Source organism: Phytophthora infestans, genomic scaffold (genome assembly GCF_000142945.1).
Source record: "Phytophthora infestans T30-4 supercont1.3 genomic scaffold, whole genome shotgun sequence".
NCBI lineage: Eukaryota > Oomycota > Peronosporomycetes > Peronosporales > Peronosporaceae > Phytophthora > Phytophthora infestans.
In genome coordinates this window covers 2,610,226-2,680,043 of record NW_003303756.1, presented here as the reverse complement: position 1 = coordinate 2,680,043, position 69,818 = coordinate 2,610,226, and the positions used below count along the sequence as shown (strand labels likewise).

The window sequence follows — 69,818 nt, the reverse complement described above, 5'->3', positions numbered from 1 at the left end:
AGGGTACAGAGCAAACAACGCACGGGAAGAAGCGTCGTCGAGGCAAAAAAGCGGACGACGAGCAGCTTTCTCCTCAAAAGGAGCTGCTGAGTCGGTGGCGCAACCTGTTCTCTCTCGTTTCTCTTTTGTCAGCGGAGAGTGTTGCGTTTGCTCTGGAGCGTACACACTGGTTGCAGAATGGTCCTGCCGCTGATTTTATCGACGCGTACGTGGACACTTTGTGCGGTACTTTGCGGGATATGGAGTTGTTCGAGCGAACGGTGCTTTACCAGACTGCTCAACTTGCATATTTGCTTGAGCGCGTTCGAGTCAAAGCTATCAGAGCTACAAGAGCTCAGGCTGCAAACCTTGTGCCTTCTCTTGAGCACTGGATAGACACACTACAACAAGCTTTGGAGAGCACACATGAAAAGAATAAGGACAAGTGTGACGATCTGTGGCCAACAATCAGCGCGTCATTTCGAGAACAATGTGCAGTGGAGACATCTGCAGTTGACGAGACAGCAGCGTAAGTCGCAATAACTCATATGGATTGATAAGGATCGTGGTGTTGATTGATAAAATAGCTGAGCGGAGGTCCCGTCTAATAGATAATTCTACAGCGTGTGCTTGTTCGCATTTACGCGCGCGTGGCGAAGCACTTACGCAGCAACCTGCCACCGGCGCATCCGTTGTTGCCGGTGACAGGAGCTGAAACCACAGCAGTTGTTTTGATAGCGGAAGAAGCAAGCGCTTGCTTGTTCTTCTCCGCCTCGGATAATGGTGCGTTGGGACTGACCGATGCGAGCGACCCCTTGCCGTTAAAGCGGCCAAGTGATCGTGCGCGTTGTCGTGTGTCGTCATTGCTCGCAACTGTCACTTGCTCCAAGGAATGTTCCGGTCGCTCCTCCTTCGTCAGACAGGCAGGTCGCGTCTCGTTGCCCCCCACGACAGGCAACGCTGGATGTGACAAGAGCTCTGCAAGTGTAGAACGCTCGGTTGGGTTAACAACCAATAGTCTCTTCAGCAGATCCACCACTCGCTCTTTCCCCTCCACATCCACCTCGTCCTTCTCCAACAAATACTCCACTCCAAAATCCTCCAACAGTCGGAACCGGTCATCTTTACGTAGTGGTTCGCGGAACGGATATCTGGCCGCCACCATGGCGTACAGCATCACTCCTAATGCCCACACGTCGGCAACCATTGGGTCGTACTCATTCTGATGACCTTCTTCATACACCATTGCTGCGCTAACTTCCGGAGCCATGTACCTAAGTTTGCCCACTGGTCTGACGGTTATTTTCCCTTTGCATTGAGTTGCCAGACCGAAATCCGTGATCTGGCAGCAGTCTCGCTCGTCCACTAGAACGTTCTCTAACGATAGATCGCGGTGTGCAATGTCATTTGCGTGCAGGAACGCTGCACCGCGCAGGATCTGTGCAAAGTAGTGCATGACATTGACCTGTTTGCCGGCTGCCCGTTGTGTGTTGACCACGTCGAGTAGCTCACCGCGTTCGCAGAACTTGAGCACGAGCAGCACGGCCTCGTCCTCCATAATGCAATCACGCAGTGGCAATACGTTGGGATGACCGCCCAATGACTGTACGCGCAGGTTTGTCTTGATCTCAGTAAAAAGGTCCTCCTCCACTACACGCTCGGAGCTCTTGGAGCGCTTGCGAGCTGCGAATCGCAGCTCCATGCGCTTGACCGCCACGTACTCCCCCGAAGACGTATGGCGCCACTTTTGCACATTGCCGAAGAGCGCGGGTGCCAGCGTCTCCAGCGGTTCGTACTGCTGCATGACCATGTTGTGTCCGTTGCTGTCACTCCGATTGCTTCCAAGCGTTTTGCAGACTGAGAAAGTTGCCGGGCGAGCTACACAAAAGAGGTACTTGGGTTCAGTATGCCAAAGGTACTTCAAAGGGCACTTTTGAGTTTTTCTATGGACTCGCACCATCTGCTGAGCTTTTCCTGGAACAGGTTGTCGCAGGGAATCTCGAAAGCGAAGTTGCCTTCGGCCACTCACTTCCAAGATAAACAGCTCTTGGCAAAAGGGCTTTAGGAGGCTATCTCTCTCTTTCGCTTTTGGATGGGGATGCAAAACTTTTATTTGGCTGGGTTGGTGTGGGTTGACAGGGTTGTCGGAATGCCACAGTGGCAGGTTACCTACTTGCAGTAAACTTGCCTTCAAGTGCAACTTGCTCCGTATGCTCACTTTAAGCCCCACACTACATGTATCCAGAAAATACAGCAGCATGCCTCTGGTCATTTCTGAAGCTCCAGGACAATCGAGGATGCATGTTGTTAGTCACATTTTGGGAGGCTATGGCGTTGCTCGTTGGTGTCAACGGTCCAGCGTGTGAAATGATAAGGTACAGGCGTATCGGATTCCTTCAGCAGTGTACAGCTCGACGGACAATTGACTCCGCCGTCACGCGGCGATAGTAATGTCGCCTCGCTTGGACCGTACAACGCAACGCTGTATCCAATAGATGGATACAAAATCGGCAACTTGATCTGGCTTCGCATGCTGAGGCTGGTCGGGCGAGCAGCTTGGCTTCATGACAACGCATTTGGTTTCCAGGCTTTTGTATGCGCGCATCAACAATGATGTATCCCGCCGGCGTCCCAGTCTGGGACGCCGGCGAATACATCCATTGCGTTTTTGCTTCTGGACCCCAGAACCAAAAACGCAGCATTCTAAGTATTATCCATGGATAATAAAACTTGGAGTGTACTTTCCGAAGAACAGGCTGTACAGCGTAGAAGCAAGTGAAGCAAACAACGATGTGGATTGTGCTCGGGCGCTCTTCGGCAGAGCAGGATCGCTCGATTTGTCAAACCATGCATCTCATGATGATATTTAATTCTTTCAAATCGTGGAAATGACGTGGCTAAAATTACTTCGTGGTTTTCTTTGGCAACAAGAGCACGGCAATGCTGTTGCGTTTCACCCTCAACCTCAAGATTCAAAGCCACCTTCACGTGTCGGGGTAGGTGGCTTCGAATCTTGAAGTCTTCACCTTGAACACGTGCACAGGATGGTTGTCACAACGTACGCGCAATGATCTCTATTCTTTTTTACGGAGGAATGTGCATTTTTTCTGAAACTGTTTGGTGCCACTTTAAGGCTCCACTGAAGCCGAAACCTGCTCGCTTCTTGTTGTTGTAGCTGCTTCCCCTGCCTCCTGGTCTACTTGCTGCCATTCCTCGTCTGCATTCCGCTGTTGAGCACGAAGCGCACGCGCGTCCTCTTGTTTTCTTCGCTCTTCTTCAGCTAGTTGCTCGAGTTTCTCGTCCTCTTGCTCCTTCTCGATTCGACGCAGCCGACGTCTCTCTCGCTCAGCTTGTGCCTCCTCTCGTTCTACCTGTTCACGGTGCAAGCGTCGGGCCTCGCGCTCAGCGTCGCGTGTCTCCTTCTCAGCTTCGCGCTCGACCTTTTTCAGCAACTCATCACGTCTCATTTCTGCAATTTCCTCCATGGACAATTCCTTCTGATGCTCCAGCTCTTCTTGATGTTTTTCCATCTTCTCCAACTGCTTTACTTGCAGACGCAGCGAACGTTTACGCGGAATCGCCTCGAGAATCGCCAGCCGATTAGCTTTCTCCAGCTGCCGCGCACGAGCTTCGTCCTCGTCCTCGATCTGCTCTACTATAACTTCCAGATGATCCAGAAGCTCTTGCTCGCCGCGGATTTTACGTCCACGAATGTCTTTTATCGCTTTGAGCATAGAGCGACACGCGTCATCCCCCTTTGCCCACAGCGACCACTGTCTTGTCTCCGGTTCCAATCTGTACAGCCGCCGCTCCTCGTAGAACTGTGGGAAGAAATAATACAAGTTCCCAGCACGATCATTGCCCAGCGGGTCCACGCGTAGATCGTCCTCTTCCATCTGACGCATATATTCACTTCACAGCAAGGATGAGGACAGGGCCAGCCTCATATGTTAGCAAAACACTACGTACGTGTTAGCCGGGTCGTCCACCACGGCCTCGCACAAGTTGAGTAGGATTTTGCATCGCAACTCAATCGACAAGTCCGCAAATGACTGATGCTATCGTCCATAAAAGACAAAATATTAGATATTTACTACTGCCACAATTATTTTAAAAATAATAGTACGTACCTTCAGAGGACAGACGACACCAAGAGTTTCAAGACGCGCCTTTAGGATGTCGAGCGTCAGCCACTCGTCGTCAGAGAGTTCCACGTCCACCTGTTCGTCCGTCCTGCTGTCGGAGACGCTGCTATCATCATCGTCTTCATCTTGGGAAAACGATTCCGGTAGACGCTCGCCAGCCTTGCGTAGCAGTGCGTACCACTTGTTGTACATGTCCAGGTAGTAAATCCGCAGTTGCTTATTCCACCACTCGTACTTAAGGCCAATTCCAGCACTTAAACACGCTCGTTCACTTTTCTTTAGCAAAAGTTTCGTGAAAACGTCCTCCAGCACGGGACTGTCCTCTGGTCTCAGCAATGCTGCCTCATACTCCAGCAATGTATTGGAGAACCGAAGCGTCAGCGGACTCTGCAATAGCCACAGAATGTGACAAGCAGCAGGCAGTTCCCACATCGACCGCAGCGTGTTCAATTCGTCAAAGTCGATGTTTGTGTTGTTCCATTCTGCTCCCGTTTCCACGAACAAAGGCGAAGCAAGTGGCGCGTTCTCTTTCATTTTATCCGTCTGAGTCCGTGGCTTCCGTTTTGGCGCTGCTTTGGCTTTAGCCTTCGGTTTCGACTTCGGCTTCGGCTTCGCTTTAGTCTTCGTCGCTGTCTTCCCGTTACTAGCAGCTTTGCCAGCAGGTTTTGCACGCTTTTTGGCTAGCTTCTTAGATGACGACTTGTTTGCGGCAGTATTACGGTCTGTCTTGATCTCAGTCGTGTCTGAGGCCTCGACATCAGCCATTTCCACGTCTGCAAGACGGTTAAGAAAAAAATCGACAACTCAGTAACCACGAGCCCCACGGTGCTCGCGAGAGCATAAAAATAGAGCTGAAGCACCATTTACCTTTCCCCCCGTCTTCTTGCTCGCGGTTAAGGTCAGTTTTGGACGATAAAGCGGACGTTTGGGCGTCTTCCCCTGCCTCGATGGAGTCCTGACCCATGTCCTCTGTCTTGAGCGGTCCCTTACGCACCGTGGCCGCCGCCGCGTTCGCAACATCCACCAAAGCCTTAGACTTCTTGGCGGTGCCTTCTCCTCCATCAGACTCGAACGACGTGGGCGAGACGCGCTTAAGCGTGTCGCTACGAGTCATCGAGAGATCGCGTCCGCTGCTTGGTTTGTTTTCCAGAATGGCGCTAAAATTTTTGAGTAAATCTGTCCGGATAAACTGTCTCTTTACCACAAAGCTGCCAAAGAAAAAGTCAGAAATCGACACTTCCAGGTGGACAGAGACTGTTAAAAAAATCCTCAGTACTTGGTGGTGGTGACAGCATGTGTATATTGACTGGGTCTATCTAACTGTGGCTTTACCGTTGATCAGTTACGCTTCATCTATCTGAACGTGGCGCTTCTGGGCATGTGGTGCATCTTCTTGACTTGTGCGGCCTTAGGCTCGTTCGGGTCCTTCTTGCCCTTGCCACTCATGGCCACGAACGGATTGTACCCTGCCTGTCTTTTGTTGCCTCGGCCTCCGCGACCACCTCTGCGGCCCCGTTGGTCTTGATTGTCGTCCTTCTTCAGCTCGAACTTGGCTCCTGTTACCTTTGTACTGGCTGCAGCGTAGTCGAAGCCCTGGAAGCCGCTCTCGTCTTCACCTTCGTCGTCTCCATCGACCTTCTGCATAAACGCCTGCGCACGGTCCTTGACTTCCGAGGCCGACAAAGTGTCCACTGCGGTAGTTTTCCGCCGCTTGGATCGGCTAGACATGTTATAGGTCTCTGATATCGACTGCGGCATCTTCGGTTTGCTCTCGCCCTCTTCCTTGCTTGGAGTCGCCAATAAGGACGTCGGTTTAGCGACTGCTGTCTCGACTGCCTCACTATCAGCTATAGTAAACGTTGTACTCGCAACCATAGCGTTCACCTTTTCAAGCAACGTGGCTGCAGTCTCTGACTCATCGACAGTCTCCGTTGTGTTAGCGCCAAGAGCAACCGGTCGATTGCTGGACGATGAAGCTTCAGCAGCGACACCAGCCTTGCGCTGGCCGCTCTTCCAAGGAGCATACTCCGTACGTCCAACACGCTTCCGAATTGAAGTAACTGACTGTTCGTCTCCATCCTCGTTCCACGTCTTTCTTGTTGGCCTTGCTGCGACTGCAGGTTGAGGCTCTGGACGAGTTTTGGTCTCTTCCGCAGCCAGCTTTGTCTTCTCAGCGACGATCATTTTTGTAATCTGAAGCGCATGCTTACGGATAAGCAGTGGCACTGGATGACACACACGGAAAAGGTCATCGGATCGTACTGGCAGGTGCTTGGTGAGCTTCATGAGCACGTGGTTTGGCATCACATAAGCCACAGATTCGTCTTCCTGACGAGCAACGCGGTCGCGCCAGAGATAAAGCGCCACGATAACACGCTTCTGAAGCGCAGAGAGATCACGGAGGTATACTGTTCCCTTGAGTTTCTCACCGACTGCAAGCGCATCTTCCTCTGTCGGTTGGGGCTTCTCGTACACCTGTAGACACAGTTTACTGGAGTTCTGAAGTGTCTGGAAGAGTAGACTCTCGCGAGACTTGGCTCCAGCTTGTAGTAGCTCCTTCTTAAGTCGGTCGTAGATGAACAACAGGTAGCGTGTATCTTCACGCGCGTACTTGACCATATTCTTATCGAGCGGACGAGTACGCCAGTCTGCAAGTTGGTACTGCTTGTCGGCGTCGATATTGCAGTGACGCTTGAGCATGTATGCTAAGGAGAAACGTGGATACTGTAGCAGACGCGCTGCACGTCCCGTGTCGAAGAGGTTGACAATATACAGACCGAGATCGCGTTGTAGCCAGAGGATATCCATGTCACTACCGTGCAGCACCTTGACCTTCTCAGGGTCACAGAAGACCTGGTTCAGTGTCTGCAGCTTGCCACGGAGTGCCAATGTGTCGACCAAAAAGTCCTCTTGTGCTGTGGAAATCTGCATGAGACACGTGAGACCCATGTACGATCTGTAGCTGTGGTGTTCCAGATCCACCGCGATGACGCGAGCTTCAGCAGCTGTCAGAGACTTCATCATCTGCATCAGGTTCTCCTCTGAGTCTACCCACAGATACGACACCTTGTCCAGCCCAATCATCTCGTACGGCTCTTCAGAAGCCTCCAACTGCCATGGAGCATACTTGAGCCCCTTGATCTCGGGGTAGTATGGATTCCGCGGAGCCATCTCGTCATCTTCATCATCTGCCACTACAGTAGCAGCGCCATTAATTAGCGCATGCACCTTTTCACGAAGTTTAGACACGAACGGCGCGTCCGAGTTGTCGATCTTCTCGTCGAATCTGTCCTGGGGCTTGTCTTGTGCTCCTCGCAGCACTTTCTTCTCTACTTCCTCCTCCTTATTGGCTTTTTTGTTCTTTTCAAACACATGTGGCGTGTTCTCCAGTGGCCGGAGCTTGGAATCCTCGGTGGACGCTGCTGACTCGCCACTCACAAAGCGCGCAAGGTGCTTAGAAGCCTCGTCCAGCAGCATATCAGCGTAGTCTGTAACACGAGCGTTGGGTTCTGGTCCGTCAAACAGTTCCTGCACCTCGTCTTCATCCTCGTCACTGCTGTCCGCATGCTCTGCGTCTGCATCAGCGCGTCGGCGCTTGGTCAGCAGCTGCACGAGTTCCTTGGCCTTAGCGCCAGAGCGCTTGGAGCGTGTCGCAAATTCGGTGCTGAACTGCGAGTGGAAGTGGAAACCATCGTCTTCGGATGGAATTGCGTTCGACGCTTTCACAGAGAGCAGCACCTTGCGATACAACGCGCTCACAAACGCTGCGGCGTCGAGTTCCTCCGCCATTGTTTTGAGCGACTGCTGTAATGATTGGGTGCTGATGTTTTCGTACTTAGACGAAGTATTCGTACCTTACCGAGCGAGAACGTCAGGAGTAGTTTTTTTGGGTCAAACACTGCATCAAGCTGACCTGGTCAGATCTCTTTTTTTGGGGTCAACTCCTACACAACTCCGGGAGCAATACCAAGTTCATCAGAATTCTAGCTCCTAAGATCTACGTTGACCAAGTAGTTGTGACGAGGCAACAATGCGCAATGTGCGAGCATGTTCGTAGCTGTGGTTCTTGGAAACTAAAAGAGGAGCTGAACTGTATTCCATAAAGCAAATTAGAGATAGCGTGGGTATGCGTCTCGACAGACACGGTTTGCGCAGCTGAATACGATATTACAGATCACTTCTCCCTCAAAGGAAGAGGAACTTGCCGTTGAGATGACTCACTATGAGGAGACGAGTCACAAGATAAGATTTTCGCGGGCGTGGCCACGTCGAGGATCGGGGAAGTCGAGCTGGGCGCGCCGCAGTGAGCTGCGTAGGAGTTAATGCTGCTGTCATCTGGTGTTGAGGCGATGAGCCGCCACCAGTTGCGACGAAAGCCTCGTAGAAGATGGGTACATCGGTCCCATGACGACTCGACTTCGTCGAGCCCGTACCATTTCACTAAATCTCCCAGCGGTGAGTAGAGGTACTTAGTCGATAGGCAAGGAGCTTCTCGACCAGACGTCCGCCCTCGCCATGAATTGCTTGTTCGATGATGTCCTCTGACAGGCCGCGGTGGGCTTCACGGTAAAGCTGAAGTCGGGGCGCATGACGAACTGCCGTCGCAAAAGGCTCTATCATATTCTGGACTTCAAACGTGTAGTCGGTTAGCGCTGTGACGATACGCTTTAGGTCTCGCCAAAGTAGCGCGCGTTTGTTCTGAAGTTAGCAGGTTATCCCAGAACACACAGGTTCTTCCTGCTCTGGTGCCTCGCACCGGGTATATTTTGGAATGAGAGGGTTAAGTAGGTTTGCCACAGATAGTGATCCTAGGCTACCGTAATATGTAGTGGGAGTTTCGTTGGTTTCGTATGCAGGCCGTCGCTATCGATAGTTAGGTCCCAGGTCGTTAATTGCGCAACTGCGCCGATCGCAGTTTGCGACAGAATGAGACTTGCAACACTCCTCCTCGATGTGACGGGCGTGATATAGATGTATGTTGGTCATGACATGATCAGTTTGAGCATCGCCACATTGCGTCCATGCAGTGTAGTACCGAGTGGTTAAGTCAGGATATCAGCTTTCATCTCCGTAGTTGGGCAGTAGCGTATGCTGATTCCCTCATTGCGAATAGCGTCACGAATAAAGTGGAACTTTATGTTGATGTGTTTCATGCGGGCGGTTGTCACGTCATTCTCCATGTTTTTGATGGCGCTCTGATTATCAACGTGTAGGATGACATTATCACCTTTGACTCTCAGTTTGAGCTCGTCAATCAATTGTTTCACCCACAAACAGTCTTGGACTGCAGTTGCTGCGGCAATATACTCCGCTTCTGCCGTTGATAGAGATACTGTCGATTGTTTCTTGCTATACCAGGAGATCAGCATGTCATTTATGGTAAGCAAACCACCAGACGTAGATTTAGCGTCCTTGTCGCCTGCCCAGTCAGCATCGCTGTAAATGGCCACACCAATTCTGTGTTGGGGTGCCTGGGGTCGGCGGAACTCAAGCTTCAGCTCCCGAGTCCCTTTCAGGTACCGGAGGATTCGTTTGACAGCTGTCCAATGAGTAGTAGTCGGTGCGGCAACGAAACGGGCAAGGTAGTTCACCGCCATAGTGATATCAGGACGAGTGCACGTACTAATCCACAATAACGAGCCAATGGTCTCTCGCATGTTGTTCGTGTCAAAATGCGGCTCGCAGTCTTCACTGTGTAGGTTTCGAGTCGATTTCATGGGCGTCTTCACAGGACGGCAATTTTCCATCTCTAATTTCGCCAGTAAGCTATCGATGTTTGTAGTCTGGTCCATAGAAATGCCCGATGTGCTCTGCGCAATGTTGATCCCAAGGCATCTTTTGGCGGGACCCATGTCCTTGATCTGAAATTGGCCACTCAGCTTCTTCATTGTCCAGTTGCTATCGCTCTCACGCTGGCTGACTACTACTACGTCATCGACATAGAGACCGAGTATGGTGAGGCTGCCATTGTATCGTCGAAAGTACTGGCACGGGTCGAGTTGGCTCCTCTCGAAGCCGAGTTCCAGCAAGTAGGCGTGGATGGTATCGTTCCAGAGCTTCCCGCTCTGTTTAAGACCGTAAAGACTCTTTAATAACAGCATACACTTGCCTTTTGGTACTCGAAGACCAGCAGGGGCTCGCATGTAGATAGGTCGATCCAGGTTAGCTCGAAGGTAAGCGTTGGGTACGTCTCCTTGGCGAACAATAGCGTGCCACAATGCTGCAAGAGCGACAATCAGTCGTAGACTTGCGATCTTCAGTACAGGTGCGAAAGTCTCTTCAAAATCAACTCCATATTTCTGGTTGAAGCCGCGCGCTACAAGCCGAGCTTTGAATCGTTCCAGTTCTCCTTTGTTGTCAAATTTTATCCTCAACACCCATTTTGCAGTTATCAGATTTCCATCGGAAGGAATGTCGACAATTTCCCACGTGGCGTTGCTGGATATCGCGTGGAGCTCCTCCTGCATCGCCTGCATCCATTCACGGCAGTACGGGCTGTTCATTGCTTCTGCGACTGTCATAGGTACCTTAGTTCTATCGGATTCCAGTAGAGTTACAAATGCGGTTCCTTCACGGGGCGCTACTGTTAGCAAGGCAGTCACAGGAGTAGCGAATTCGTCGAGGAAAGATTGAGGTAGTTGAAAATCGTCTCCTTTCGGACTACTATTACCGCGATTTAGGCCAAAGATACGTTGAATGGCACGTGAGGTGAGTTGTTGGTTCTCCACTGGGCTCCCCACATCAGCTTCGCTTAGTTCAGACTCTTCGCGAGGGCTAGAGACATCTTCTGTGGCTCTGTCACCTTCGTTTGCGACTTCGTCAGCGTTGGTAGCGTCGGTAGCGTCCATATATCGCCCCACAGCACGCGTATCCAGTCGGTCAATGTTCTGGATGTGAGTCGTCGAAATAACACGCTTGGTGCGCGGGATGTAAACACGGTACGCTTTCTTTTGAGGGTCAACGCCAATGACAATTCCTTTTTCAGCACGTTTCTTGGTCGATTTCTCTGAGGGATGGGCGATATGGCTTGTACATTTTGATCCAAACTTTAAAATGTGCGAAACACTAGGCACTTTGCCAGATAAAGCCTCAATAGGCGACGCGTAGTCTGCATTCGCACGGGTAGGCAAGTAGTTCCGGATGTAGCTGGCGTAAAGAACGGCATCGCCCCAGAATCTCTGAGGTAATGTAGAAGCCCACAGCATAGCTCTAGCGGAGTCCATCAATGTCCTGTGAAAGCGCTCGGCCTTTCCGTTAGAAGAGGACATGTCACGTTCAGTGAGTTGATGGCGAATTCCACGATTGAGGAGGAAACGATTCAGTCTTCCACTGATAAATTCACCACCACCGTCACATCGAATCACTTTCACATTCGTATCATACTGCCGTTCGAACTCACTAATGAAGTTCTCCAAGTGTTCTTCAGCTTTACTCTTCTTACTGAGCAAGTAGACGCGGTTAAAATTTGTGGCGTGGTCCACGATAGTCAGGATGTGTTTGTGACCGAGGCGGTCTGGAGTCATGTCGGTCTTTAGGTCTACACACAGGGTCGCACCCGGTTCATTCGTTGGAGCAGAAGCAGACGTGTCGTGTTTGTTCTTAAGTCGGCGGGCTTGCTTCGCCTCGGCACAGTTCATACAGAAATCCACTTTCCTGTTAGATGCCACCATGCCACCGACAAGCTTCTTGTCCATCATGCGTATTAGGTCCTGGTAGCTCACGTGACCAAGTCGTTCATGCCACTGTCGTAGAGTAGAAGTTTTCATTTCTGCAAAAGAGGCAGCAGCTTCCTCGATACCGACCGACCAAAGTCCGTTTAGCGGACATTTCTTCACTTCAGCAATCTGTTTGCCCGTATCACTCGTACCGTACACAGGTCCTTCCCGAATTCGCAGGGAGTATCCCTTTTGTGTGAGCTGAGCGACCGACATGAGGTTGCGATCGATACCTTTCGCGTAATACACATTTTTCAGTAGGACAGTATGCTTTTCTCCAGTACGCGTAGTTGTCGTGACGACAGTGCTGCCCTTTTCGGTAGCGAGCTCAACATTGCCATTAGCGACTCGAACAGAGAGAAATGCTGGTGTAATTGCAAAAAGCTGCTCGCGATCCATGCACAAGTGGTGTGTTGCTCCAGAATCAATGGTCCAAACGTTCGAATTAAAGAAATTGGCTGAGTCGGTAGTGCTAGCCGCTACCCAGACGTGAGCTTCATCGTCAGAGTCGCTAGAATAACTGCTGTCTACTTCTTCAGCTGTGGCTGTATTCACACTACCGGTACTGACTGCAGTATTGTCAGTCGCCGTCGCAACATGCGCACTACTGGTTGTGGATGCTAGTTTCTTGGCTTGTTCCACCACTGGACATGTAAAAATCTTGTGCCCGAGCTGGTTACAGACGTGACATCGAATCTGGTGTCGATTTCCAGAAGCAGCAGCAAATGCTTGACCATTGTTCTGCTGGCGAGACTGTTTATCACTGTCTTCGTCATTGCTTTTATGATTCCGCCACGATCGTTCTTCCTTTTGGTTATTGTTGCGTTTTTGCCCGCGTACACCGTTTGAATTTTCGTTGCGGTGGTCACTTTGACGTATTTTCCGGTCATCTCGCTTGCTGCTATGGCGTCGTCAATCGCCTCTAAGCTTGTACAGTAATCGCTTCATGCGGTCGCTTTCTGTAGCATAATCCGTAGTGTCTTCAGGTACGGCCGCCAGAAGTGTAGCTGCGAGCTCAGGGCATGCGTGGTTACCAAAGACTTCCATCACTAACTTCGTCTGGTCTCCCTCCATAAGTCCTTCAATAAAGTTCAAATACTCTAAGTAATCGTGCCACGAGTCACTTTCTCGTTTATTACAACGCATCTTGGTGCTGAGCTCCAGTTGGCTTAGCTTACAGCCAAATTCTGCACGCATCGCGCGCTTCACCTCTGAATATGGCATGTTTTCACCGTCGTGACGTCGTTGCCACTCTGAGCTTTTCTTATGGTAATACCTGGACGCTTTACCTTTGAGATAGTTAACGATCACCGACGCCTTAAGGTCGTTGGTCCAGGTTGAGCCATTCACCAGCCCTTCGGCTCGAATTGCGTGTTCGAACTCATGAATAAAGTTTTCAAATCCGGCGCCTAAACCAGGGTAACCCTCGTTTCCCTTGAAGTTTGAGCAGCGCACATCCTTAATTTTGGGTTTCTTCGGCGAAGGAGGGGCTGATTCCATGCTAGTGTCCGACATTGACGGAGCTTTTGCTGCCAATTGGGTTTTCGTGACTGCCAGATCTGCCTGCAGCTGACGAATCAGCTAGAGCTGGTCGTGCTGCTCCATGGTGGCTTGATCCGAGGGATTAAAGCGTAGATCGTCAGGGAAACCTATCCGTATTTCCTCGCGGGCGTCTTCAAAGGCGTCGGCACCTCGCGCGTCGGCCTCTTCGTTTAGGTCTTCGACGTCGCCTCGCGTAGCGTCGAAGTCTTCACTGGTCGGGGCAGAGGTTCGGCCAGTTGGGCTCATAACCTGAAGTTAGCAGGTTATCCCAGAACACACAGGTTCTTCCTGCTCTGGTGCCTCGCACCGGGTATATTTTGGAATGAGAGGGTTAAGTAGGTTTGCCACAGATAGTGATCCTAGGCTACCGTAATATGTAGTGGGAGTTTCGTTGGTTTCGTATGCAGGCCGTCGCTATCGATAGTTAGGTCCCAGGTCGTTAATGGCGCAACTGCGCCGATCGCAGTTTGCGACAGAATGAGACTTGCAACATGTTCCCGATAGAACCGGAAGCCGTAGCCGCAAGTACAAAGTCACCGACACTAAACTTCTGCAGCACAGCACCCTTTCGGCGCGCATGTCGACCCCGAGCTGCCTTGCGACGTTACTCACTTGTGTCAACCAGCGCACGGTGCATTCCTTTAAAAGCAAGGCCTACGTTGTCGATATGCTTGCGAGTCTCCTCATCGACCGACTCGATGGTAGCGTCGCCAGAACTTCGTGGGTGCAAAATACTTCGGAGTTGGGATGATACTGGGGAGAGCTGTAAGCACAGTCAGCGGTAAGACGCCTCCGAGTCGGTCCGACGGCATACCGTTTAACGCAGCTTGGACCACCGGAAGAATTTGCGGTCAGTCACCGACGAGTAGCTTTTTTTCACTAAGGAGCGCCTTAGTGGCGCGCAGGAGCTCCCGATTCACCACCTTGAGCGTTCCTTTGGTCCACGGACAGTAGGCAGCAAGTAAGCGATGTTGGGCCCCTAGAGCTTGTTGTAACCGCTCCATAACTTGGTTCTTGAAGTGTGCTCCCTGATCGGAGACCCACAGCAACTCGACTCCATACCGCTTGAACCAGTCGAGTAACCTCGCGTAGACGTTGTCTGAGGGGGGCTTGAGCGAAGGCAATGAGCTCAACGAACCCACTCATGCCGTCTGTAATGACCAGGACGTACTTGTAGCCTCCGGCACCTTCCACCATCGTCTGAAAGTCGAAATGGAGAACTTTGCTAGAGCGCGATGCTCGAATCGTTTCTCTAAATGGGCGCGGGGTAAGACCAAAGATGGCTTTGTTCTTAGCTATGGCTCATAGGAAGAAAAAGAGGAACTGAACTGTATCCAATTAGGCAAATTAGAGCTAGCGTGGGTGTACGTCTCGACAACAGGAACATCCAGCTGTAGACGCACGACAGACACGGTTTGCGCAGCTGGATACGAGAATCCACATCAGAACACGCGACAACGCGTTTAAGCATTTCCCAAGTGCGGTAGACGTCACGCTTCAACAGACCTGGCAAACTGGCGGTAGTATCGCTGAAATCGGATCATTTTATAGCAGGAATCATCACCTATACGGAGGTGTCGGTAGATTCGCGTAATTTCGCAATTAATTGCACAGAGCATGTATCTGGAGTTACGCATGATACATGTATTACGGTCTTCAAGAGCAACAAGTCATTTTGCCATGTAAAAAAATGAGAAAACTGCAGGTGATGAGAGTCCCCCAGTCGACAGCCTTCTATTAGAAGCGTTTCCCGATGAATGGGCTCTGCTAGCAGACAAAGGGTATCAAGGTGTAGCAGACTTTCTGCGTGGTGTAATTCCAAAAAATCCAGAAATCTGAGTCGCGCGGACAAAACAAACAACGGCCGAATTGCACACGATCGCGTGATTGTCGAGAACTTCTTCTGGCAACTTAATAAGCTTTGGCACATTACGTCTGACAAATATCGTTTGGCTCGTGAGCTGTATGACTATGTATTTTGCCTGTGCTTAGGCCAACGATGTCCATAATTGTATTGCCCACTGCGACAACAAAACTAAAAAAGGTACAGGCGTTCTCAAAATAAGTTGATCGAACTTGACATGAATATTAAGCAGAAGCGTCGACTGGCTCAAGAAAAGTACCGAGCGAAGGAGAGACGCCGTCTATTTTCCACGCGGTCGGATTTAGGGGCGAAGCGGATGCAGGAGAAGATGCGTTGACACAGCTTAGCCAGGAGTTCTCCTTAAAGCTCAACCGACTCAGAGACGCGCGAAATAGCGGATTAATTGAAATTTAGGTAGATATTGCGCTGTCTAAAACGATTATTGATTTCTGCGATATCATTACTTCCTTCCGATTTTTTTGTTTTTTTTCGGTAAAGATGCAAGCGCACATGAGCCGCAGCGCCAAAAGTCGTATACAACATGTTTTTCGGTAACGATTTGATATCTGTTTGGCGCAAACCAGCTAGCTAGTCAATCGATCTAATAGTGCTGATATTTTCGCGTGGCGGTTTTTATTTCCCGCCACCTAAACTTGCAGTCTGTCCATAAGTCCGTCGGTTTCCTTTCTTGCTGATTTTCCTACCTTTTCGCATGGCTACACCCGGCCTTTCTAATACCGTTTCCTCTCATCCTATCAACTGCGTCTATCTTTCCGACTCGACCTAGCTGTGCAGAAATTACAAAAGTAGCCAAAACGCGGACACAATAGCCTTGCGTCCTGATTGGGCAATATTTTCCGACTTACTTTTCATTCAAAACACAAAATTAGGATAAGGTGCGCTGACTGTATAGTAGCAGAAGGTTAGTTTTACATATATATGCATGTATGTACGGGCGTGGAGCTCCTTGCCCTACTTTATATTTAAGAGAGCCCTCTCACGATACAGTCTGAGGCAAGCCCCGAGACTCCAAAGTGGTATGGCAGTTGGTAGCGATAGCAATCAGGTTTAAGGGTGACTGGGAACGTCTACCACCATGCACGCGCCTAGGGGTCCTAGACCCACCGCGGGTGTTCACGCTCCAAACGCGAGTGGCGTGTGCTGCCAATTGGCCATACCGAAGTTACAGCCACATGCGGAAGAGTCGTTACGGTCCCGCAAAACAGAGGTGCTCTTAAAGTATGAGCTCCCACATCAAAACACACTTTGCGAGAGCACTACTGGCGGGACAGAAAGGAATCCAGCAGTCGGTCTCACAAGAGCCAAAAAAACCAAGACCAAGTGGAAGGACAGCTCAAGAACAAGAGATCAAGACAAAAAAAACATTTTGAGAGTATGAGTGAGCTCCGCGCCTGTACACTTACAATTCGCAATTTTAGAGCATTTTCGGCACTGTGTGAGTCCCGTGAGGGACTGGGGATGTTTTTGGACACCCTGTGCATACTACTGACATGACCTGAAGGGCTGGACGGTATCAACAGACCTGGGCAACCACTCAACAGGACTGAGACAGCAGCTTTGACCCAAGAGGCAACAGCGCGATGTGGCGTCTGAATTACCATATACAGCTGCTTGGTCCCCAGCCGTGCAAGGCAATTTGGACTCTCGGAACGTTAGCTAAGGGCTGTAACACGTCGGCCAAGGGGAGGGCCTAAGATAAAGCTGGCTGGACCAACAAGCTGCCCGGAGTGACGATCCCCCTAAGCTGTTTGTAATCCGAGGAGCCGGGATGGAAATGACAGTGGTGTGTTCTATGTGAACGACCAGCTTTTCCTAATTTATTATTCCCAGAGGGCTTATTGATTAGTACTGGAAAGGAAAGTTCGGGGTCCTATTCGAGTACCACGTTGCTTAAGCTACCGTGTCCATGTGCTGGTGCTTATATATATGAAACAGCTGTAAAAATATTTATAGTGCACTTAGACTTTCAAGTCTAACCGCCAATGTAATTATGTTCCATCTAAATCAGGCGACAGTCCAGATCAATTATACGACAACATGGCAAGGACCCCCAGGAAAAGAAAAAGGTTTCCCAACAACTGTGTAGAGGGCTTTAGTGTAAAATTAACTCGACTAACTGTGTACAATGATTTAGAGCTACCCGCGAGGAACTAGACGAGCGTGTACAACGAGCTCGGCAGAAGAACGCTTCGCCCCCGCAACTGGAAGCAAGGAAAGATAGACTGCTCCGTAAACAATAGCTTCGTAAAGAAGAGGCACGCTATCGCAAGGTAATTCAAGAGTTGGAGCAGCTCGACTTAGGCTAAGCACCAGCACAAATAGGAATCGAGCGCTGCGTGTACCTGGCGTAGCTGAGGAGAAGACAGAAGAAGATGACACCGCGGTGCATCAACGTCGATCCGAGGAGAACTCGCATCGCGAAGACCCTGTTGGCGAAGCCCGCCGTTTCCGGATTGAGGTGCCAGGATCTGTAGCTGACGATAGAGCTGCGGCTAAACGTGCGCGTGATGCAGAAAGAGCCCGCGCCTATGGCGAGCTCACAAAACTACGGACACGAGCGAAGGATGCGAAGAGGAAACGGAGACGTAGAGCTAACCAATTCGACACCCAGGTTATCCGAGATCGCGGACGAAATGCCGAACTAGCGAGGGTATGACGCGATCGAATGGCTCCAGTAGACCTGGCAGCTCATCAAGCGCATGTACGAGATGCGCAGGCCAACCACAGAGCCAAAAGAACAGAGGCGAGTAGTCAAAATGCCAGAATTCGGGATGCAGTGGGACACGACAGTCGCAGGGAAGGCATGTCAAATGAACAGCGCCAAGCAGAGCGTGGCCAACATGAAGAAGCACACCGATATCGCAGGAACGGCATGTCGGATGAGCAGCGTCAAGCTGAGCGTCATGCAAACACAGCACTGCAAAGAGACTTTAGAGGGGGCATGACGGATGAGCAGCGCCAAGTTGATCGCGATCATAATACAGCAGCACAAAGCGACCACAGAGAGTATTCGACGGATGACCGCCGTCAAGCAGAGCGCGACCGGAACACAACCGCTCAACGGTCACGACGAGAAGCTATAACGGAAGAGCAAAGAGATAAACGAAAGGAACAAGAGCGGTTTCGAAGGCGACAGTATAAGAAGGGCCTCGCGCACCACGACAGTTTTGACCCTTCCACAGTGGCCGGTGGCCGTCATTACTTCACGCGTTACATCGATGACAACCGAGACTGCGAATGGGTTTGTCACTACTGTAGCGCTTGGAAGTTTCTGCAAGAGACATATGAATGCTGCTGTCGTAGCGGACTGGTGCTCGTTCCATCCTCGCGCTCAGCTCCTGATGCTCTTCTAACACTTTTCAAAACCCCGATCTTCATGCGGTCAATCCGAGCATACAACAACGCATTGTGTGATTACGTCCATGGGAGCTTCGCGATCTCGACCTCTTAATGTCGACGAAAGCGTGACACGAACTGGTGTCTACAACTTCCGTGTACAAGGGTCTGTGCTCTACCGCATGGAATCGTTGCTACCTCCTACCTTCGGCCGGTCCATGTATGCCCAAGTATACCTTAACGATCCAGACATGGATGCACGTGTGCGAAGCCATATGAACATGACGCAAGGCCTCGATCGCGCCGTTATGGAAACGATTGACCAGATGATGGTGGCACACAACCCATACATATCAACGCGCGTAGGTTTTTGGTGCATCATGGTTGGGAGGCGTAAGCAGCAGCCATCGGGGAGCTCGAACGACGCCGAGCGGCAGGGGAAGACGTTGATGACCATGATCCGTCGTTAGCCTTGAGTAATTTTCTCTCCAAGGGGGGTCACCTTAAGCTACGTCTGCACGTCACACGAAAGGCGAATCCGGGTACGCATAACACCCCAATTGCATCAGAGGTGACAGCCGTTGTGTCGACACAAACGCTGCTGAGCATCGGGATTATATCCTACACACGACAGGAGGAGGTTTCAAGTGCATCTTTGAGACGAGCGTTACTTACAACCCGCTGTAGTACCCTCTACTGTTTCCCTATGGGGAGAATGGCTGGCTTACGATATCCCGTACGCTGGTAATCCCGTCGATCGCCACGGTGATCCGTTAACGATGTCCGTTCGGGTATATGAAGCGTATCTGCTTTACGACCGGACGATTAGTAATTCTCTTATCCTGCGCGGTGGGCGACTGGCGCAGCAATACTGATTGATTAATTATCTAAATGCGAACAAGAGCGCCTGCGCTTCATCAAGAAGATCCAGCTCCAGTATCGATTGGAAACCCTCCAGGGGCTCACGGACGCGTTGCATGGAGAGTCTGTTGAAATCCGCAGAATGGCAGCTGACGACGAGGCGGCCATTTGTAGGGCTCGGCGTGGGTATATTACGGAGCAGGAGTCCGCGGAGCCAGATGCGGGTGAGCTTGCACGCAAGATCATCATACCTCCGAAGTTTACAGGTGGTCCTCGCTACAGGTACAGACGCTTCTTGGATGCCATGGCTATCGTCCGTGAAACAGGAGCCCCTAACTTGTTCATTACGATGACATGCAACCCGAACTGGCCTGAGATCAAGGAAAACTTACGCAGTGGGGAGAAGGTATCTCGGCCATTGTGGCTCGCGTGTTCATGGATAAACTAAAAATCTCTTAGCAAGGCTCTCGATGAAGGTGTGCTGGGAATTCAAGCCGCTCGAATCCATGTAGTGGAATATCAGAAGCGTGTTCGTCCCCACGCCCACAAACTGCTTATTCTGCGTCCGGAGGACAAGCCCAATACCAAGGAAGACGTCGATAAGCTGGTGTCCGCGGAGCTCCCGGATAAAGAGAAGTACCTCACTGTAAGCAAAGGCGCGCTTTAACTGGGACACTGTTTTGATGCCAAACTGGTTAATTTTGCTGGTGCTGCAGACTTTTTACGGACCACTGGTTGCAAAAAATTGATCGGTTGCAAAAACACCGTTAAGTCCGGTATTATAAAGCACTTTATAAACAAAGCAAACCGTACTGATATAAGTAGCGAACGCAGGCTGTTCAAAAAGCCCGTCGAGCCAGACATGCGCGTCCAGTAGGTTCACGTTCTCCCCTGGTAAGGCTTTTGACACTATTTCAAAGTCCTTGAGGTCTGCCTAGAGCTTCTTGAGTCGGCGATTGCACGCCAGAGACGGAAGCAAGTCCAGGAGTTCTTCATCTTCTTGGTTAAAAAAACTCCAACAGGGCAAAATAACGACGCACCATTGCGAAGGTGGATCCCCAGCGGGTATCCTGACGAATGACTGGCCGAAGTAGAGTCTTAATCTAGTAAAACAATTACCATTTTAGTCGCGTAGTAATAATACAAAATAATAATAGTACAATAATAACAAGTCCATAGTAAAATCAGTAGTACTTACCGAAGTTTCTTAAACGTCCGAAGCTTTGACATCAGAGCTTGCACAGCAGCCAAATCTTCGTCGTGCTTTGTCAAGTGTTGTTGAACCGCCCGATTTAGTCGGTGACAAGCACATCCGATCAAGGGCACTTGCATTATGGTTGCGTGTCACCTGTTCACAGAACAGTTGTCCCCGACCACGTACTTGCAGCAGCTTAACTCTTTTCCATAATCTCTTCAGCATTCCCGCTAGAAAAGCGCGGTGGGTATGGGCTGACAAGTCCTCGTCCGGCTCGTTGATGACCGGGGCCACGCTAAGAGGCGCGGTCTTAGCAACAGCACCATGTTCGTGTTTGTACGCAAACACTGCGACGAAATGTTCGGATGAATGAGTCCACACATCGAACATAAGGCCAAAACCATCTGGCAGCTCCAACAGCAGCTTCCACGGAATGGGTGACGCCTTCTAGTGTGCGTATCGTTTCCACCGAGATTGGCTCTAAGAAAGTTTTTCTAGTCAAAGCAGTATGATATTAGTACCCATAATTATCAAAAATAGTAATAGTAGTCCATACCGGCGAACGTGAGTATTCTCACAGAACATGAGAGGTAGAATATCCTTCACGATCCACTCGAGCCAGCTAAACCGATTCATGGCGATGCGACGGCATAGTGCACCACAGAACCTGTCTGCTCAGTTGTAGCAGCCAGCATCCCTTCTTGGAAGGCTGAATGCTCGATGCGCACATGCTGCATGAGGTTGGTGAAGCCATTTCGCTTCGACTACTTGCTCACTCTGACGCAGCGGCACCGGAAGTACTCAGGCACAGTCTCATCATACTGATCTCGGCATGGTGTAAAGAAGAGGGTCGCAATCTGAGCGTTAGAAAAGGTTGCACGGGCACGAGGTGTGGATAACATGGCGTTAGGCGAGGAAATACCAGAAACATCAGCATTTTTTTGGTCAGCACCTCATAATCAGCAGGAGCACCGGTGCAAAACATGAACCGTATTCTTTCCATCGACTCCCGCTGCTTTTCAGCCACACATATATATCTACCGTATGAGACAAAATAATGTATAATGTGTTGTGTAGACGACTGTAAAAAGCTCTGTCCCAAATTCTATTCTCACAACAAGACCGTCCAAGCACCAGCTACTCGCGCGGTTCCAGAAGGCCTCAAGAGGACGTCCGAGACCGCAGAGCGAGCATCAACACGCCCGGAGGTGGCAGTTGCTTAAGACCTAGTCCACGCTCTTCTAGGCTACGATAGTGTGCGGTGTTCTGGTAATAAAATGGTGGATTTTATCAACGAGTTGTGCGATCTTGTGAAATGTGGAGATTATGGAAACAACAGAGTTATGATTTCGCGCATTGTAGCCAAGATTCCTGCTTCCGCTGACCGCTACGTTGACGGTGGGTTTTCATGGAGCGATGCGGTTAGCAACGAGGCTCCTGCGTTAGTCTTTCGAGGAGCCTGTAACAATGTGGCACGCTTTCGCAAACAAGAACGACTTCCCGAAGCGCCAACCCACTTTAATGACTTACTGCGCGTGATATATATGCGTGCCTATGTTCAGCGTCGTGTTGAGAGCCTATGGGAAAAGAAGATTCCAACCCCTCGCGATCAGCTCATTGTCAATCTTCCTGGATACTACTTTAAGCTGGTATTTCCTGCCGATGAGACCTACGTGTATCCTGTGAAGTCATGGCTTCAAAGCGGGAATCGAATCTCGCCGATTCACGCAGACCATGGTCGTGTAGTGTCGTTTATCCCTCCAAGCCTTACGCACACCTTCAAGATTTGGGTGTTCTTCAGAACGCCTAAGTGTGCAGAATTGTTTAGTTTTAAAAACTGGTCAGGTTGAAACGCTGAAGAAATGCATTGTAGATGCGCTTGGGCTTCAGTCCTTGGGCTGCCCAGTCCTTCACCACCTCCTTCATTGGTGGGGTCAGCACCAGCTTGCGTGGCGAGCGTACTGGAGTGGCATGGGTATATGCCTCCTCGACCGTCACTAAGCCTTGCTCTTGACAGGACATGACCCGATCTCGCCACGGACACTCTCGTGCCGACGTTCCGTCAGCGCAAGCCTTGCACGCGCAAAACAGGCGCTGAATTATCATGGGATGCGGTGCAGGGGCCATGCATACGGAGCTCGGGGCCAGCTCACTCTTCGCCACTTTAAACTGCTTGAAACCATCCAGAAGGCTCGCTGCCTGGACGCATGACATTGCTGAGGCGAGAAGCTGCCAGGGGTGTCGAATGGTCATTTCAAAAGGAAGGAGCTGGAAGAATGAGCTTAATGCGGCTAGCTGGAAAATGAGCTAGCCTTAATCACCCCTCGCCGGGGAACTGCGCTCGTTGGACGATATTTCTGTGACGATCAGGCTGGGCAATATTAGCGATTAAATTATGGTTGGTGCAGGACGTACTATTGCGGTGGTCAGTCTTAAAAATTGGTGATGCTCGTGATATTACTGTGCTAGCCGTGCTTTAGCGGTACCGATAGTATAGCTTTGGGGTTTTTATTGGTGTAAACAGTACGTCCTCGCGTTAGGCGTGTTTTTTAGCTCGTAGCAAACAAAGAATCGTGAGACAATGGCGCCGTTCAGACAACAGCGGGAACCTGAAATCTGATTACTAATAGTGACACTTTGCCAGATTGCAGGAACATGCTGTTCAGCATTCGCACTTCCCGACCTGTAACCGGAAGTTAAGGCACAAAAAACACCAGGAGGAACCTCGCTTCAATGACATTTTTCCAGGTGCCTATGGAGCACACTGGAAATCTGGTATCTCTATAACCTGATAGCCCCCGCTCCACCACACAGCTCACAAATTTTATCCATTCGAGATAGAAACGAATTCCGAGTCGCCCCCTTCTCCTAGTGAGGAACTAGTGTCGTCAACGAACCCCTCAGAGCTGGACTTACGCAAATCTGTTGCAGCGGAGAGCGCAGAGCCACAGGCGAGGCCTCCCGACCCATATCTCCCTGCCGCCGCCCCGTTCACGAAGCGTAAATGGACAGAGGACGACACGCTTGCCCTTGCGTGTGCATGGCGAGCTGTGTACGTTGCAGGGATCCCTAATGACGAGGACGAACGCGCGTATCTTGCGAGAGTACACGGCCCTTTGTCCGAGTTCAACTAGGTAAACAAAAGCTGTTGAAGACAAGCTACAATCCCTACGCGAGATGTTTCGCTTTATTCGAGACGCCAACGCGAGCCGAATTGCCGGTAGCACGGGCAAGGCTGATTGGTTTGAGTTATCAAAGCAAGAGAGAAGAGGACTTCGAAATACACGACTGTCGCCGACACGTTCTGGCCATTTGCAGTATAGATCACAAAATCTTCCCCTCCAGTCGACTACAGCTTGTAGTATCAAACTGTACCAACATTTTATCTGTTAAAGTACATGGCTCCATCCTCTTTCGGTTTGGCTATAGGTATATGACACCCGTCGATACAGCCAATAATTTAGGGAATTCCACATGCCTCAGCGAATTGAGAAGCACATAAGCGAAATGGGGGGAGCGTTATCAGATGCCGTAACGTGCGGCACGCCACCAGAGCCACCTCCCTCACGATTTCCGACACGGTTGAGGGGCCTATAGCAAAGCGGTCAGCCGTGGCATGAACGGTTGACGCTTGAGCGCACACATACAGGAACACTGCGAGCCGCTTCGGCGGTAAAACCACATCTGGACCGGCTTTCATTGGAGTTAGACGAGGACAGATGACCTGAGCAAGTGCGGCAAAACTTGTGCTGTCCATGCGAAAGATGTCCTTCATGCTGCAATCAAAGTAGATTCTTGAAGAGAATATCATCTTGACCCAATGAGAGCTATGCATTTTCAATCCACTCTCGTTCCTGCGGCAGCAGCAGTAGCACCACAAGAGCATCCATCTCAATCTTCACCCACTGTTGTATCCATGCTGGCTTTATCAGCGAAGGCGCAGTGAGGACTGTCATTCTTTCCGTCACAAGAGCCGTTAATAGGTGCGTGGTCATCTCAGACATCGTCTCCTTCACGGGTGTCTGCACTAGCATTCAGCCTAGCACTACTAGTCCGCAGCCAGAGCTCTCCCGCGTGCTGCGATATTTGTGTCTTGGGGCTGCAGCTGATTCTGGCTTGTAAGGCATTAACTCCCCAGACTCTATGTGAAGAGTGTTTGTCACAATGGAACGATTTTACCAGTGACTTTTGTCTGAACACTAGTGCAAAATACGACACGAAGACATTTTCCTCAGGTTTCCGATTTCAGATTTGGGCCAATGTGTCCGAGAGACGGAAGAATAGATGGGGTTGGCTCGTCGTTTCCGCATACTAATTTAAGTAGTATTGCACATGCTCATAAATTATGATTATAAAAAAGCACCTTGGTGTCATAATTTAAGATGTAATATTTTCATGTCTAATAAATAATGTAATACATAGTATTTATTGCCATAATTGAAGGTGCCATTTCTTTTCGGCGGCTCTGATTGCAATGTATTTTACCGGGCTTGAGAAATAACATATTTTATTTTTCAACCTCTGTAATACTTTAAGTATACTTTTAAGTAGCACATTTTTACTGATGTTGCTGCTCCAATCACAGCGCACAAGGGGGAGCATGCCGTATTGTCATTCCAACCGATGCGATGTAGTGCGGTGCGTCCGGTTGAGAATGGGCTTTGTTTTTGCAGCGATCTGACGTAAATCATTTACGTTTGCGCCGTCGCTGCGAGTGGTGACAACACTCATCCGAAGCACAATTTTTTTTTCGATGAACCAACCACGAATATTAGCTTAACGTTCAGAAAGTTACGAATGTTGATCTTAATATCATGAACATTCGTATTCTTTTGTTGCCAACCCCGGTTCATTCAAATGAATTGTTGAAACTGTAGAAAATGCATCACTCGGATGGCGGTTGGCAGTGGCAACCGCACTTGTAACTAGCCTGTGTGATTATTAATAGCTCCGGGATGCGCTCGCTGTGGCTGCGGTCATGTCATGACTCATGACTCATGAGCGAGTTCCAATTCCTCCCTCGTCATCATTGGACATGCGCTGAACTTGCCCGAGAGTGCGTTCGTAAACCTTCTGTCTCGTGCCACATTAAAATTTACACCGTGTATTTACCAGGTTTAGCGCATCGCATGTGCGTTTTATTCCGTCAGCCACCAAGCAAAACCATGGGTCGAGGTTTGCGCTTATTTCAATAAAATTAAACTGTGTGCAAATTGGCAGAGGAAATCTGCTTCAACGATTGACCTGTTAAAACAAATTGCCATAGAAAAACGAGATTTTTGTTCTAACGCCCCCAACCTCATTCCCGAATTTGCGAAGAGCGTCTCAGATCACACAACCAACAGGTTGTCTGTCGTCCCTCGTCCTCTTCCTCGCTCTACCTGCCCACGCCTCTGTCCTCGATTCGCCTCCGTCTGCATATCCGCTGTCTCCTTTCGCTCGTGTTTCCAGCGTTCAAGAGACCGCCGTCCTTCCCCAACAGTCCGTTCAGCAGCTCGAGGGATGCTGAAGGACTGCCCGCAGCACCAGTGGATCAACCAGCGCTCGCACGAAACCCGCACGGCCTTTTCGCAATCGGAATAAGCCCCCAGCCCCCATTTTGAGTACAATTCCCCTTCATTCCGGTGCCGGCATGGCCTCCCACGGCTTCGAGGCTCTCGCTAGCGAGAATCTCCGTCAAGTGCTGGATTTTCTGCCTATCCGAGAGCAATTCGCTCTGCTGAGCAGCAACAAGGAACTGCTGAGTCGAGAGCCTCTAGCTCCTGCTGTGGTGTCCTATTGCGGACAGTGCGATGCGTGTCTGGACAAGACGGAGCATCTTTGTGATCAGAAATTTAAGAACAAAACTAAGGACTTCTGGACGGCAATGCTCAAATATTCGACTCCCTCGGGGCTCACGCAGTTGAGACTGGCCAGCTGTGATAGCTTTGATGCTTCGGTACTGAAAAGTGCCGGTGCCAAGTCGGCACTAGCGCCGTTGAAAGTGCTGGAGCTCAACAGATGCACTACTATGGACGCTGAAGCTCTTGGACTCCTTGCCGACATGTGTGGCAATCTGAGAGAGCTCAGATTCCGAGACATGGCAGTTGATCGCACGGCATTGAGGAAGTTGCTAACGAACAATGCAACGTCGCTCCGAGTCGTGGATTTGTTGGGTTGCCACACAGTTAAAGGCGAAGATGTTCGTGATATTTCCCAGTGCACGCAGCTCCGAGACTTGAGTCTCTGGGGCTGCCACAATGTGGACAATGCGTCGATTGTTTACGTGGTGCAACACTGCAGTCAACTGGAGAGACTGAACCTGCGTTATGCTCACAAAGTGGATGACAAGGTTGTGGCAGCAATTGCTGTGCACTTACCGCAACTCAAGGACTTGAACCTCCGCTACTGCTACAAGATATCGGACAGAGGTGTCAAGACTCTGTGTGATTCTCTATCAGGGCTTCGTTCGCTGAACTTGTCGCAGTGTTCTCGTCTCACTGATGCTGCCATCATGCAGGTGGCTACGTCCATGACTCGCCTCAAGGAGCTTCGTCTCTGGGGCTGCACGAAGCTCACGTCAGACTCCGTCTTCTTCATCTCGGAGGGTCTACCCGAACTCACACTGCTGGATCTACGCAGTCGCGATAAGCTCGAGGCTGTTATTGGCGGGCCTACAGCACTCAAGTTCCTGATCCAGACTTATCGCAGCAAATTGGCGAGATGGGAACAAGCTCAAGGGGAGCAGACCGGCGTGTTCAAGCGCCACAATGTGGTTGCTGCAGCCGCGTGAAAGTCTTGACTCGTTATCGTCCCTCCATGACGGTGTCTGCGCAGCTCTCTCTTCTTTCCCATTCGCATTTTTCAAGCTTCGATGTTACAGATCTGTTGTCAGTATCTGTATTTTTTTTTCTTTTTGCTTTTCTTTTAAATTGACACTCGAGAGAAACGATAACGAAAACGAATGCAACAATTTAAAATCTAAAAATGTGATGCCCATATTGCTTTTAGCAGATCTCGTCTAACACCGCACGCAGATGTAAAGGTAGCGAGTGGCGCAGTACTAACAGCGTGTGTATATCGTCGGCATGCAGCGTACTGGAAGTAGCCGCCACCGAGTCACGCAGGAAGGTCGTGTTTTCTGCCTCCACCTTCTTCAAAAGTGTCTTGACCACCATACTGGTCGATAGCAAAGAAGTGTCTTCCTCGCTCTTGGTTTCTTCCTCGTTCTGTCGATGTTGGTGCTTCGCTGCCGACATGGACAACGCCATCGCCTTCGCCAACAGCATGGCTTCTTCGTCGTCGGAGCTTACGTCTTGGTCCACCTCTGAACTAGGTGCTGGCTCGTACGAGAGCTTCTTGTACAGCAACAGATAAACCGTGTCGGATACAGTATTGGACACAAGTCGGTTGATCTCCTTCCAGTTGGAACGCTCGACCTTTGTGTCGTTGAATTTGATCCACGGGGACAACGTCGAGTCTTCCAGATGCAGTTGCCGTGTACTCTCGTCACTCTCGCGACAGAAACTGAAGTAGTGGCCGGAGTTGGCTGTGAGACCAGAGTGCACAAGTACACCGTACAAGCCGTAGTGGCGCGACTGGTTCTGTTGTTTCTCGCGAGTTGAGTCGCTGCTCTTCGGGTCATACACAGCGAGTTCTTCTTCCTCCGTCAAAGACGGCAGTGTCAACAACGCCGGAAAACGAACGTCGTGTAAGCACTTGCACGCCTTTTGTTGAGTCCAATCGTAGTACATCCGCTTCAGCGTAATGATTAGATGCTCCGGCGGCTCAAAGATCACCGTATGCGTCCGTGACTCTGTCTTCTTCTGGCACACACTACAGGAGAGCGCATTGTCGCCTCCCAACGTGCGAGTAGCTACGAAACGCGACAACATGGACTCAATGTCATGTCTCCACACACGCTCAGAGAACACAAGCTGGCCAGCCTTCCATTCCGTGCTGTAGTCCTTCTTGAACGCCACATGCACGTACGAATCCTTGACGAGTTTCCACTTGCCGCCGATAACAGAAGTCGAGCCAGACGGCGCTGTACTGGTAGCCGCGCCACTTGATGGCGTAACGACGGATACAGTGGGTTTCGAAACGTTTCCAGACACACCTTCCGCTCCACTCCACCATCCATCCATCTCGGTGGCTGTCTCGTTGAGTGTCAACTCGAATGGATAACTAGACGGCAAGAAGTCGTTCATACTTGCGCCCACACCGTCAGCCAGTGGACTATCAACTCGCCACGCACCGACGATCGTACGGGTCTTCTTGTCCTCGGTCTGCTGATGCTTTGAAGTGTACAGAATTCCACTCATCGACCCAATGAGCTGTGCGTGTAGCACGATGCCGAAGTTTCCTTCCACTGTACGAACTTCTTCGAGTTCTTCGACGACCGAGAGACTGAAAAAGCGACCGAAAGCTAGCAACGGAGAGCTCGTAATCTCGAATTCACCGTTCAGCGGGTTGTCCAACGGCTTAACAATGTCTTTCGCCTCACATTTCGAGTAGCAAAGATGAATTGCCACGCCACTTGTACCTTGGTTCAGATTCGCGTCCATACCGAGAGGCGTGTGCTGGATCTTAGTGAACCCAGTGGGAAGAGTGTCTGGTTGAGCGCCTGTAGTCCACATCAACGCGAGATCCATCAAGCTCTTGGCAGCCGCGTTCTCAGTACTTCCAGCTCGTCGGTAGCAGATAAAAACAGGCACGCCTGTTGTCCCGTCATTCAAGTTAGCGGAGTGTCCGGCGGGTGTGGTTTGCAGACAAGTGTAATGCTCCGGAACAGCATCAATCTCGCCGTAGATGACACAAACGTCGGTGATGTAGTCGTCGGCGGGTGCTTCTTCCCTCTTTACTGCCAGATACAGCGTGTGAGGCGACGTAGTCTGCGCCAATAGGCTACCTGATCGACCCGAACACGTCTCTCGAACAACCTGTACGCCTTCAGGTACACGCTCGTCACCACGTAGCACCATAATACTCGAAATCGGCCATTTGATTTTCACTTTCCTTGATGACTGAACGCCCTGGATGGCAATAGGTTTCCCTCTACCATCACCAATGGTTCCATTAATCGTGTACAGCCTCGTAGGTTCTCCTTGCGACGACATATCGACAGCATCTGGTGCGCCACTAACTCCATTGGGTGCAGGTCGCAGTTCCACATCAAAGAGCTGTGCACTTGGTACTTTTGCGTTCTTCCAGTAACCCGACACACGATAAACCTTGGGGGCAGCGTTGATACTCGTACTTCCACTAGAAGAGTCTACAGGGACCACCGAATCCGCAGCTCCTGCTGTAATCGAGTCCGACCAGCTTGACACACGCGTTGCCACACATGACAATTCCCCCTTATCGTCCAGCGACCCCTTCAGAAGCAGCGCGTCTGTGATTGGTTCCGATACTGAGCGCATACGCACTGCCTTACGTCCACGATCTGTTTCTTCACTTCCCATCCAGTCACCCTTTATCTCGGCAGCATCTGACGAGCTTCCAGCGGGAGACAGGTCAATTACTTCGTAGTCGTTGTACTTGGGCACTTGACGAGGTGCACGGAAGACGTCAACAGCGAAAATAGGGTTGCCGTGACCACGACGGACCATAAGTTGAGGCGGTGTAAGCGACTCAGTAGGCTGAGCAACAGGAGCAGAAGAAAATGGGCTTCCAATGGACTGCCATCCCTGCTCTTCGAAAGTAGACACGTCGGTGCCTTCGACAAGCTTCAGATCCGTCAGACACGGTTCGTTCCCGCCTACTTTGAGCGCCAAATACTGCTTCACCGCGTCTTCGTGACTTACATTGAGCAAGTGGTCCACCATTCGGTACCCAGGGATCCCACTGTTAACGATTTTCAGATCCGTGATCGGCATATCGCAGCGATAGCATAGATAAACCTTGGATCCATCTCCCTGGTTAATGTCCACTTGGATTTGCTTGAAGCCATCAGGAACGGACTCGTTGCCATAGATTACTTGCAGATCAGTGATGGGGGAACCATTCGGCTCACGACGGAAGAACAAGTACACTTGTTTCTTCGCTCCTGCAGTAGCACCCCCGCCGACATTGAGATCAAGTTCCACACGCTCAAAACCCGGCATCGATGGCTTCGGATCGGTAGTTAGCGCCACCTTTACGACCAGTTCCGTGACTGGCATGACCCGTTCGCTGTCATCTTCCATCGCGGTATCACTAGTCGCTCGCTCTGGGCATCTCTTCACGCACAAATACACGTACGGAGCTCCGGTTCGATCCTTGTTCAAATCGGCATCAAGACGCTCGTATCTGTCAGGAGTTTTGATGTCCATGGACGATCCACTCACTGCGGTAATGCTGGTGATCGGTGTGTAACGAAGGTCGATCATGTTCAGTAGCAACTCCCAGAAATACTCGCGGTTCACCGACTTGTTGCCACACGTTTTACACGCCAGAATCGTCGCTTGATGGCCGCCAAAAATCGATGGAATGTCGTCTGTAGTGTCTTCATGTTGACTTAATTGCTGGCTGAGCGAGTCAATGAGGAAATGAGCAAAGTCCGACGTGTCCTGTTGTCGTCCATTCTTGAACTCGGTAGGTAGACAGCGCTGAAGCGCATGAGTAGCCAGATACGGACGCTGAGAAGCGGTCATTTGAGCGAACAAGTCTTGGATAGTTGCCACAACATTCCCACCGCTCGTTGTCCCGTTATCTGCAAACGGTGCGAAGTAGTTGCTGGCATCACATGACAAGATCAGTCGTCGAAAGTCTTGAGTCATGTACAGCGTTTGAAGGAAGCTGTTCTGGTAGCAGACGTTCGTGAGGTTCTGCTTCATATTAACCATGCCAGAGTAGTACGGCTGCAGCTCGTTCGGTTTCTTCACGGGGTCGACAGGTGCCAACCCACAATAATCCGACGCGTACGGTGACGCTAGACACTTCCAGTCGCCTGATCCATCGCCGCGATACCACTTCCCGTCAAAACGAGAGGCTGTCTTGTCCCAGTACAGCGTGCAGGCATTCGACTGTGACTGAGTGGCTTTCTTAAACCGTCCATCAAGCTTCCAGGCTCCGTCCTCTGTTAGACGAGCGAGTCCACTCAGCTTACCGTCTTTCTCCACGTAAGTTCCGCGCACGTACTCGCCTACAAAACTCTTGTCCAGCGTGAAATGCATCTTCCCTCCAGTCGTTTCCCACACCGAGTCGTTCATGCTTTGAATCTCCACCAAGTGGCTGAAAGCTGAAGCGGCTGTGCGTTTGTATTCGTCCAGATACTTGATGTTCTTCAGCTTTGAATCATGCAGGTTGACAGGCTCAGACGTGACAGGTTGGTCACTTCCGTCCATGTCCATACTCATCGGAGACGACGCAGGCGTAGCGTCACTCGTTGATGCAGGTAGAGTCATCACCACTTCGGACGATGTAACAGTAGCGGCAACTGGAACTTCTCGAGACGTCCCGCACATGTGGCACGTCGTATCTGCTGGTTGGTTTTCCATCGTGCACGCTCCGCAAGTCCAAGGACCAGTAGGCTGAATAGCCATGGGATGATCCTGTTTCACAGCATTCTCAGCGGCGTAGTAGAGTGTGGTGAGTCCATCGTCGGTCTTCGTCTCTTGGCTCGCTCCGACGACTTCGGGCTCTGCAGGTTTCGCTCGTGGGGTGTCACAAATGGAGCATTTCGTGGCCGTCGCGTTATTGAGCATCGTGCAAGCTTCACAGGACCAATCCACAGCAGGTTGTGGCTGTTCAACCAGCGCTAAAGCTGTGCTAGTGGACTCTGGTGCTGCAGATCCAGTGCCAGTGTGGATTTCAGGTGCGTTGTTACCACAAACATTGCATGTCTTGAGGTCGATGCTATTGATCACCGTGCACTTGTTGCAGCCCCATAGTGCTGCATTCACAGGTTGACTGAGCGACGGATACTCAGAGACTTGGACAGGAGCATTACAGTGACACAGTCCATTCCCTCGAACGTGGCAGGCACAGGCTGTCGTGGTCACGCCCAACACAACCAGTTCGTGGCCTTCATGGCAGATCACAGCACACGTCCGACAGATGCTATTGCCATGAACCAAACTACACGTCTGACAGCTGTACGCCTCCTGGGCAATAGCACTACCGTCAGTGCTCACTCGGGTGCACGTTATAGTCTCGCCCTCGCTGCTCTTTCCGCTATCTTCTCCTGATCCTTCTGGCTGTAGAGCAACATAAACGTTCCCGAGAACAGACTGTGACGCTTCCTTAGGTGGATTATCGGTGTACGATTCAAACGTCCACTTCAGTAGCTTAGTTGCAGTCTGCTGAGTGGCGAGATCTTTGCCTGCCGGGAAAATTAAACCAGTACGCACAGCATTACCAGACTCCATACGAAGCGCAAGTTCCAGATCTACAGCAACCTCGAACACCACGCCAACACCACCAATAGCAACGGATAGAACACGTCCAGGTAGTTCGTACTTGATCTGAATATCAGATGAAGCCGTAGAGGGCCCGCCAGCAACACGAAACACGATAGTGGGTTTCCTTGCTTCTTCGACCAAATGTACAGTCCCAGCTCGTACATCAAAACCCCCGGAGCCACAACATCCGAGCTTACTTTGATCAGCATTGCAGACCCGTCGAAGTGTCGTAGCGATGGATCCACGACATCGTCACTTGTCACATTTGATATTTTCGCTGCTTCTGACAACAAAGGGACAAGGTCCCAGAAAGAAGCTTCACACATCGCGAACACCACAGTTTTATGTGAAGATTGTGCTTCAGTCGTAACCGAAGGCGCAATAGACAGCGTGGATTGAAATCCACTCGCAATCGAGACAGTATTTTGACGCCACAATGCGCCCTCGCTGTCCACTTGTAGTCCACTTACTCCATCGTCAGACAGAGAAAACTTTCCACTGCCGAAGAACTTACTTCCAAGTGAGACAGCAAACGCGTTCTTCACCGGGATAATCTCTGCTGGGGTAGCGGGGACAAAGCTACTAATCGACGAGATTGCTGTGTCATGGATCGAGTCTGGAGCCTGGTATCCTTCAAAGACGCAAGCGTGGTTTTGCTGCTTCGATAGATCCATCAACAATCTCTCCGAATGACCAGCTAGCGGGTAGTATCCCACAAGGTGCCCTTCATGACCCGTTAAAGCGGTCGATATACTCCAGTTCTCATCCAGTTTCGACAGCAGCGTCGACCAAATGCGCAGATCTAGCATTTGTCCATAAAAACAGCCTGGACCTTTTCCTTTTTCGTTGGGATCGCAGCTTTCAAAGCTGCCACCAATAGTCAACAACGACGCACCCGGGGCAGACGGCCCTGCTTCATCCAATCGCTCCATTTCACCTGCTATCGAGCCATCAATTGATAGTATCACTTTGTCTTGACCAAATGACAGTGTCACGTGACAGAAAACGCCAAATTCTACAGGCTCACGAGAAGTCAAAGAATACCGCCCCCCTGCAATCTGCCACACTAAGTGTCCATCGCTAGCCAACGAAAGCTCAAAGTTGTGGCCATTTGCTAGTACAATCTGAGCCTCATTTCCAGACGGGGAAGACTCCGGACGAATCCAAACTTGTACAGTAAACTCTGTATGGTCCGAAGTCGACAGCACGGCTCTTTCCAGTACTAAAACACTCGCCGGTTGCCCTTGAGGAGAATACACATAACCCGGGAGATTGGTAGAGTCCATCATCGTATCATTCGCCGCGGCAAGTGACGTCGCGAGGTCAAAGCTCCTCTCAACAATCTGTTTACGCGCCAGCCACACTCCTTGCTGCTCTCCACGTGACCATTTCATGCGCATAAATGACAGATCCGAGCTAAACACCGCCGAAAACGGAGCAGGGTTGCTACCCTTGATGCTGTTAGGTACAGTCGGTACATTCACATCCGCTGGACGCTCTGTCCCACACGTCGTGCACTTGGTCGCGCTGCCTTCGTTGTTCATGGTGCACGCCCGACAGTCCCACGTAGGCGCTGAGATCGGAGCCATTGGCGCAATCGAACTAGCGGTTCCAGTCTCCTCATGCAGCTGTCTCCAATGTCCTTCCAGTTCCCACGTCGACTTTTCCATGGCCTCTGGATGAGCCATTAACACCTGCATCTCCGGCATCTGCTGGAATAAATACCCCGTCAATTCCAATTTCTGCTGCAGTTTCCCATCCACCATCGTCGCCTTAACTTCGTGAGCAAAGCAGTTATTCGTTGTCTTCAAGAGCACTGAACCTGCATTCTGAGGCCCCCCATTGCCATGTTGATCACTGACAAACTCGTCCACGACCCATTTTCCCTCAATAGAAGGCAGCATGGCGCCCAATTCATCCGCTGACAGCACCCACGCGCTGCTTCTCAGTAGTCTTTCGGCTTCAGCAGCAGTGGGGCGGTCCACATGGGACCCAAAACTCGCTCTCATCGCTCGTCGAAGCGTCATGGCTTCAGCTTCGTAGCCGCGATGACAATGCTCCAATGCAGCACACGCTACCAGCAGCGGACGCACCAATTCCTTGCTTTCTTCACTTTCTTCACTGAATAATTCGGCCAATTTGACAATTTTCGTCACATTTTTCTCGTACAGCTCGGCGGAATGCTGGAAACCCACGAGGACTTCGATGTAGAGCCGTAGAGCACGTTCTCGTGTGTCTTTGTGCAGGATTTTGGCGTAAATAGCGTCTAATAGTTGCGTCGATACGGCGTTGAGTGCATCCCAGCGCTTGGCCAACTTGAAGCCCTTTAACGTCATTTGAGCCAATCGCACGAGCCCTGCGCAGTGCAGCGATGGATGCACTAGCAGCACCCGGAGTAGGCTGAGTAGCTTATTGGCAGAAACGTTGGTGCTAGCGAGCAACAGAGCCAGATCTTCAACCAATGAGAGGGCGTCGTCCGGCGCGGAATCGCCGCATAGTGAATCCCAGTACTTCACTTGGTCCGTAGTGAGGCCCAAAGTCACGTCAACGCTCTGCACGCATGTATCTACGTCTTGGTCGCATGCGGAAGCTGCCGCAGCGGTGCTGACAGCCACGCACGCGCCCAGTAAAACGCGGAACTGCTCCTCCATCTGCAGAATGCGCCAATCTCCCCCTGATAGGATTTCTGAGAATTAGATTGGCCGAAAGTATTGTGACACTTGAAATAAGATGCAGACCTACGATTGGATGAAATCAGATGATTGCAAAAATGTTAGCGATGTAATCACTTTTGAGGAGGCACTGTTGCTGCCAGTCAAAACGTTGACACAGTGGATCCGTCGAAGGCATCGATCATGGGCGGAAAGAGTCGCGCTGCAATGCGTCGTGAGAAGAAAAGGAAGCAGAAAGGGGCCTCGTCTACGTCCTTAGATGATGTAGCCGCAGTTACGGCCTCTGGTAAGCCTCAGAAGCGCCAGCAGAAGACCATTTATGACAGTGACTCGGACTCGTCCGATGACACCAACCGTGCCGCTGCCATCCCGCTGCCATCGCTGGAGGATGGAGACAAGGTGCGCGACTTTGTAAAAGAACTAGAGACGCAGCACAAACCTACAGGAAAACGTGCACGGGCTGAAGCCGAGCAACACGCGGTGGATCAGCGCAAAAAGAGATTCCGCGAGGAGAAAGCCGAGAAGATCGTGTGGCGTAAGTTTGACAGAGAAAACCGGGCCTTCGAGAAGTTCTACGAGCGCTGTCTGGGACTGGATAAGGACGAGTTCGCCCGCTTTTTGGCCTGTTTAAAGGAGCCACTGCCTGTGCATCTACGGGTAAATGGCAACTACACGAGTCTGAGTGAGATCGTGACGGGATCGTTGGAACTGGACTTTGATCTGAGGGAAGTGACTGTACCCACACCGGTAGGAGGCGGTGAGATGCACGTGCAGTTTGGACCTGAAGCTTGGGCACCCGAGAAGAGACTGTGGAAGCTGTCGGTGGACAGCAAGATGTTCCGCAAGGTGGAAGGCCTCCGATCTCTAAGTACGTACGTGCGCGCGCAGGGCTCACTGGGTACGCTTCTTCGACAGGACCCGGCTGCGACTGTGCTCCCGGCATTCTTAGATGTTCAGCCTGGACAACGTGTGCTTGATCTATGCGGTGGCGGCGAACACCGTGCACCCATTGTGAAAGAATACCTATGTCCTGGCTCCCCTGCCAGTGCTGGTATTGAAACCAGCTCCAGTGCCAAGAATGTGCTGGTTGTGAATGAACGGGACGCCACGGTGGCGGCGTCTGCTGTGCGAAACTTGACACGAACGCTGCCGCTTGCTTGCGACCTCATTGTTAGTGCACATAAGCCGGAGGATTTCCCAGTTCCGGGAATTGCTGATGCTCTGTTTGACCGTGTGATTTGCTGTGCCCCGTGCTCTGGCGATGGATTGATTCGTAAACTTCCCGAGAAGTGGCGTACGTGGAGTCCGGAGCAGGCGCTGGTGCACCACCCCAGCCAACTTGGTCTAGCTGAACACGCAGTGAGTCTGCTACGCACTGGCGGTGCTCTTCTGTACAGTACGCGATCGCTGAACCCGATTGAGAACGAGGCTGTCGTAGCTGAGCTGCTTCGCCGCTCGAACGGCGCGTTGGAACTTGTAGAGACCGACGATATTCTGGAAGGTCTAGAGCGCTCGCACGGCCTAAGTCAGTGGGATGTATTAGACTTGGCGTCCTGGGATGACGCATCGGAGGACCAGAGACATCGTCTCCGTCCGTCTATGTGGCCACCTTCAAACGAAGAATGTGACGAGATGCACCTAGATCGCTGTGTCCGCCTGTTACCTCATCAGAACGATACACACGGTCTCTTCCTCGCGGTTATCCGTAAGACTCGTGAGGCTGACAATGCTGTCGTAGCTGTTGGACCTGCATTGCCCCAGTCCAAGACTAAGACGAAGTCAAATGTGTCGAAGAACAAGAAGCAGGCGAAGGCTGAAAAACCTTTTGGCAGCTTCACACCCATCGGCCAGGAACATCTGGCATCGATTCGATCCTTCTTCGCGCTTCGCAGCAGCTCAGCCTTCTTGGAGCGGGCAAATATGGCTCGCCAGAAGCGTGCAGTCCATGTTGTCACCCCTGCAGTAGCAGAGCTGGTAACGAACCAGCTTCGAGGACGGTTAAGTATCTATCACGCAGGCGTGTTCGCGCTACGACCAGGTACTGGAGTCGAGGCTGTTGCTGACGAGCTCACAGATGATGGTGCTAGAACATTGCTTCCCGAGATGAACAAGCGAGTATTAAATTTGCCGCAAGATGAGTTCACGTCGTTCTTGGAGTCGCGCGAGATGTGGCTGAAGAATGCCGGGGAGCACGCCCGTGAACAGCTTGCGCAGATGACTGAGGGTAGCCTTGCTGTAGCACTGGACGACATGGAACCTGCTCAAACGGGTGACCGAGACATCGTGCTGGTTGCTGTTAAGCGACACAACTCGTGCTCGATTGTGTCGTCTCCTGCGGCGATTGCACGGATCAAAGCGCTTCTAGAGGAACTCAACGATACAGGTGGCGATGAGGATGGCTACGACTCGTTTGAGTTTGAAGACGAATAGATGACGGTAAACAGCAATGAAATGATGAGATTCTCCTTGTTTAGGCTTTCTTACCTGGTATCAACGTGCTTCGAGATGTATTCCAGCACTGCATTGGCGTCCTCAGGGACCCCCACACCGTGTGATTGGAAGGGCATCTCCGGGTATTCCGGATTTACTCGAATGAGTTGCACTCCGTCGGTGTATGCGAGACGTTCGTTTGGCATGCGAATGACGCCAGGAGTGTTGAAACCCGCGCCAACTTCGAGAATCGCGAATTTCTTGCCGTCGTGTTTCACTCGGCCCAGCACTCCAGACAGCCACTTGTTGTACACGGCACGGCCTCCCTCTAATGCGCTCTGCAAGAACGAGTCGTCCACACGCAAGAGAAGAAACAATTTGCCACCACATCTAGGGCATTTAGGGATTCCAGCGGGGTCTTCGACTCTGTACGTCTTCGGGTTGAAGCTTTCGAGTGCCTTCTCCATGAATGGACGAGAGCTCCAGACACTGTCTTGTGCACAGGGCTTCAAACACTGGATCCGGCCGTAATCTCCCTGCATGATGTAGATGGATTTCGTGTCAAAACCTTCCTGTTCGAACATTCCGTCGGCGTTGCTGGTCTCGACGAAAGCAGAGCCGGGATTGCGGCTTTCAAACGAGTTGAAGATCTTCTTGACATAGTCGTAAGTGGGCGCCGTGCGGTGTCGTACCCAGTCGAACCGGGCAAAGCTGATCTGCTTGAACAAGTATCCACATGAGAGCATCGTCCCATTTCGTGTACCCGATGGAGCTGTACATCATACGAAAGCTGGGGAGAATCTTCCTGATGTCAGGGTGGAACTTCTTCATCACTGCTTCGGACGTGTAGTCGAGACCAGCGGCAGCCGAGAGTCCAGCACCGGCAGCTACAAGAAGGCAGTCGGCATCTTGCACTGCTCGAAGTGCACTCTGTATAGCGGAGGATACCGGTACAGGGGGTAGAGTGACGTTACCCGGACACTTGCTCTCGATAAAACTCTTGTACAGATCGTAGTCGCGTTTGAGGAACGTGTTGAAGATGATCTTCCATCCTCGCGTTTCCTCTTGATGCTGATTCAGCCACTCCAGCACACTGTTGACCGCTAGAGGCACAGCTACGTCGCTCGGGAATGCAAATAACCCAGTCGAAATACACGAGAACGCAATAGACACATGCTGTTCAGTGTCTCCAACTTTCTTTAGCAGCAAGTCCAGGGACTTAGTGTAGCACGACTGGAGCTGGTCGCACTCCGCTGCAGTTGGCTGTTCGCCATGACGTAGTTGCGGACCGACTGTGTGGATCACAAAGGAGGATGGCAGAGCAAAGCCCTGTGTGATCTGTGCGTTGCCACCAGGCTCCTCATGAGCCTTACGAGACATAATTTCATGACAAGCAGCACGTAAACGAGGCCCCGCCATACTGTGGATGACGTTGTCGATACATTTGTGAGATGGTTGGAAACAACCGAGAAGAGCGGAGTTGGCGGCGTTCACAATGGCAGTGGCTCTAAGCGTAGTGATGTCTCCTTTCCACAATGCAATCTGCTGGAAACCGTGTGCGTCTGGAGACGACGAGGGTATCACAGTTGGTAGTTTCAGAGCGTCCACGATGGTCTTGCGTTGTGTAAGCTCAAGGTTTAGCAGACTCTCCACTTGGGTGTAGAGCTCCTCCTCTTGCTTGGAGCCACAGTCGTCTGTAGGTGGGCGAGCGACAAGCAGGTGGTGCACGATATCTCGAATGCCAGAGCTGGACGCGTGGTGCAGGTGATGCAGTCCGTAACCCGACTCGGTGAGAAGTTTTGTGGCGACAGAGCGCAAAAGAGAGTTGTAGGATCCTGATGAGACTGATGGAGCCATTTCTGGTTGTATAAGACTTGTGCTGGGCAGAGCAAAATTAAGAATGAAGCTGAGACCGGGACAAGAACTTGGACGTCCATGTTGCTGTCTTGCTTACGGGTTTTTCTGTCGTAAATGCACTTTGCTTTGAGATCCATATGTAGCCCTTAGGACACATAAATACGTAAATGGAGAGATTGCGAAACATGGCTACATTTCAATTTCCAAAGTAAATTACTTCATAAAAATCGCACGATTTGTCGTGAAGCACAGTCTAAGCTTACCGGCAAACGGTAACGCGCTGGCCCATGTTGTTCGATCTATCGATGAGTATTTGACTCCGTTCCTGGGTCACAAAGTCTTCACGGCTGCTTGCGAGAACGACGCATCAAGATACACCCTTGCCTGCTTACTTCAGAGAATCACGCCAATTTGGAAGAAGGCGGCCGTGCAAGGTGGTCATCCAGACGTGCTTCGCTGGATGGGGGGGGCTACCAGAAGGCCGCGGTCCATGGATGGACGATTTCGACGAAGGATGCTAGTTCGCGGCGGAAAATTCGCGATGCTATCCAGTGTGCCTCTGAAAGTACTTGGCTGTGGTTTGAGGAAAACGTCTCTGACTTAGGAACTGCAAGTGGGGTTTCTTTCAAGAAAAAGGCGCCGCAGCGAAATGGAATCGATGACTTAGAAAAGAAGCACGAGTACGATATGTGAAGAACGTGGCTATTTGACGTGTCGCTCACATCTGATTTCACTTCAAGATGACAGGCAAGAACAAGATGATGACCGACGCGGCGCATATGCATTTGGGGTCGGTGCATGGAGAGGAAGAGTCCAGTGAGATTTATGCACCCGCACTCGTGCATCGGACCCACACTTTATTCCTATCAACGCTGCAAAGCTGTCGCTGATCGGATCGAGTGATGAGCAGCGCCAAGCTCTAGAAGAAGTCTAATTCAAAATTGACGAAGATTATCTTCTGGTCCTTTGGTTCAATATAAATCGGCAAGGTCAGGTTGTTGCTGCAACAGTTTGTGACGCGATAGCAACATTTGAAATGAGAAACAACGCACGTCGAGACAGCGGAGAAAGCTGGCACCAATGCGTTTTTCACTTCGGCCATTATCAAGATTCCCTATCATGCAAGACTGCAATCAAGCTATCATAGCTCACCATGAAGCATTTGCAGTCTCGCCGGATGCGGTCACTGCCGTTCAGGGCGCCACTATATGCAGTCGTTATCAACAAGATCGTTATTCGGCAAGATGATGCAGGAGCATTCAACTTTTTCTACTTGTAGCATTCATAGTAATTTAGCGTGCGGATGCGAGCTGGTGAAGGTTGTTGGCTTCTTAGGCAAGGTTCTCGAAAGGGTTAATCCTTCACACACCAGCGTAACCGAAACCGTACCCCCACCTCAAAAGATAACTTAATGGCTGTAAGCAAGCTTGGGTCCTTACTTTGTCCAAGTGTGAAATCGTAACCTTTGCTTGGAAAGTCATCGGTTCGCGTCCATTCATCAAATTGCAATGGCTGAGCCCGTCAAGGAGGAGCAGCAGCCAACGCCGTCTGCAATGGCCCCAGAGACTGCAACCTCCACTACACCGATCGTCACTGAAATACCAGCGCGTGAGCGTCGTGTAGGCGAAGCTCCCATCAAGAAAGCGTGCGTACAGCCCGCGAAAGTAACAGCTGTTTGCCATCGTCTAACCTCAATATGTATTACAGATTTTTAAAGCCCAAACCGGCCCCGAAGCCCGCTGCTATCGAGACTGACAATGCAAAAGAACCAGCAAAAGTAAAGGATGACCGTGACCGCGATGGTGGGAAGAAGAAACGCGGAACCTTTAAGAAGCGTCCGATCGATGCTGAACAAGACCCCGCGGACTTGTTGTGTCGCCCTGTGGCCTCCGGTGAGGGTTGCAAATTCGGTGACAGCTGCAAGTTCAGTCACGATATTGATGACTACATGAAGCGCAAGCCCAAGGATCTGGGCGAGCGTTGCCCTGTGTTTGACGCTGTGGGCTACTGCCGGTACGGCATGGCCTGTCGGTTTGCCAAATCCCACATTGAGAAGGTGGATGACATTTATCGTAACTTAAAGCGCGAAGGATACGTGGAGACTCCGGGTCACGACTTGGGCGATGAAGCTAACGATCTGACTCATGATCTGCGTCTGAAGCTGCGTAAGGACACGTACGACTTCCAATCGAAGCAGCAGATGCGGAAGGACAAGAAGAACAACAAACGTCAGCAACGGAATGGTAAAGAGAAGGATGCGAATGCTGAAGTAACACAGAACAGCGAGGAGTCGACTGTCGTGGAGTCATCAGAAGCGGCTAAAGCGAATTCTGTACCGGAGAAAGTTACGCCCGAGCCCGAATCCGAAGATGCCAAGATGGAGCCTGCTGCCGAGAGTCCTTTGCTACCCGAACGCAAGCCTGTTGACTTTAAGCGGAAGATTTACATCGCTCCGCTCACCACCGTGGGTAACCTGCCGTTCCGTCGGTTGATGAAGCAGACTGGTGCTGATATTACCTGCGGCGAGATGGCAATGGCCACCAACCTGCTCAAGGCCCAACAGTCAGAGTGGGCTCTGCTGCGACGTCACAAGAGCGAAGACGTTTTCGGTGTTCAGCTTGCGGGCTCATTCAGCGACCAGATGACTCGTGTGTGCGAGCTTCTAACGCGGGAGACAGACATTGATTTCGTCGACATCAACATGGGTTGTCCCATTGATATCGTGTGTCGTGCTGGCGCTGGATCCGCTCTAATGACACGACCGCCTCGGTTACTTGAAGTCGTCTCGGGTGCATTGACTGGCCTGGAGCTGGGCACGCGCATGCGTACTGGTGGTATCGTCAACACCCCCGGTCTTACCGTGAAACTTCGTACTGGTTGGAGTGAGAAGCAGCCGACAGCTCACAAGTTGATACCTAAGCTGCAGGCTGTACGCGCCTCACAGGCGTATGTAAACTCAGCGGTGGTTACTGCGGACTTTAAACTACGCGCTACACAGTCCATTGACGCCATTACGGTGCACGGTCGCTCCCGGTTACAGCGCTACACGAAGCACGCTGACTGGGACTACATTTTCCAGTGTAGTGATGCTCAAAAGGGTAGTATCGACGACAAGCCGCTATCAAATATCCCATTCGTAGGCGGTGGAGATGTTCTATCCTATGAAGAGTTCGATGAGCACCTGCAAAACGGCAAGCTGGACACGTGCATGTTGGCGCGTGGTGCTCTGATCAAGCCGTGGCTGCCTACAGAGATCAAGGAACGTCGCCATTGGGATATTTCGGCCTCGGAGCGCTTGGATTTGCTCAAGGATTTCGTTCGCTTCGGTCTGGAGCACTGGGGATCAGACCAGAAGGGAGTGAACCGTACGCGTCGCTATCTGCTCGAGTGGCAGTCGTTCCTGTGTCGCTACATTCCTGTGGGCGTGCTGGAGACGCTCCCTCAACGTATTAACGACCGCCCGTCGCCGTATTACGGACGCAGCGACCTGGAGACGTTGATGGCCAGTGATCAAGCTGTGGACTGGGTCAAGATTTCCGAGATGCTGCTTGGGCCCGTACCCGATGGTTTCCAGTTTGTTCCTAAGCACCGAGCTAATGCGTACCAGACTGCATAAGATGATGAGATGGTGCTGTCAGATGACAGAAACTCGATGGGCAAAAAGATAAATAGATCACGTGGCAATTGAAGACGCTTACATGTAGCGGCAACTCTACTGAAGTGCGACGATATAGGAGAACGTTCTGTTATTGGTTGCCCCCGTCGCAATTTGACTGGTCGCCATTAAAATAAGTTAAATCTTAAGCGTTACCGCATCAAAGAGGGACTTGAATCCTCTTGATTGATTCAAGAAGATTCGCATTCCGGTTGGCAATGCTGCTTTCGCCTCTACTCTAGTTCTGCTGCTGTTGAAACTTCTACGATCGGCTCTTGTGCAGAGACTCTACTGTAGAAGTTTCAACAGCAGCAGAACAACGCCAGACTAGGGTCCAAACATAGAGGACTGAGAGCTTCAACTGGTCAGCATTGGCAATCAACCTACCCTCTCTGTAAGGAACAAGTGGTACTGTATAGCGAATCCTTTACAAATTCCAAGTCTAACTGCTTGACTGCGAAGAGACAGCATGCTGGCCCCCTCTCACGCCGCCCAGCTCAGCGGCACTACCTTATCAGCAGCCGAAGACCCCACTCACTTTCCCCCGCCCGGATGCTCGAGAGCAAGTCGGACCCCCTGGCCAGCGTGGAGCCCACGATACACAGCATGGATAGCAGCAGGTCCAGTCTCACGCGCTTATCGAGCGGTGTGCTGCCCCCGCCGCGTCTGAACGTCGGCGTCTTCTCCAAACGCAAAGGCGTCCGTTACCATCGTGACGGACAAGTGCGGAGCTGTCGCTTCTGCGAGATCCTGCGTACACGGGCCGAGACCCAGGGGTTAATGGTAACTCCAAAATCGGTGAAGTTAATATTGTGAAAATATCACCTGTAGACCAGTTAATATAAAAAATATCACCTAATATTTTCTTTTGAGACAATATGATATTATTAAATATCAACTTAATATTAGTTAATACGATATTATATTTTTCAATGATTGCGTAATCGGGCTACATTAACTAATCAGATGTCGTTAACGCTCGACTAGCTGAAGTATTACTAATCAACCGTGAGTACCGGGACAATTGTGAGTGACGGCAAGGTTGGCGTTGTGTGTTGGCACTGCTGAGCGCATTAATCTAGCGCCACAGGCAGCAGGTTTATTAGACGCACGATGTCGACGAGGAGATCGGAAGAGAACAAGAACAAATGTCTTGATTTCGCTCTATCAACGTTAAACAGCTGCAAGCGTTTGCAGTTTTCCATCTCGATCGCCTTTGTCTGTGTCACAGTGAAATACTAGAGCAAATACTCGTCAGTCTTAAAGCCTACTGCTTTTCTAGAACCTGATCGAAAAAGTTATTTGGCTCCGCTCGGTTCACAGAGGTAAGCTGGCAAGAAACGTACTTAAGTGGGAAAATATCATAAAATATCATGTAGTATCTAATATTTTTCAGTTCTCCGAGCTAATATAAAAATATTATGTTAGCTTTTGCAAAAATGAGTTACTATTAATATTTAATATCGAAAATAGTACTATTACTATCAAAAATATCATATGATATTTGGTTACCATTAGCCCCTGCCGAGACCTTCCTATATGAGGACGAGCATGTGGTCGTCTTTCGTCCATTGCGCCCCATCGTGCCTAGCCACGTGCTCATCGTTCCGCGCGCTCATATCCGGAATGTCAATCGTCTGGCCGCCAGACATCGCGCACTGCTCGCGCGAATGCATCACGTGGCCGAGTCCGTCATGACCCAACGACCGGAGAGAGAGTGTGTGGAGCTACAGCCAGTGGGCTTCAAGGCCCATGGAGATGAGAGCCCGGTGCGCTACTCGTTCCATGTACCACCATTCAATAGCATCGACCACGTGCACATGCACGCGTTCCACGACGACCCACGCAGTCTTGGTTACTACGGCCGCCTCAAATACCGCACTGAGTCGTGGTGGTGTCGCTCGTACGACCAGGTGATGGCCAGGTTAACAGAATTAGCCGACGTCCAGCAAGATGAAGCTGACGAGATTGAGGAGTCGTCCAGCTCTTCGGGCCTTGTATCTGAGGGGCGATTGACAAGGTAAAAAAAAGAATCTAAAAGACACCTATTTACTTCTGTAAACCCAAACTTGTAGCTCTTCTACTTTTTTAGTCGCTGCTGCCATATTCTAGTCGCACATTTGAAGAAGTGCTGCGGCGAGGAGTGGCAGGTTGCCATCCACACAAAATGGCTTCAATGTCTTGTAGACTGCGTCGACTAGTCTCGGGAATGTACCAATAGCTCAAGACAACGCCGGCGATGTTACACACCATGACGATACCGACGCAAAGACAAGATACAGAAACTGGTGTCGGCATGTGCTCGCGCAACGCTGTAAGTGCGTGCGCAAGGCCGATATTTACAATCGCCTCGCAGATCACCACGAGGCTTACAGCGCCCATACGCTGCTTCACGGCGAAAAGTTCACTGACCATGATCACAGGCACAACACCCAGGCCCAGCTGATGCCCGGCATTGATCAATAACATAGCAGCCCAACCAGAATCACTCAATGCCACGCCGCTGTCTTCTTCCCAATGGACATTTCTGTAAATTGAGACCAGCAGAAAAGCACAAGCCAATGCCACCAAGTAGCAGCCACACTGTAGTGTGGCAGGTCTTCCTCTGGTATCCACGAAGTAGAAGCATGCGACGATGCCCGTCGCAGCAGCCACGGCAACAGTCATAGTCATCGCTATCAGTCCACCTTCAGCGCCTTCAACTGCAACTCCGAAGATCGAAAGGACGAACGAGACGTTGGCGTGTCTTCCCCCAACACCTCGACTGCTATCTTTAGCGAGTCTGGACGTGATTGCTGGTTCAAGGAGGAATGCACTGATAGCACGTAAAGTATAGAGCGTAGCGCACAGGAGTACAGGACGGAAGAATGCACCGTGGTGACCTCGATCGGTCGCTGCCAGTACCTTAGCATGGATAATAGAGTTGGTCTCGTCTTCGGCGATGCGATCGTCGCGGTTAAACAGTTTGTACAACACTTCGAATGCAGCTTCCCGGTCGTCGTGGCGAGCGATGAGCCACGTAGGCGAATCCGGGAGTTTTTGCGCGAACAGCAGCAGCAGCAGCGCAGGAGCGACGCCGGACAATGCCAACACCTTCCACTCACTGAGGTTGAAGCCAATATACTGTCGACTCAAGAACATGAACAGCGCTCCAAGCGCCAAGTAGAGGATCCCTCCCACTGCCGAAAGGAATATCTGCGCACATATCACTCGTCCACGAGTGTGCGCAGCGCTCACCTCCGCCAGATACACCGGAACGACCACGTAGATGATTCCAGCCGCTGTTCCAAGCAAGTACCTTCCGATTAGTACTGTGAGCTCTCCATATGCAACTCCAACCAGCACCCAGCCCACAATAAACGGGATGGCAGCCAGTTCCAACGTGCCAGCTCGTCCCAGGCGATCTCCACAATAGCCAGCGCCTGCTGCTCCGAGCACAATGCCCAGATACAAACAGGAGCGGAAGAAGAACTCGGCGTGCTCGTGATTGGCTCGAAATACGTCCACCTGCATGTTATAGAGACGTCCAGGGGCAATAGGGAACATGGCCAGCCACGCGCATGCCACACCTGCTGCTCCCATGGCTGCTACATGCAGCGCGAAGAAGGAGTTCCGCTGACGCGCTAGTCGCTTCTGGCGATACTTAGGCCTGCAATACAGTTACAGGATACGTCAGTGGGAAGACGGTAAATGACGCTGAAGCGGTGGACAGACCTGGAGTTGATGGGGGTGCTCTCATCGCTGTGTTCAGACGAGTCTGAGAGCTCCACCGGCGCCGAGATGTACTGGTGAGGCACGAAGGCGAAGTCGCTGCGAGGAGGGTCTCGCAGACATTCCACGATGTAGCGCCAGCTGCGTGGACGGCGACGAGCGACCATGGCGAAGTGATCTCTTTCAACTGGGGTACTGCGTACGGTTATTATAGTGGTTTGACTTGGAATCAGTATGCAATGAAGATACATGGGACACATGTCGTCTTTACGGGACTAAAAACCGTAAGTGGTTGAAGTTGATCTACCTTAACTACGAGGACTGCGAAGTAGAAGTAGACGGCTTCGCCACGTCGCTGGGGTATTTCCGCGTCAATTCACTGCCCAGATGTTTCTTCCAGCGAAACACGTTCAAGCACGAGTACATGAACGACTTGACGCGGACCTTGGCTGTCTCCTTGCGCGTCTTGGGGAACGGCGTCGTGTCGAGACAGACAACACCAGGTAGCGAGAACATATCGCTGTATCCCATGCCAAAGACGATGGCGCCAGGACCCCACTCCTTCACGTAGTTCGAGAGTTGGGTCGAGATCAGCCGCTTGCTTACAATGTGAGCGCCGTAGTAGTTCTTGGCGTCGATCCACCGGATGGGCACTCCGTTGATGACCACAGGGTCCAGCAGCAAAATATCCGGCGAGATGACACGACGGCCGTGGCTCTCAATCTGGTCCGTGCACAGCTCCGTTTGGGTTCTGCATTTACATCAAATAATTAGTTCTTCGACACTCAACAAGTCCGAAATCTGGTACTTCATAACGTACTTCAAACGAATACCCTTGGCCCTGATGAAGTGCTCAATTGCACGCTCCAACGAGTCGGCATTGTACTTGGGGGCACCGATGAGCGGATCACTCTTGTGAACGCTGTCGTACTCGATAGCCTTGCGTAGTTCATGTTGATCACGCTTTGAAAGCTTCTCAGCAGGTTTGGCCAAAGCGTTCTGTGAAAGATGAAGCAACACAAGTCAGTAAACTACAACAGAATCTAACTACGCAATAGAATGCCACCAACCTTGATCTGAACCTGACTTTTGCCCTTAGCACGAAGGATAACTCGCATGAGCGACACGGGAGGGTAGTTGTGTACCGTCGACAACTCGATTAAGCTGCGACCGCTGTCATACTCCTTGCAGATCGTGTCCCTGTCTCGACGAACACGATGCGTGTTCACCAGCAACGACATCCGCAGCAGTTGTTTGCGTAGGTTGATGGTCATGTTGGTCGTGATAGGAAGCATCTCCAGCAACTTATCGATGTGCTTCACTTGCTGCCGCTTTAATCGACGGAATGTTTCTTGCTGCAGAAGCAACCCTGCAGCCTGGGTCTCCAACACCTGAGGGGTTGGAGTCACAGGCCACTCCAACTCGATCGGTTTGAGGTCACCAAACTTCTCCTTTGCGTCCTTGATTTCCTTCTTCGTAAGAGCCCGGCAACTCGGTCCATTCTGGTACACGGACGCCTGCATCGACGAGAAGACCGACGACATCGCAAAGCAAGGATCCAATCCAACAGCACGCACTCCTTCCATCACCGTCAGAGCACGGTCCTTGCGTCCAGACTCCAGCGACGTGAGCGACATGATCTCCGGCTCAACTTCAGATAGTCGCATCTCCATCAAAATGTCGAAAAACGCGTCAGAGCGCCACACAATTGAAGCGCGCAGTAGCCAGTGCATGTACGTATGCACTGAGATTTGACGGAGCAGACGAAGTTGCTTCAGTACCTTGACAGCACCATCCAAATACTCTTGACGGTAACAAATGTCGAGGAATCGGTTGTAATCCGCCCGTTCCAGCTTCATACCAGCCTTTTCCATCAAATCCCAGAGCTCAATCACTTCCACTGCAGCCGAAGCTTTGTCACATGCATCGAACAGAGTTCGCAGCGTCGACTCGTCCACTTTCCGCCCCTGACTAAGCATATCCCGAACAATATGAATACCTTCCGCTGGCTTTTTCGCTTCGCAACACGCCAATACTCCAGGAGTCAAGAAGTTTTCGTCCAGATATGGGTTGCCAAAATTACGATACAAGTCAAACAGTTTGTGTGCGTTCTCGAACGACACTCGGCGCAGCTTCGTGATCAGAGACGCAATCTCCTCCTCAGTCGGCAGAGTTTTCTGCAACGCAGCAATTTCCTGCAAAGTCATCGTGATTTTCTCCGTCTTGAAGTTCTGCAGCGGCATCGGCTCCTTGGCTGGCACCACTGCAGTCTCGGATGAAGGCTTTTCTGTTGAAGTCTCGCTCTGTTTGTCCTTCTTCGGGGTCTGAGTAGCAGCAGCTGCAGCGTCATTGACATCACTGCTGACTGCTCTGACCAACATCTCTTCCTCGATTTCCTTTTGTGTCATTGGCTTACGCGGCTTCTGCTTGGACTTCTTCTTTGACACTAATGGCTTTGGAGCCAGCGCATTTTCCGCATCTTTGACAGCAGAAGTGGAAGACGTCACTACGGCTTTCTTCGCTTTCTTGCTCTTACGACGCTTTGTTTTGAAAGCTGCGGCGTCAGTTGCTACGGCTGAAGTGGCTGCTGCGACTGCGTCCGTCGAGTTTAAGCGGAAGAAGCTCACACGAGACTGTTGCAGGCCGCAGAGTTCATTGCCAATGGGCAAAAAGGACCGTTGGACTGGGGCATGGATGGCCGACGTCAGGCCCAGACGACGCACGCCTGCGCATGCGGAGCGTGACGGCCGCAGAAGCATAACACGCAAGTCAATTTGGAGCCAACAAATTAAACACAAGCGCACTTAAAAAGACGAGTACTGTTCTACCACTACTACAGGGCCATTACTATACAGTAAAACAAATTGATACTACACTACACCTTAGCCCGCCCATAGTTGGCACATTAAACATCCAAACTTAATTTTGGTTTATTTTTTGCGACTTTTTGCCCATTGTTGGCACATTCAACATCCAAAGTCGGCAGCTTTAATTTTGGTTTATTTTTTGGTACCCGAACTAAGCAGTACCACCTGGCTAATTTATACTCAAAGTCGGCATGCTGTACTCCTCTTCTCCCTACAGATCCACCTACTCGCCCTACACCATGTCCTCGAAGCGAATTGCGGCGTTGACGAACTTCGCAGCATGCAACTCCATCTTCTGCACCATGCGCTGCGTGATCTTCGGCATGTTCACGCTGGCGGCGCGTTCGAGAATGCGCATGCGCGCCTCGGTCTTCGTGATCGGCTTGCTGTCGCTGATTAGCACGGGCTCCAGGATCGCCTCCCTAGCAAGAGCTAGGTACTGCTTGATGTGTGCCTTTAGAGAACTGAAGCAGCTCTCTATCCCTCGGTACGCAAACCAGGGTAAGCAGCGATTCCTCCTCCGGCAGTGACGACACCGCGGTCCACTCCATTGCATGTAATACGTCCCCGCGCTGCTTCACGCCGCGTTTGTCGAGTGTGGCGCCCCGACTTGAAGCGATGCGACGAACGCTTCGTCCATATCCACTGCGTCGGTGTCGAATAGAATTCAATCGTAGTCACCATGCTCACTTCAGTCGATGCGCACGTCGTCGTCGTCTTCATCAAGAGCACCGCCGTTGCTCTCACTAGTACTACAGCTTTCGCAATAAATCATGCTCTCATTTTCGGGGACAAAGTTTACGTCATTTTTATGTGTGCGCGAGAACGTGAAACGCGGCTTGTCGCTGCTGGTGTGTTATGTTGCTCAGCCTCGCTATCGACCTTAAAAGCATCAGACAATATCTGAAGGCCTGCTGCAGCATCTCGGTGCGAAGCGTCAACTTGAAGATCGGTTGATTACACGTCAAACGCCCTTGTTACAACTGTCTGTGAGAGCTCGACGTCCGACTTGCTTCTCGACCCAAAAATGCCGTTCAGGATGCCCTGAGAGAGGCTTGCACGTGTGTCGATCTGCAACGCTCGAATGGCCTCCTCAAGACTAAACACATCCTCAAAAGCCGCCACGACCTTGTTACTTCGTGCCGGACCCACAACGCTTGCCGCACACGTAGGCGGTGCCCTCTCTGCTTCCGTATTCTTAGTCGCAGCGTCGACGCCCTCCGCATTCTCGCTGTCAACCAACAAACCGGAATGTATCGCATGAGTAATAAGTGTGCGCTCACCGATCAAAATGTCGGTATCAGCTGTCGTGAATTAACTCCATCCACTAGCAAGGCCACAGGACCGCTTTTTGCTCCAGTCCACCGCTCGTAGCTGGCCCCAGAAATGACGAAAGCTTTATGACGGCGGTTTTTGTGTCTGCAACGGCCGCTGTCTTCCTCTTCTTGCTCGACCGTATGCGTGCCATCCGGCAAACTGTGAGATGAGCAGCCTTAAAGGTTTTGTCCACCCACGCCACATATCGTGGCTGATCACGGGAAGATAACCAGTGGTGCGCCCTAACCACTTTCTTGTTTAGGCTCCGCCGGAGCCAGAGATGCGTGATGTTTGTCAATCTCCAATTCTCACTTTCCTCTACCTTATGCCGAAGTCGCTGTGGGTGCTGATCTACATCGAGGCCAAGCGCTATAGGCTGCAGCAAGCTGGTAGCCGCGCGCTAGCAGTTCAAGCCAAACACCCAAACCGTCGGGGCGAGCCCCTAAAGTAAATACAACGATGTTCAAATGCAAAGCCTGGCTATCAGACTCACGGTATTCTCCATGTAATCGGACTACTTGTTGCACGGATGTTGTGTTCTCAGCAACGACGATTCGTATCGCACTGGTCCATGGTCGAAGATGGTGCACTTCCAGCGGGTACGTTCGGATAGTTCATAGTCCGAAACCGGTGCCAAGACATATTGCGTGCCGTTTACTTCGTCAACAGCGAAGCTGATCACGCGCGTGATAAACTTTGGAAGCTTCGACCTGTTGTGGCCCAGCTACAGCAGCGATTCATCGCTGGATGGACGTTCCCATCGGTCTTTTTATGCGACGAAGGCGGTGCAATTTCCACTCCCAAGCGTGACCTGCATGTTCATGCCCGACAAACCACATCGATACGGCTCGAAGTTGTTCATGGTCTGCGATTTGAGAAATGCCTATTGCCAGATTGTATGCAAAATTTCTTTTATTATGTCGTCAGCGTACCGAGCTACAGAGTATGTCGTAAGTATTCAGATTTGAGGTCTATGCTGAAAAACACGGTGCTATTAATAGCGACGGAGGTGACAGCTCTGAAGATCATAAGACAGGCGCAGCTGCGGTCATTCGAAGCTTGAATGTCGTGCTTGACGCAAAATCTTTTACAACTGGCACGTTGTCGTTGTGGACCGCTTCTACTCGTCTGTTCTTCTCACAAACTGCATGCCCCCAACGTGCTTTAGTATGAACGATGTTAAAGCAAAATTACTCACATTCGATACTCTTATGAAACTAAAACCCCTGTGTTCATCTAAAATATTCATCTCCGTAATTAGGGTGATACACGGCAAATCACCGTATATTATAAAAAAAACTCCATCCGGAATATATTTAAATGCTCCGTTAGAAGACAAGCCAAAACTCTAAGGTCAGATATGTGCTCATTTCTCGATTTACCGACTCGGGGAAATGAGCGACACTGAAATCATAACACCATCCCGAACATCAATACGTTGGGAGGGGTTTCAGCTAACCAAGTACCAGGCCTCCGATCGGAAGATGACATACCGCTGCAGCTATCGACAAGATTGTAAAGCCAGTTGGACGTAATGAGGAGCGGACGTGAAGGCAAAATCATCAAAATCTCGTATGACGACGAAGATGGAGGCGAGGCTTCGAGACTTGTCGTCCGAAACGTCTGCCGCAAAATGGCTTAGGAGACAGATACACGGGATTTGCAACAGATTAGTGGGCTACCGCCACAGATTTGGGAGTAGCTCGAGCGCGGGTTCCGCTTGAGCATAATGATGCGCGTTATGTCACGTGACAAAGGTTTCCTTCGCGCGCTCCGCGTCCCAAGAGAGCGCTCACTATGGTCATGTCGACGTTTCCTTCTATCTCAGGCTTGTGGTGGATCTAACTTGCCCGAGCTCAAGCTCACCTACGCTGGAGATGACCAAGAGGAACGAATTAGTGGCAGAGGACATCTGACTCTTATTAGTCTGTTGTCGTATGTGAACACTTCACTTCTCTTGGACGTAGCGTTTTTATGCACCATGATTGTTTTACCCAGTGCGTCATCGTTTTGGCTTGCGACCGGATTTGCCGCTGCTACGTTCTGCGCATGTAGATACTGAGCACCAGCAAGTCTAAGTGAAGCTTTTGTCATATTCTTCAGTGTGCTAACGTGTCAATTGAACGTCTATGGAGCCGATTATTAATATCCGCATCTTTTGGGAAAATGCTTTACAACGCAATTAGTGACCAATATCTTGACAGCAGATGGTACGCTGTCGGTTCATTTAAGTAATCCATTTGTCAGCCAATGCTGAAGTTTCTCATTCACAATTAGTGAAATCACAGCTGCAATGAACCGAGGTGTTGACAATCCAACCTCACGACCAGATTTACCCGCAAGGCATTGACCACGTCACAGACCACCTTAAGGCTGATCTCGACTAGCAATAGTACGCGTACAGTCAAGAGGGAGCTGTTTTGGCAGTACTTCCGTCGTATGTGGGTCCAAGCGCTCCCACCTGATTTCTGGAATATGCTTGGGATCAGCCGGTATTTTGAAAAAGACGCTGGAGCGTTACAACCGCGAGCTAAACAACGCTTTTGTCACACGGAGACCTGATTTTGGTTTGGATTTGCAAACCTAGGCCGATGATTTTTAAATGACACGCTCACCATTTCGTGGCTTTGCTGGAGGGTATTGCTCGAGGCCTAGCGCGTGCACCACCACATGACACATAATTTCTCCGCCTGAGATAGCGCTGTAACACTTGCCAACTGGTGCGTCCAAATAGAAACAAGACAGTGCTTTTGAAATGTTTTCATACTTACATATGTCGAGTTAGTGCAGCACCGAGAATTAGATAAATGCCTTGGGTTTTCACCACCGGGGTCTAACAGAAAAGTCCCATAAGAATCAAGTTAAATACGGTAAGTCAGCTAGCTTAATATTAAATTAGAAATACCAGGGGGCTAATTCACGACAAAATGAGCTTACCAGTTAGGCGCCAGCAACCGCCTTTTAAACAGCTCTCGGTATCAGACGGATTTTGTATGATCCAGTGCTTTCGATAATATAGATTAACGTGTCTTCTCGCTGATTTGCTAAGCCCGATATGCGAAACTCCAACCCTTACGTCGACTAATTGAAATGTTTAGGCAGCGCCCATTGATGTTGATGAAGTATGTATTTGATTGTGGAAGCGTGCAGAGAGGGGATGGACGGTTGTTCGCGTCTGAGGCGAGCGAAACATTTGAAAAAAAAGAGCTGTGATTCTGGCTACAGGCCGTAAGGATCAGCCACCCAAACGGGAAGGGTCTATGAGCTGTGTCCCGCAAAGTGAGCCTGTATTTCATACAACATGCACTGGACGTGGGCTCCGTACGGCAAGCCATATTCGAGCTCTGCTTTCTCAGTCGACAGCTACGACCCCCATGGCCTATCGCCATGGTCCTCGCCACCCTACTGGCCCTTCCGCCCTCGACTTTGTTGCACAACCCTGCCTCATCTTCTTTTGCTCTTAAGAACCCGTGCTTCGGCGCCACTCTCCTTTATTAGTCTTACTCGTTCACCAATCGGAAACAATCTTAACTGAGGGTCGAGTGGCCAGCCGCACGCTCGGCATCCTCCCCACGAAGCACACCGTTGCCTACCTACTTCTACTGAAAGGGGCCTTTGCTACCCTACCGATGTCGCCTTGCCTCCTTGCCTTCTGTCCTCGCTCGTTTGTCGCGCATGTCCGCCCTCCTTGCGATTTTCGAACGTCGTTCAGCTTCAGCTGCTACCCCCTGTCTTCGGTGGTGTCTGCTGACTCGCTGCCGCCACCGTACCATATCCACAACACTCACACACCACCGAACTCGCCGGCGCCGTCCACGCCATCCTCGACCGTCAGGTCGATCACCTCGACCGACTGCCCGCTCGAGCTCGTCAAGTCCCTGTCGTAGGTCATCCTACCTCAGTGCTGGTATTTTCGCGCGGCGTTTTTTATAACTCTATTTGGGAGAACATGGTAATCACAGAGAGATAAAGTGCATCTATTGGAAGCTCGTGCGCAATCTTCGAAAATGAAAATCTCGAGTGTGATTGCTCTGTTAGAGTTGGCTCGCAGGAGGCGTTTAGCAGTGACGAGGACGAGCCGATAACCAAGGAGAACATGTGGGTGCATGATGCAGAGGCCAAGTACGAGATATGGCAGATCGACGACGTCCGCTACGATAGCAAGGAAGAGATCTCGGAGGTCTCTGTCCTTTGGGACTGGCGCTCCACACTTCGAAGTCGGCGATATCGGCGTTGGGAACCTGCAGCGTTGCTGATGGAGTCCCACGGCAAAGAAGTGAAGCTCGCGGAGCGCTTCAAGAAGGGCGGTGTCAAGCACTTACAGCAGTTCTGCAAGACCGACGAGTCTGGCAAGCGCGTTTTAACAGCTAGCGACAGCTACAACTGCGTTTTCAATGGCCTCAAGGTCGGCGCTCGTGTGATCGGACGACCAAGTCTTATCCCTGAAGACGTAGTCGACAAGTTCCTTGATGATGAGCTCAAGGAAGGTCGTGGCTTGCTGCAAGGCTGTACCTGGAAGCAGTTTGCAAAGTTGCTTCTTCGACAGCGTGCCGCTTGGTGTGACCTCGTCATCAACTGCTTTTAGAAAAACCTGGCGCCTGGTGGTCACCGCGAATCCGCCTTTATCAAGAACCTGGATGTCGAAGATGAAAACAAAAAACAAGCATTTCTGTAATAGGGGACTGTCAAAGGAAGACCACTTTAAAAGGTACATATTTGTTTCGCTCATAGATTTGACCTTTACAACTTCAATTTGTCTGTTGACGGCATGAGGCTACTATCACATTTGATTCATGAGAATCAAATTCTAGATCTCCAAATATCAGTCCTTCAACGGCATATTAAATAGCGCTAGACCCCAGATTGCCAAAACGGATACATGTTGAAGCTTATACTACACCGTTAGAACATGTGTGTAGGCCTAGTATTACCGCTGATGCAGGGGGTTTGCAGGGGTTATTGCTGGAAACCTCTCATTTTAAAGCATTCACTGCTGCAGCTACCGCACTCGTGCACCTTATTCTCAACCTAATCGGCTCTCTACTCTAACTTTGGGATGACTGAAAACCTACACCGAGGACCGTGTGAAAATCTTTGATATTCCACCACGACCCAAGTAAATGTTTTTGTCCGAAGCAGAGGCGCTTTTAGCAGTACATGGTGAACGGCGACGAAGCCCACAGCGGCAACATGACCAAGTGTCGTGCCTTCTGCGAGCAACGCACTACTTTGTTGCATGCGGGACCCAGCTCGTTTGTCAACCCCAAGGACATTCAGAACTCTTTACAACTAGTGAGGCGTCGTACATTGGCTACCCAGACTGTAATGAAGGCCTAGTTTAAACTTGGAGAACAATAGCGGACTCTTTCGCGATATGGTTACTGAAGAATCGCAGGAGCTTCGGTACTTGTTTTGGGTTCATCCAAAGACGATTTGTTGCAGAGGTCAGAAAATGTAATTATGTATTGTATTGGCGACAAAGTTTTGCCGTAATAAGAATTCTCATATGAGCACTTCCAATAATAAAATTTGCCGAAATTTATATATATTGAAGCAATAACTAGCTACGTCTTGACCTACCGTATACTCTTGCACCAGCCATGATCCCCGTGAGTATGCTGGCCCGATAGTTAACTGGCCAGGCAACGCCAAGCTTCTCATTATAAAAGTCGTTATCATGTTCTGAGGTAGGTCTGACGACGGCTGCCAGGTTAATTTTTGAAACTCCACTCAGGAAACTAAACAGTTGTCTTGCCTATCTTGACAAGTTTTCCTAGCGTGTATTATATCTGTAACATTTAGGTCTGGGCCATATTCGAATTCTGAAGTTTCATCTTCTGAGTCCGTGTTATCCTGGAGAGCCTCAAGAAAGACCGGCACCAGGGCAATTCAGTTGCTTCCTTCTTCCGTTTTATGTGTGCTTCTCAAGCCCAGCGTAGTTGTTTTTGTGGCGTAGCTCGACCTTAAGGTCGCTAACTTCGGAGAGCCACGACTCATGCGGGGCCATGCACTAGTTTGAGTGATGGCTTGCGCCCCCAACAAGTGGAACGGCCAACTGGCTCGCAACTGACTGGTTGGTGCTGCAGCTGTAGCCCACCAGGAAGCCTACCATGTCCTTCATCTTGTAATAAACATCACGATTTTTTTCAGACAGTTGCACATGTATGTCTGCTGTCTGAGATCCATCTGCCAGAGGGGACAGACCCAGGAGATGCACGCGAAAGTTACCATCTGCTTCGTAAACAGTAAAAAGCTCGACATAGTGCACTCCAGCGTGTGACCATCGATTAAACATAAAACCGAAGAGCGTTCCCAATTCCTTCTCAAACTTGTGGTCGACTTTAATTGTCAGTCCTTGGAGGTACTTCTTCACAGCCTTCACAGTAACAGGCCGTAGCTTGCTCATGACTCGTGTTAGAGCGTCTCCAACTTCGTGTATTGGCATGTTCCCCATGATAATCTAATGAATTCACTGGAGCAGATGACTAACTTCTTCAGATACGAAGTCGTATAATTGCAGTGAGCGATCCGAACTGCTCACGAAGGAAGATTGACACCCCGCATGCCTCGCGACCAGATGCGACTTGAGATTAGAGAGCCCTGTCCCTTCAGCTTGTTTTCGCTTGTTGCCACATATATTGCAGCGAAATAGCCCTTGACCAAGTGAAGTGTAGATGTAGGCAGCAATTCGCTTGTTTAGGACCATCGTCGCGCGAAAATGAAGTGACATTTGAGTTTGTCTCGCGTATCGGTGCGGAGATGGTGTGGTAAACAAAGAAAATGATGTCATATTGATGGGTCCTACCAAGGAACATTTTGTTATCTTTATTGTCAATAACTGGTCCAACACCATATTATATTTGCAAGGTCAACTACCAATAAAAAATCATATTGCAAAAACCAAAATTATATTGAATTGCATTTATTGTTTTCCAATTTCTGGTTTGTTTGTATCACCAGCAGCACGAAGTCGTTGAAAAACCAACAAATTCAAGCGCTTCCACTGCTGAGCATAGCAACCGTGACCTGTTTCAACATTGATCTGCCTGCAGTACAATTCTGGCCTTTTGGATAGAAGAAGGAAGACTACGTCTGGACTCTCAATATGTAGCATTTTTTGATTGTCAAAAAGGATGTTGATCTGCCCGGTATCGTTTTTACCAACCGCGGTCAATCGTTCATGAGCACCGAAGATATTGTATTTAGAGGCATACCTGCCATGGTGTGCTGTTGGCATTTGAACAAGAACGTTGAAGCCATGGAACGAAGCATTTTAAACCTGGCTTCAGTAATTGACCCGATAGTTTTGTGGTAATATAGAGCATTGTAGTGAGTACTAGGCGGCGTATTTGGAGCCAAACAGAAGTACAAGCAGAGAGCTGTAAAGGCGTGAATAGAACGACTATCCGCGTTTTGGAGCTCGTGATACATCTTTTGCTAAAAGAACACATGCTATGCAAGGCTTAGCTTGGAAGTAGTCGCGTTAACCTTTACAATGGCAATAAGTGTCTACTTCCATGGTGGGAAAGAGCTGTGCAGATACAAGCATGGTGTCGGCGCGTAATTATGTTATAGATACATCATAGCCATTACTCGGCGGTGATTCGTATCAACAGCTTGTATTTCACCGACAGCAACGAAAGCGTTGTAGTCAAGATTGTATTTGACGGGCTCGAGTGAGATGTGCTCTTAAGCACTTTCAAAGTTCTCATTGTCCACCGTATTTGCATAAGCTCATCGATATTGTCGAGTCCAACGGGCGGTTTCGATTGAAGCCTCACGCATGCACTAAACACAGGTGGCTCAGCCGATATCTGCACAAAGCTCCTCTTGTTAGAGCTCCCGAGTTGGCGCCGGTCCACATTTCTGCGCCGAAACAGAAACGGACGACCTCGCACGTCTCCAACGCTGGAATGCATGGTATAAGACACGGCGCAATATTCAGTGAAAAGGTCGACCTTATTCACCCTTCGTCACCCCCGCCGTCAATGAGGAGAGGTAGCACGACTGAAAAAATTACTGTACTACCGCCAATCCACTCGGTGTTTGCACCAACCGATACAACACTTGTTATCAGTTTCTGTAAAGTTGAATATGTGAATTGGACGAGCACGAAAAGTAGTATTTTTGGTATAATTGAAATATTTAGTACTTACTATCCTAGAAAACTACTAGTATTTCGGAGACATCGATTTGATTGAATGTCCGAGTCGTCCGAGCCTGATCCATCGACTTTCATTTGATGATCGGAAAAACAACGGAGAATTATCTATGGAGCGGATGGTGCAGCGTATCGCCAATTGGTTAAACAGTTTGTAGCTATATTCTTACCTACACCGTTTTGTTTTGCAATTTTAATTTGCAATGTCTACTATGTGCTAGCTACGGATTACCTTCTCAAAGCCCCAAGCTGCCAAAAATATGTCTGGTGAGCTCGAATCAATTCGTGCAAAATTATCAAGATATATGTGTATTATACGTATGTAGCTTTTCAAAGAGGGGACTTGGATGTAGCAGTCGTTCTTCTCGACATTCCCCAACGAAGGCCTGGGTGGGGAAAGAGCGCTGGGTCTCAGCTCAGATAACTGAATTGAGCGAGCATATAGGACGTATGACGCTGTGCTGACCGTACGGGATGATGGAAAGATATACTTATCTGGTGATACAATACTTAAATCTAACAATTTACTTTATATTGCTCGGAACAGAATTACCAATAAGGTTTATCATTATCTGAGACCTGGTGGCAAAATTTAGCAAAACGAGTTGGGAAAGTATCCGGTCACTTTAATGATATGCACGAGAGCGCATGGATGGATACGCTGGTTTCAAAGCTCTACGTGGAGATAATATTCTTTTAAAAAAACAGAAAATGGACAAACCCGCTGTTCTACTTTTGGAAGATTTGGAGCGTCTTGGGTGGGGAGAGGGGCGATAGGTTCTTGTCAAGGAGGCAAATGCTACTGCAATCCCGTTGCCACCGAACGGCACGGCGGTTTGTCAACCGCTGATTGTGGGTGTAATGGGTCCGCTTAAAGCAAAGCACCGAAACGAACCCACAACAAAATGTGGGGTATACACAACGAAAATTGACTCCGTGTGTAATATCTACTATTGCTACGTGGAACGGACAGCCAGAATCCGTTGTATCGAAAACGTATTCTTCGGTATTCCGAGGTATTTGTTCAGCAACAATCCATTTTTTGCTACGGCATATGTCTTTTAATCTTTCTTTGCTCTTTTTTTTTCGTAAAACTATAGCCAATTAGAACTGTTTTTAAAGCAATTTTTTGTGTGGGACACTTTATCAGTGCCATTCAGCGTCGTTGTCTGCACGTAACCAGGCCACAATAAAGTTTGAAACCTAAGTCATTAAGACATCAAAGAGGTATTTTATCCCTTTTCATAATGTGTAATGGGCGCAACAAAACTTAGATGAACGACTTCCTGATTCTGTGTATTGCCCTTACTACTAACTTCTGACGCTAGGCGGTGCTGTAGAATGTTACTGAGCATCTTTCGGCGGATGTACCGATCTTTAGTGATGGCCAAAAACACCTTCCAAGACACATGCTACTTTCTAAACTCGTTCTCGTCCCCATTATAATCTTTGCATATTCTCTTATTTTTGCCTAGCACACTATTGTCGTAAAAGATCTTGACTGCCAGCCAAGGTCTCTAAGAATCCCATACAAAAGTATTTACGTCTCTATTACTGTGTCAGCTTTCTTACCTTGTCCTCTTGGTGCCGGTGCTCTACAGAATGTCTCGAAAGCGGTTAAACATAAACGGCCCGCATCAGTAAATGTCTATCTGGACACCATATCCGCAACACGTGTTCTAACTCGGTATGGTGAATCTTGGGGTGGGCGATACGGGATAATGTCATTAGTAACCGTTTTAGCAGTGTTTTATTAAACCATCTCTGTTGTGATTATTTGGGATCAGCACCAACATTTCCGAAAGGCCAGGACGTAACCTTTCTAGGTTCTTCGCCCTCATCTCAACTGCCTTAGCTCAAGCAGCTTCAATACTGCTGGTCTTAATAACCACACTGTTTGTCCGAATAAGCCGCAGACCGAAGCGCATAGCGCGGCAGACAGAAGGGTAGGACAGGGTAACCAGGTTGCCAAAATTGGTGCACAGCTCGATTCGAAGTTCCTCAAAGTAGAAGCATGGGTTTTCTTCACGAAAGCTTTTACGAAGCTGTTAATGTTCGCTGACCACCGGTATCTCTTGTTGTTGTACTTGCGCTTGCTCGACACGTTTCCTGTCTTCTTAACGCTCTTGTATAAGCGATATAAGCGGTGCGTTGTCATACCTAAGCCATGCGCATGTCGATATTGACAACATACGTTCGAGCAATTGCTCGCCACCGAAGGTCTAGTGCGAAAGATATTCTGTCCGAGTAGTCTTCTACCTTCCGATAGTACAATTACAATGCGGGTTTTTTAGTGAAGACAGTACGTGCAGGAAAAGTTTATATTGATAACTACGTAGCTGTTACGATAATAGCAATATCACACCACTAATCCAAGATACACCTCATTTGGTTGCATAAACGACTTTAGCAACGGTCTTCGCGTTCCAAAGGTGGCAATTTACCTTTAGAAACAAAATAAGCTCTAGGTTGATGGAATCTAGGCGATGGCTTCCCATGACGTGCTTGGTTTGACTAATACACAGCTTGCTCATGGGGAATTACCGCAATTTCTAGGTACTGACAAGGCGTCGCACGCTGTAGCTTGCGCTTAGCGCTCGATCCGCAAACCCAAGCGTCGTGTCCTCCGATGGTGGCGGCGACGTTACGTGAGAAGCAAACGGTAGGAGCAGCGAGCGCTGATACTCCGTGAGACTGTCAGTCTTTCCGGTGAGCGCTGTGACACAGGCATACTCGAATTCAGGTTGCTGAGCGATACCAGCGTCCGTACCCAGCTAGCCCTCGACACCAGGATGTGTGGCGATCAGCGCGTCGAAAACATCTCGAACATCGAAAAGTGACAAACCGTCGGCACTTTGGATCTTCCTCAAAGAGGATTCAAATGCTTTCTGCTCCTCAAGAAGCTCCTCAGCTGGTTTTCTTCGCGCCGTGACGTTATCAGCACAGTCATAGCGTCATCCGTAGCATTAATAGCGTCTTCTAGGTCCAAATAGCGTTGTACCATGTTGAAAGTCGACGACCACCGTGTTGTCTGACGGAGCACTGGCCTCAACTTGTTTTTTCTCGAAATGCTACCAAACCAATATCTAATTAGATAAATTGCTAGAAAAAATTAAAGAATAATGAATCAACAGGTGGACTTTGTCCAGTCGATCCTCACAAGGCTCCATGAGCGCCACGGCAGCCAAGTTAAGGTTGTGGCTCGCACATATCACGAAAGGTATCTCCACAATTGCAGCTACAGCCCCATTTGTGGGACTGATGTCCCAAACAATGACAAATTTCTTAAAAAGAATGCCTGAAATGTAGCTCTTCAGTGCTTTCACTACCAAGCCCATGTACCGCTTAGCTGTCTCGGGTGAGATCGTGTGTACAGCAGCAAATTTAGCAACCGTCTGGTTGTTGAGAAAGCTGAATGAAAGATTGCATGAGACAGTTCAGTCAATCCAGCTGTAGAATTCTTGACTCTTATTGCAATCAGGGTACCAATAGCAAGCCCACTGCTGGCAACGTCGCCAGAAAAATGGGGGGGGGGGCACGAATGTGGCCCATCAGATTTGTGTAGCCGGTTTTGCTGTTTTGTTTGCGAACCTTGGAGCAGCCACAGGGAAAGTATCCCTTGGCTCGTCCTGGTTGTCGAGGGCGGGCTTGAACAAGAAGTTGCATATTTGCTTGATTGTGAAAGGAAATTGTTATAAACATGGCGAATTAGATAATGACGATGACTGAGCTGGATGCACTCACAAGGTCTTGCCAAGCAGTGTTCGGCTCTCTGTTATGCTTAGCTAGAATTGGGTAGTTTTGTGAAGCATGGACTACAAATATTTTATAACGATACTGGAGATATCTTACTGAAAGGTTTGATCATATAACTGGAAAAAAAAAATCCATATGTACCAATATTGCCATAATAACATTGCAATATTTCACTGCAATGTATTATTCCGAAGGCCTGGTCTTCTAGCTCTCAAGCTTCAACTGACTACAAAATGCACGCCAATCCGATTATTTTATCTAACGCGGTAGCGTCGTCGAGATTTCCAGGGTCCTTTTAATCACGTGATAGGCCGGATTGAAGTTGACGTCCAATTACAATTCATAATTCCAAATGATCTGCCAATCGGGTCGCGCCATTCTGGTAGCTTCAACTGTAGCACGCTCCAGCCATGCGCATGCCGTGTGTCTAGCCTGCGAAGTAGGCAGCGAGGTGCAAACATAACAATGCTCCTCTTTCCAATACAGTGCCTCAGAACCTACGGAATCTGGTTTGCATACCTCGAAAAGTAGGTGATGGCTCGTTGTTGTTGACGTCGCTTCTTATCGTCAACCTCGACAGAGTCAGTTCCATTGTCAGTGGAGCCCTCACCACTCTCTACCTAAGCGTTTTCCTTTCTGCAGTGGCTTAAGCATTCGTGACCGGATTCTAACTTCGAATGGAAGGGTTGTGACCCACAGACTCCTTCGTGGAAGATTGATCCATAACCCGCTGTCCAGATTGGCGTACATGAACTCCGACTTGTTCCTAAAGTCGCTTGCTTGAGGACGACGTCTCAGTAGATGTACTTGGACCAGAACGGCTCTGACGGATAGTAAACTAAAGATTTTAATTGACTATCCAGGATTGGTACGTGGTACTATTCCTGTCTGTTTGAGTTCACCGTCCACTGTTTTCAGAACGGTGGTCTGAGCGGGTTTGAGGTCTAGAGCCAAATTTCCCTTGACCAGTCACAACAATAGGCACAATAGCCCGACACCGACAATTTCCAGCGCAAGGTCGAGCTCCTCGACACGAGATTGATTTCTCTGGTACGCAGTCACCTTCCCCATGCACCTCTTAAGTAAGCCCATCGAAAGAATCAAGTAACTGTCCTCCGGTCTTATAAATGCTTTTGTCAATGGAAGCTTGTAAACCTTGTGTTGCTATGGGGGGCTTCGGCTTTGTCAGGAATTTGAACAGCTTGAACGGAAGCAACTTATCGTGAGGATCGTTGTAGGTTGAGGTGCCTTCGAAAAGTGTGTACGCTGGTACCAGGTTCGTTTCGTTTGCATGCATTTGTATGTTTTTTGAACCATTGCAATACCCAGGTTTCGTTTCGCCTTCATAGCATAGGCTTCTGTTTTGGACGTCCTCTGGCTTTCGGGGGGGGGGGGGGCTTTCAATCTCAAAGGCATCGTTGACGTCAGCTAGGTTGACAGGTTGGCTTTGTTTGGCACTGCAATTGAGATCATTCTCTCAGTGCCGAATTCAGCTCTCGTATCCACCTACGCCCCATCCGAGCCCAACTGCACCCCATCCGAACCCAGCTGTGTAGCATCCGAGCCCAAATTTTGTCTGGTTAGAACCCAGCCATGTACCATCCGAGCCCAAATGCGTCTGATCAGAACCCGAATGTCCCCCAACTGTGTACCATTGTGATCCACTGGTACACTCGCAGCCACATCCATCAACGTGTGCAATCTTCCGAGAATCACTTGCCACCACGTCAGGAGGGTGTTCATCCCGCCGCGCAGTATGCTTTCCATGCTTGAATTGATTTGCTATATCACGAAGAGCTTCCGTTGCCTCCCGGTACTCCCTCATTCCTAGCCCACTCGAATGCTCACTGATGCTTGACGCAACAGAGCCTCGCGAATTTTCCGGTGTGAATCCTAAACCACATTCATATCTTCCAGCAATCGGGATATCGCAAACGACTCGCCAAGAACATGTTAAAGCTTGGGGTGTGCGTAGCAGCTTCCTGGAAGCAGCTGAAAGATCTCGTGGATTCGTTTATGGATGTAGATAAATGCATTGCTTTGATTATGTGCTACTATTTAAAAAAGGAAGAGAAATGTAGGGACCTGCTGTACAAATTGAGCGTGGCACACAACCCCAAGTGTGATGCGGAGATGCAGTTTGCATACAATCTGGTGAGTGAGCATGCGTGCGAGCTCATTTACGAATAGTACATTTATGTCATAACGCGCGCAAGATACAAGTATCAACAGCATGTACATGGTTTTGATTCTCCACAATTGCGACGAAGAAGACGCACGGATTGAACCGGATGTGTTTTTGATTCACCAGAATTGCGACGAAGAAGACGCACGGGATGAACCGGATAGGGACTATTAAGAATCAAAACAGAGCTGGTCCTATTCGTGCCTGTTTGGAGGCTTGCGATTGTTGCCTCGGCGCCATGCTGTTTTCTCCAGAAGGCACTGCACTATAAAAACATCATTCCGACGCATTCGCTCAATACTAAATGATTACTAGCTTTGCTTCGAGTCGATTATTCGTTTTTTATTGTAACAGTGTTCTGCCTCTTGAACGAGCACCAAATGGATCGACAGAAGTCCCTATTAGTAAGTCTCAAAGGGCTGTTTTACCGGGGCTTCTCTTTCGCTCAGCTCTACCGGCTCGCTCCCAGCCATACCCAACTGGCCACTCAGCTCGTGTACTTGATTCCCTGCCGCACTCGACTGGTCACCCGACTCGTTCCTTTCCGCACCCATATTGCCCACATCGGCGTCCAACTCCTCCATCCCAGTACTCAACTCATCGGTGCAAGACGGTAATCGTAATCCACGTAACGTGTCGCTGCTACTAATACTCACGATATGTCGCATGAATTTGCGAACTGGCGCTCATTATTTGCGTACATCAGTAAATTCACGGATGAATCCAAGTGCTGCTTCCCCCAAGACTTAAACCCATACTCCGAGCAGGAAATCGCCTTGTGAAGATATTTTAGGATATGAAATTGACAGAGTAGTACAATAGCGTCAGGAAATACGATCTTAAGTACCGAGATCTCCGTACAGTCTTTGTCGATCAAAATACACTTGATCCTTGTCCAGCGGGATTGTTTCTCTTTAATTCTTTAAGTGTCGTCAAAAGTGTGGAGAAACGTTTATTCTGGATAGTAGCGTGCTAGACGAACTGGTCCTTTCCAAACGCGTCATGTGCCATTATCGATAGCACTTTGTGCTTCAATATGTTAGTACCGTGTGTGGCGTCGATCATGACAACCTCGAGGAATCAGATCACGCATAGGTCTGCAGCGTAATACACGTCGCAATCGTCTAGAAGGCGATATAGCGATAGCATGAATCAGTTTTAACATTAATAGAGCTACTCATGCATTATTCTTCACAGAATCTACGAAGATTCGACCAACATTTCTGGCATTCTCAGAAAACTCAATAATCCACCGGTTCAGTCGCTTTGCGCTGGTGGTGTCCGTATTTTTCTGCTACGTAAGCTTCCGAACTAGATTGTGGACGTCCTGATTGGTCGGATCACACTTGAAGCTCTCATTAATTTACCTGAGAATGCAGTTCTTCCTAGCGCCAACTCTGCGAAGATTGCTAGCAGTGGACACCACTTCCGGCAAAGGCACAATCTGATTCTGAGGGTACTGGCTAAATATGTGCTTGCTGAGGGAATGCTCGTGGCCAGACGTGTAGAAGCTAGCCTCGAATAAAATATTGGGATGTCCTAGACTTGGACGTACGCATTGATCCGCAACAGTAGCAATGTAATCACATCAAAACCAGTTCCAAATGCACCCAACAACACCTAACTTGCTGAGCTGAGCAATAAATCGCCCAAATGAGCAATGTTTCACGTAACTGAACCCAACCCGCTACAAACAAATGGTACCTGAGTTCCACACTCCATCAATCTTGACTGCTGTCGCTTTCTCTTGTCTTTTCACGTGGCTTATACCCCCAAAAGCGAGCCTTGTTTTTCTGGAGGTCACTGAATTATTCGTGCGCATCCAGAAGCTCTGTATATCACGTAGTAACATCAGTGTTAGTGTCATATATGTGTTTATTGCATAGCATGAATACCGGGTAAGTTTGCTTCATGTAGGTGCTGAGGTAGCTGTCCACGTCCTCCCAAGACTCGAGCTCAGATCGGTAAGGGGTGGCGCAAGCACCTTTACCTTTACCCCGTCGACTTGAACACTCCGATGATGGGCCAAGCCTTCTGAACGGCCATACTTAGACTTGCTAATCGCATTGATCACGGTCTCCATCACAGAATCCATCCACCCCGCATTCTCTGATGCAAGAGGTGGAGCCGAGGAGTAGTCGAAGAGCTCTGCGTGAGCTGAAGGCCACGATACAGCCTTCACGCGTGAGCCCCGCGGGATGTTCCCTCTCGCCACGGGCTTCACGCGTAGATCTCGCCCCATGGCCTCCTTTCGCGTATTCCTTCCAAATGATTAGTGAGATCGGGTATACACGCAAAGTATACGCTACACAATGGACGGATAGCAAGGTGAAGGTAGGTGACAACATTACAAAAAGCCCGCCTAATCGTATTTGGGCGACCTACTCACTCTCTTAATAAATAACCATTTTTTTGAAATTGTTTTAAATAGGTGTAGCTTCAATATGGCGGGCATGTTTGTGGCGTTTTCAGCGTCCCCGTCTTTTGCTGCGCAGGTTTTGACGAACCTATCACATTTGACTACCTTTCGCCCTGCGGTGTTGTTTGGGTTAGGATGGCTCGCTAAGCTGAGGGCCTGGGACCTGCGATCAGCTGTGGTGTTTTTCACGGGTATGGTTTTAAGAACAGAGCGAGTTAAGAATGTAATTTGTGAAGAACTTGTTTAAATGACTGTTTTTAATTGATAGCATCCTTGAAGAGTTAAACATCCTTTGTTCTGGAATAGTAAGTAAATATAGGTGTAGCTAGAGTATGACTCACCTTCTATTTTTTTTTTGCTCGGTCAAGCTGTGAATTCGACGATATTTAGCGAGGTTAAGCTTGGGATAGCAGAAGCTATTAATATGGACAGAGTATTAGTATTGATTAATAGTATAAAAGGCTGAGATATCAGTGTTAATATTACGTACCACACTGCGGAGTTGTCAGGATCAAACCAATCCATCAAGCTATTGTGAGCGGGGCGGCGACATATTGAGCACAGATCCTGTATTGTCAGCTCCAGGTTGATACAATCCGCGAATGAGGACTTTGTTGGCATTGAAAGCGTATGAGCGGCGTTAACATGTATATCAACTGAAGATGAGGTCCGAAAGATGCAAGAGCAATTGCAGAATGAACCCAGCATGTGTAACGTTCGATCAAAGATATATACAGACACCCATAAATCAAGGACAGAGACGTGCACGTGTCAGTCGAAAAGCAGCAACCGCTGCTCGAAGCAGGTATATAGTCATGCTTAAGAGCCCCTGAACATGCAACCACCGTCGTAGTCGAGTATTTAGCCCTATTAATTTGCAGGATAGACTTATTGATTCATTGATCAAGCTGCCTTGGTTCTTGCTTGCAGTTCATAGCGGTGGTAAAATGAAGATACGTGTATGTTTCTAATAATTCAATAGTACTATCCGAGCTTCAACTCGAGCTACTGCTGCAGTAATAGTCGACATGGAAATCGCCACAGGACTGGCTACTATATTCGTTGTAGTAGAACTTTAAAACTAGTATAGTAGTAGAACTTAAGTACTATTTTTGTATATTTATATGCAGTAGGGTGACCTACGACAGGGACTTGACGATATCGAGCGGGCAGTCGGTCGAGGTGATCGACCTGACGGCCGAGGATGGCGTGGACGGCACCGGCGAGCTCGGTGGCGTATGAGTGTTGTGGATACGGTAATGTGACGGGGTCACACAGCCCCTTGCGCTAGAGGAAGTTAGCTTCCGAGAGCTTACAAACTTTCAGTGAACGGCAATTCACAGGTCCCCTCTTTATCTAAAGTGAGCGGAGTGACTTATTTAAGGTAGAATGTAAACTGAGTATATTTATAGGCATATAAAGCTCGGGTTTAATACAAACTATAATTCTCCTATAGAAATGCAATGTCATCAACCAATGGTTGGCTTTAGACGACCTTGGTACTTTGTACCAAATATCCCGAAGTATAACGTGTCACACTTCATGTAACCAGGGTACACTTAGGGCTACATACCCCGTTACATCCTCCCCCACTTAGGTTCGGCTTACCGACCAATCAGAATGAAGAGGTGTTCGTCACAAACTTTCATTCTCAAAGTCGAAAACCATCGACTTGGCCGCGCGAGCGCGGCGGAGGCTCACTTCACAGTTAGAACCCCGAGCAGCAGTCTGTGCGCTCTTCTTCTAGGTCTTCCACTTCGACCGCTTG

The 69,818-nt window shown here is 49.9% G+C and overlaps 12 protein-coding genes across 12 annotated transcripts in view; 4 read left to right on the top strand and 8 right to left on the bottom strand.

Moving 5' to 3' along the window:
• The window catches only part of PITG_02566 (condensin-2 complex subunit G2, putative), a gene marked incomplete at both ends in the record, with an annotated part of 3,299 nt that extends 2,787 nt beyond the window's left edge, over positions 1–512 (top strand). The window contains one exon of the mRNA XM_002907436.1: positions 1–512. This exon is cut by the window's left edge and continues 1,285 nt beyond it. Within this exon, the coding sequence (XP_002907482.1) occupies positions 1–512 (512 nt within the window).
• Positions 513–619: 107 nt separating this feature from the next.
• Positions 620–1,789, bottom strand: PITG_02565 (protein kinase, putative; the record flags this gene model as incomplete). Its single annotated transcript, XM_002907435.1, has 1 exon — positions 620–1,789. One exon carries the CDS (start codon positions 1,787–1,789, stop codon positions 620–622), a length of 1,170 nt encoding a protein of 389 aa, XP_002907481.1.
• Positions 1,790–3,107: 1,318 nt separating this feature from the next.
• On the bottom strand, positions 3,108–7,913 carry PITG_02564 (exosome complex exonuclease RRP6-like protein; the record flags this gene model as incomplete). The annotated part of the gene is made up of 6 exons (XM_002907434.1): positions 3,108–3,891; positions 3,949–4,037; positions 4,110–4,897; positions 4,992–5,332; positions 5,488–5,657; positions 5,688–7,913. The coding sequence occupies 6 exons, from the start codon at positions 7,911–7,913 to the stop codon at positions 3,108–3,110; spliced, it is 4,398 nt and encodes a 1,465-aa protein (XP_002907480.1).
• A 4,838-nt stretch (positions 7,914–12,751) lies between these two features.
• On the bottom strand, positions 12,752–14,925 carry PITG_02563 (uncharacterized protein; the record flags this gene model as incomplete). The annotated part of the gene is made up of 5 exons (XM_002907433.1): positions 12,752–13,389; positions 13,489–13,622; positions 13,990–14,144; positions 14,444–14,633; positions 14,888–14,925. 5 exons carry the CDS (start codon positions 14,923–14,925, stop codon positions 12,752–12,754), a joined length of 1,155 nt encoding a protein of 384 aa, XP_002907479.1.
• Positions 14,926–25,978: 11,053 nt separating this feature from the next.
• Positions 25,979–27,625, top strand: PITG_02562 (uncharacterized protein; the record flags this gene model as incomplete). Its single annotated transcript, XM_002907432.1, has 1 exon — positions 25,979–27,625. One exon carries the CDS (start codon positions 26,291–26,293, stop codon positions 27,428–27,430), a length of 1,140 nt encoding a protein of 379 aa, XP_002907478.1.
• Positions 27,626–27,644: 19 nt separating this feature from the next.
• On the bottom strand, positions 27,645–35,671 carry PITG_02561 (ubiquitin-specific protease, putative; the record flags this gene model as incomplete). Its single annotated transcript, XM_002907431.1, has 4 exons — positions 27,645–30,110; positions 30,162–33,077; positions 33,125–35,530; positions 35,591–35,671. The coding sequence occupies 4 exons, from the start codon at positions 35,669–35,671 to the stop codon at positions 27,645–27,647; spliced, it is 7,869 nt and encodes a 2,622-aa protein (XP_002907477.1).
• Positions 35,672–35,824: 153 nt separating this feature from the next.
• PITG_02560 (tRNA (cytosine-5-)-methyltransferase NSUN2-like protein) lies at positions 35,825–38,122 on the top strand (the record flags this gene model as incomplete). Its single annotated transcript, XM_002907430.1, has 1 exon — positions 35,825–38,122. The coding sequence occupies one exon, from the start codon at positions 35,876–35,878 to the stop codon at positions 38,120–38,122; it is 2,247 nt and encodes a 748-aa protein (XP_002907476.1).
• A 50-nt stretch (positions 38,123–38,172) lies between these two features.
• On the bottom strand, positions 38,173–39,979 carry PITG_02559 (uncharacterized protein; the record flags this gene model as incomplete). The annotated part of the gene is made up of 2 exons (XM_002907429.1): positions 38,173–38,833; positions 38,901–39,979. The coding sequence occupies 2 exons, from the start codon at positions 39,977–39,979 to the stop codon at positions 38,173–38,175; spliced, it is 1,740 nt and encodes a 579-aa protein (XP_002907475.1).
• Positions 39,980–40,199: 220 nt separating this feature from the next.
• Positions 40,200–41,081, bottom strand: PITG_02558 (uncharacterized protein; the record flags this gene model as incomplete). Its single annotated transcript, XM_002907428.1, has 2 exons — positions 40,200–40,980; positions 41,032–41,081. 2 exons carry the CDS (start codon positions 41,079–41,081, stop codon positions 40,899–40,901), a joined length of 132 nt encoding a protein of 43 aa, XP_002907474.1.
• A 406-nt stretch (positions 41,082–41,487) lies between these two features.
• PITG_02557 (tRNA-dihydrouridine synthase 3) lies at positions 41,488–43,595 on the top strand (the record flags this gene model as incomplete). The annotated part of the gene is made up of 2 exons (XM_002907427.1): positions 41,488–41,624; positions 41,687–43,595. 2 exons carry the CDS (start codon positions 41,488–41,490, stop codon positions 43,593–43,595), a joined length of 2,046 nt encoding a protein of 681 aa, XP_002907473.1.
• Positions 43,596–45,722: 2,127 nt separating this feature from the next.
• On the bottom strand, positions 45,723–47,512 carry PITG_02556 (Major Facilitator Superfamily (MFS); the record flags this gene model as incomplete). Its single annotated transcript, XM_002907426.1, has 2 exons — positions 45,723–47,283; positions 47,349–47,512. The coding sequence occupies 2 exons, from the start codon at positions 47,510–47,512 to the stop codon at positions 45,723–45,725; spliced, it is 1,725 nt and encodes a 574-aa protein (XP_002907472.1).
• A 654-nt stretch (positions 47,513–48,166) lies between these two features.
• Positions 48,167–49,753, bottom strand: PITG_02555 (uncharacterized protein; the record flags this gene model as incomplete). The annotated part of the gene is made up of 4 exons (XM_002907425.1): positions 48,167–48,186; positions 48,242–48,344; positions 48,416–49,627; positions 49,721–49,753. The coding sequence occupies 4 exons, from the start codon at positions 49,751–49,753 to the stop codon at positions 48,167–48,169; spliced, it is 1,368 nt and encodes a 455-aa protein (XP_002907471.1).
• Positions 49,754–69,818: the final 20,065 nt, after the last annotated feature.